At 41.6% G+C, this 71,075-nt stretch overlaps 4 protein-coding genes and 1 non-coding gene across 11 annotated transcripts; 4 read left to right on the top strand and 1 right to left on the bottom strand.

Annotated features, from left to right (window-relative positions):
- The first annotated feature begins 2,304 nt into the window (after nt 1-2,304).
- On the top strand, nt 2,305-2,411 carry LOC132236205 (U6 spliceosomal RNA). Its single transcript, XR_009453172.1, has one exon. It is a non-coding gene; the product is annotated as a U6 spliceosomal RNA (small nuclear RNA).
- A 5,106-nt stretch (nt 2,412-7,517) lies between these two features.
- On the top strand, nt 7,518-15,228 carry MED7 (mediator complex subunit 7). Its single transcript, XM_059699040.1, has 2 exons — nt 7,518-7,605; nt 12,798-15,228. The coding sequence occupies exon 2, from the start codon at nt 12,815-12,817 to the stop codon at nt 13,514-13,516; it is 702 nt and encodes a 233-aa protein (XP_059555023.1). The 5' UTR covers nt 7,518-7,605; nt 12,798-12,814; the 3' UTR covers nt 13,517-15,228.
- A 12,529-nt stretch (nt 15,229-27,757) lies between these two features.
- Nucleotides 27,758-28,728, bottom strand: LOC132235903 (centrin-2-like; the record flags this gene model as incomplete). Its single annotated transcript, XM_059699041.1, has 1 exon — nt 27,758-28,728. A coding segment is annotated over one exon (594 nt), but the record flags the coding sequence as incomplete, so codon positions are not given.
- Nucleotides 28,729-32,980: 4,252 nt separating this feature from the next.
- Nucleotides 32,981-51,796, top strand: HAVCR2 (hepatitis A virus cellular receptor 2). 7 transcript variants are annotated; one of them, XM_059699032.1, is made up of 7 exons: nt 33,059-33,399; nt 39,844-40,182; nt 41,017-41,100; nt 43,369-43,412; nt 44,855-44,984; nt 46,318-46,354; nt 48,175-51,796. In XM_059699032.1, exons 1-7 carry the CDS (start codon nt 33,243-33,245, stop codon nt 48,326-48,328), a joined length of 945 nt encoding a protein of 314 aa, XP_059555015.1. In that variant the 5' UTR covers nt 33,059-33,242; the 3' UTR covers nt 48,329-51,796. The 7 variants fall into 7 exon arrangements, with proteins under 7 accessions (XP_059555016.1, XP_059555022.1, XP_059555019.1 ...); XM_059699035.1 differs by lacking the exon at nt 33,059-33,399 and adding an exon at nt 38,402-38,837; XM_059699033.1 differs by lacking the exons at nt 46,318-46,354; nt 48,175-51,796 and adding an exon at nt 45,554-46,310 and having other exon boundaries at nt 32,981-33,399.
- An 8,023-nt stretch (nt 51,797-59,819) lies between these two features.
- LOC132236168 (hepatitis A virus cellular receptor 1 homolog) lies at nt 59,820-70,206 on the top strand. Its single transcript, XM_059699547.1, has 5 exons — nt 59,820-60,253; nt 62,631-62,969; nt 66,431-66,526; nt 68,079-68,162; nt 70,175-70,206. The coding sequence occupies exons 1-5, from the start codon at nt 60,208-60,210 to the stop codon at nt 70,204-70,206; spliced, it is 597 nt and encodes a 198-aa protein (XP_059555530.1). The 5' UTR covers nt 59,820-60,207.
- Nucleotides 70,207-71,075: the final 869 nt, after the last annotated feature.

The following is a 71,075-nucleotide window of genomic DNA, read 5'->3' as shown; positions in this document are numbered from 1 at the left end:
CTTTCCCACCATGGATCTAATTTTAACAATTCTCCTTTCTCTTGAGTATATACTGTGGAGAAACTCTCACTTAGGCTTGCAAGGAAGATTTTTTAAAATAATAAAACATTTTATAGTAGCAAAACGCCAAATGTTTATCAAACAGAAGAAATGATCAATTGTGGAATATGCCTATAGTGCACATAATACAACAGCAAAAGTAAACAGCAACTATACATGTTAGCATGGATGAACCTCATAGAATGTTGAATAATAAAAACAAGTCAGAAGATACCTATGATACAGTTCCATTTGCAGAATGGTTCAGAAACAAGATCAAACAATATGTATTTGCTAAAGGTATAGAGAAAGGCAAGGAAATGATAAACACATTTATCTAGGGTGGATATCTATAGGGTGAGAAGGAGGGGGGATCATCTGAGAGATACATACAAAGAGCTTAACGTGAGGGGATTGTTCTGTTAAGCAAAGGACATGTCTACGGTAAGCTATTGTATCTTTTTTTATTTTAACATCTCTGAAATCAGCATGGTTTTAAAATGCTGTCAGCCAGGTGGCAGTCACAGCTTTAAATATACCAACCAACTTATTTCTTTTATGTTTTCCTTTGGGCAAGAGAGGTTAGATGACAAAATACCTAAGTCTGAAAGATATCTTTCAATAAATAAAAGAAAAATTCTAAGTGACACAAATACGCAGAATCCAGGAACATGGGAAAGAGTTAAATATCTTGTAGAAGAATCCAAAATGTGGTTTACTAATGAACTCTGAAAATTATGTGTGCATGGGAAAGGTAATTCTAAAAATAAAAAATCATACATTAGAAATGAGATGACAAATGTCTACTTAAAAAAAATTACTGTCTTCTCAGTTTAAAAAAGTAAATAGGCCGAAACCAGTTTGGCTCAGTGGATCGAGCGTCAGCCTGCGGACTGAGAGGTCCCGGGTTCGATTCTGGTCAAGGGCATGTATCTGGGTTGCGGGCACATCCCCGGTGGGGGATGTGCAAGAGGCAGCTGATCGATGTTTCTCTCTCATCAATGTTTCTAACTCTATCTCTCTCCCTTCCTCTCTGTGAAAAATCAATAAAATATATTTTTTTTAAAAAAAAAAAGTAAATAAGCCCTAACTGATTTGGCTCAGTGGATAGAGCATTGGACTGGGAACTGGAAGGTCCCGGGTTCAATTCCAGTCAAGGGCACATGCTCGGGTTGCGGGCTCGAACCCCAGTAGGGGGCGTGCAGGAGGCAGCCGATCAATGATACTCTCTCATCATTGATGTTTCTATCTCTCTCTCCCTCTCGCTTCCTCTCTGAAAGCAATAAAAATTTATTTAAAAAAATAAATAAATAAAAATAAAGTAAATAAATTTCACGAGCCTATAAAAATCATTAGGTTGTATTAACAATAGATGATAAAAGTTGAACTTGAGAAAAATGATTCTGAGGATCATGTGTGTTTGTCATCTGGGAGTCATCTGCCCAGCCTTGCAATTCTTTGCTCATTCTTCTCTGTGACAGTAGCATCTGCTAGGGCAGAAGTCGGGTTTCCAGTAAAACTTAGGGACTTCCGGAGACTGAGCAAGTGTGGCAGAGATGGAGGAGGTAAGACACCAGGTATTCTGGGAGGAGTGGCGGCTTAGGAATATCAGCGGAGGCCCTGCTCAATTGCTCCGATGGGCGGCTGGAACACCCCACCTTGTGATTTCTGATATGCAGGGACCAATAGATGCTGGGGATCAAGGTGTCCTTGGAGGAGACTCTTGAAGCAGTGAATACAGGTAGAAGCAGAGAAAGAGGCATGCTCTCCAAGACCTGAGAGGAGCTTAGGGGAAGCCTTCTGGGAATTCGAGAAGCTATGGGGTAGAGGTGAGGGAGAAAGGTGAACTCTCTTTAAAGCCATCAAATTTATACTATACCAGAGGCTGATACATCCTAGTCACCAATGGCTTAATCTCATGATTTGTAGACCATGGCTTTATCTCTTGTCCCTCTCTTAGTCTTGTTTTAGGCATTCCCACTGCCACACCCCCAAACATTGCTTTAACAAACCTAGTTTATCCACTGTGCATGGTGTTAGCTGAGCAGACCCACAGTTTACACAAAGGTCCAGCGAAGTAAAGTGGAGGTGGCGACTTTACCAGCACGTTCTCTGTATTTCCTTTTCTATCTCCACAGTTCATCAAGAAACAGGTGCGTAAATACCTACATATTTCAAAGCAACAGTCCTCTTCCTCTGGGGGAGATACCAATTCGGGCATCAAGTCAATACACCCCATCAGATAAAGGCCAATATTTTTGACGGGTGCTCGCTTCGGCAGCACATATACTAAAACTGGAACTATACAGAGAAGATCAGCACGGCCCCTGTGCAAGGATGACACCCAAATTCATGAAGCATTCCATACTTTTTAATAAAAACTATATTTGACAATAATATGCATCATCATGGCAGCAATTCTTCTGCAGCAAGTGTAATGAGGAGATGAATGGCTGACTACTAACCAGTGTCCCAAATTTAAACGCTACATACACACCTACGTACAAAAGATGAGAAAGGGATCTTTTGCCAACAGCAAAATAAGATAATTCATGGAGTTGTGGTGATCGGGTGGAGTCTTTGGGACAGAAGAAAGATGTACTATGGTGGGAAGAAACAAGGTGTCTCAAAATATTGAAGGCGGTGTCAGGGCTGAAGGGCGAGAGTGATGAGAGAGGTGCCGGAGAACATCTGCAGGGGGCAGGTCAGGCAGGGCTTTGAGGTCCATGTAAAGGATGGTGATGTCTGGCTTTAGAGTAATGAAAAGCCACTGAAATGCTGTAAACAGGGGCATGACTTGATCAAATCCGCACTTTGTAAAGGGTACTGTGGTCGCTGTGAAGAGAGATATTTGGGGAGGGGGTTGTTAATATGTGAGTTTATGTTACTTCCTATCTTTTGCCACGGGATCCATAAAATGAGGAGATTGGAGGGGACGTTTTGAAAGACACCTTTCCATTTGAAATATCCATGTGGGTGGACATTCCTTCAATGAAGGACTTGTGGCCCAGGCTGCTAGGAGTGTGTTTGGACATTGCCTTGGCTTCAGACAACTCCCTCACCCAAGATAATGCCCAGAGCACGCAACAACAACTGATCGACATGGAGTGTGAAGGTCTGGCCATCTTAGCCCAACACAGACCAACGCTCAAGGGCCATCTGAGTTTGAGAGCTTCTGTTGGGCCTGCCTCACAGCTCGACTTCTTCTTCTGTGGACTCCTGCTTTCTTCCCTTCCCTTCCACAGGTGCTGGTCCTAAGGGCACTCTTTAATAAACATCCTTTTCATGAAGCTCTATCTCAAAATTGGTTTCTTTGTGGTGCTATTTATAATAGCCAAGATATGAAAGCAACCCAAGTGCCTATCAATAGACAAGTGGATAAAAAAAAAGCTGTGGTACATATATACAATGGAATATTAGTTGGCTATGAAAAAGAATATTACCATTTGCAATGGCATGGGTGGACCTAGAGGATATTATGCTAAGTGAAATAAGTCGGTCAGAGAAAGACAAATACCATATGATTTCACTTACATGTGGAATCTAAAGAACAAAATGAATGAACAAACAAAATTGAAACAAACTCATAGATACAGAAAACATACTGATGGTTGCCAGAGGGGAGTAGGTTAAAGGGGGACTGGGTGAAAAAGGTGAAGAGATTAAGAAGTACAAATTGGTAGTTACAAAATAGTCACAGGGCTGTAAAGTACAGCATAAGGAATGTACTGTAATCAATAATATTTTAAGAACTCTGTATGGTGTCAGGTGGATACTTGAATTATCAGGGAAACATTTTGTAAAGTATGATTATCTAACCACTATGCTGCACAACTGAAACTAATTCAGAATAATATTTAAAAATAAAAAGAGCAAAAAGCAAAAAAAAATATTTTGGGGGAACACAATTTGCAACACTGTGTTAGTATAATGTGCTGTGGCCACCTCCTCTGACGCCATTAACCCTGCGAAAGGAGTTGGTGATAGACACGTTCTTTCTCTCGTTCGCTCTCCCTCTCTTGAGTGTAGGTACCCCCACCCCTTCTTCTGGAGCACACCAGACCCCTTACATCCTTGCTTTCTTTCTCCTAAGCTCTAAGGGCCCTTCTTTTGCCTCTAAAACTTGTTTCATGAGCCCACGCAGCTCAGCTGGCTCACTTCTTCCACAACTCACTTCTTCTACCACTGTATCTTTCTATTTTTTGTTTGTGTTTTTTTGTTTCTTTCTTTTTAAAAAAAATTCTTTTTCCTTTTTCTTTTGTTTTTTCTTTTTTGCCACTGTATCTTTCTAAATAAACTTTTGCTTCTATTTGAAAGAAAAAAAAGAGAGAGAGAGAGGGAGAGTTAGTGATAGCCAGGAAGGGTATAATGTACTATATATGGTTTTAAATTTAAATATAAAGTACATTTCCTTACTGCAAAAGTGTGTCTACTCTGGAAAGTTTAGAACATGTAGATATGGAAAAAAGGAAACAAACATCCCATTGTTTGCCTTGATAACTCACCGATTACTCAAAAATGAACTGGTTCCAGCCGTTCTCAACCTGTGGGTCGCGATCCCTTTGGCGGTTGAACGACCCTTTCACAGGGGTTGCCTAAGACCATCCTGCATATCAGATATTGACATTACGATTCATAACAGTAGCAACATTACAGTTATGAAGTAGCAACGAAAACAATTTTATGGTTGGGTCACAACATGAGGAACTGTATTTAAAGGGTCAGAAGGTTGAGAACCATTGGGTTAGACTTATGCCTCCAGAAAGATGGAGCAGATACATTTTCCCCTATGCCTCTCATTCATACAACTAAAGACCTAGGACATTATATGTGAAATAAACATGAGAAGACTCTGAAAGGTGGGGAGACGCAGGAGACCTACCAGGGACCACAGGAAATGAGGTGGTGAATTCCCGGGTTTTTCTTTTTTGTCTCATGCATCTCAGACTTGGAGCTGAAGAAGCTGGCAATCCTGAAAAAAAGTCCCAACAAAAACTTTCTCTCTCTAAAAGACCAGGAAAGGAGCAGCCAGAAAAAGGCAGAAAGCTTTCACACAGTAACTGCTCTACTCCAGCCGAATGTCGCAGAAAAAAGAGTGCTCCCCACCCCCACCCAAGCAACCAATAACGTGGAGAGATTTCTGTGATGATCCCAAAACAGGCATGATAATAGTATATTTACTTTTTCTTCGGTGGAATTCCACGTAGCGACGCAAATGGAGACTTCAACCACAGTAACAGCTACAAGTAATTCAAAAGGGCTTATCTCCCTTTTTGTAGGACTCTAACTCCGTTTGAAGTTCTTCAGCCTGCAAGAAGAGATAACTGGTCCTCAGTGGGGCCTCACTGTCCTTCAGTGGGACGTCACATGGGGGGCACAAATCTTTGATATAAAAGAAAATGTAAACTGAAGGTAGTTCTCAAATGCTAGAGTTACTACTGTCCCCTGCTGCTAAGGAATGGCGTAGCAGGCACAAGACACGAGGGCAGTGGTTCTCAACCTTGGCTGCACATTAGAGTCACCTGGGAATCTTTTTAAAATCCTCATTGGCCCAGAAATCAGGATGTTAAAAAGATTCCCAGGTGATTCTAATGTGCAGCCAAGGTTGCGAACCACTGTTTAGAAGAAAACACAAGGGGAAATCTTCGTGACCATGTGTTAGGCAAAGATGTCTTGGCTAGGACACAAGAAGCATATGAACCATAAAAGAAAACACGGTTAAGAAAATGAAAAGATTAACCACAGATTTATTTTTTTATTTTTGGTTAATCCTCACTTGATTTTTTTCCATTGCTTAGAGAGTGAAAGGGAGGGAGGAGAGGGAGGAGGGAGGAGGGAGAGGGAGAGGGAGAGGGAGAGGGAGAGGGAGAGAGAGAGAGAGAGAGAGAGAGAGAGAGAGAGAGAGAGAGAGAGAGAGAGAGAAACATCGATGTGAAAGACACATTGGTTGGTTGCCTCCCGCATGTGCCCCTACAGAGGCTGGGAATCAAATCTGCAACTGAGATACACGCCCTTGACCGGAAATCGAACTGGAAACATTTCTGTCTGCAGACCGACGCTCTAACCACTGAGCAAAAGCGGCCAGGGCACCACAGAATTTTTTTTTAAGGATAGATTTATTGGGGTATAATTTATATATGGTAAAATGAACGTCGGGTGTATGGTTCTATGAGTTTTGATGAATATGTACTTCCATATAACCACCACCACCACCAGAATTAACACATAGAATATTTTCATCACCCCAAATAAATTCTTTTCTGCCCCTCTGTGTTCCTTCTTCTCCCTTTAACCCTGGTCCCTAGTAACCAGTAGTCTGATAGCTGTTCATGTGCAAAATTTTGTCTTTTTTAGGATGCCATATAAATAGAACCTGACAACATAGAGACTTTCATGTCTGGCTTCTTTTTTCCTCTTAGCATAAAACTTTTGAAGTCCATCGGTGTTGTTGCATGCATCAAGGGCTTGTCCCTGTTTACAGATGAGGCGTATTTGATTGTATGGAGGTACCATAATTCACTTATTCATTCACCAGTTGATGGACATTTGGGCTATTTTCAGTCCTATAAACATCCATATACACGTCTTTATATGGACATATGTTTTCAGTAACTGCATAGGAATGGAATTGCTGGTGCCTGTAATCGTTACATGTTTAACTACATAAGAAAGCGTCAGGCAGTTTTCTAAAGAGGCTGTATCATGTTTTATTTCTGCCAGCAAACTATGAGAGTTGGTGGCAGCGACCTATCAACATTTCGAATGCTCCATAAGAAGTTTTTGAAAATGAAATCAAAGAATCTTATTTTAATGAGGTAAATTTGAGAACTTTTTATCAGAATAACAATCTTTCCTTTTGAGTGCACCATGCTCTCATAAGCAGCCCACGAATTTAGAAATTTGTGACATTTCTAATGAAAATAACCTTTCAAAGAAATCTTTATGTCTGATTTCGTTAATTTGCTGCCTGGGAATAGAATAGATATCTCTGAATTTCTAAATAAAAATAAGTCAGTGGATGGTGAAGAAATGGAAATTAGGAATATATTATTCATTTCCAATCATGGTCACAAATATTTCCAGATTAAAAAAAACCCATTTAAATAGTATATAAAATCCAATCTCATTTTTTAAAAATTTATTTTTGACGGTGGGGTTAGAGTCGACATAACTTTAAAAAAAGATCTGCTTATCCTTATTTTCTAACCTTTATGGAAGGCTTGTTGATAGATGCCTTGTTTAATTTTAAGCGTTAAAAAACAAACAAACACGAAAGGCAGCTACCAGCCGCTACTTTTAGGGGCAGAAAGTAGAAGTACTATCCCACTTTAACGCCCCCTGGCGACGAAGCCACCAAATTGCAGGAAGATGGGGAGGGGGGCGGAAAGGTCGGGGAGAAAAGTTATGCGCAGGCGCACTAGCGAGCCAGCGGTGTGAGGCGGGACTAGTCTCGGATAAAGAACAGCTCTTTCAGCCAATAAAGAGACAGCATCATCGACTTCTTCCCGGAAGTTGAGTTTCGACAGCCGTGGGAGAGGCCGTTACCAGAGTAAACGCAGTTTTGAGGTGAGTGGGCGGCGGTTTGGGGCTCGGTTCCCCACGCTTTTCTCTTCCCGGGACCCCGCGGCTTCGTCGGGGAGGCTGGGAGTGGAGTGTGGGGGGCGGCCTGGGGCGGGGCGCGCTCGCTCCCTCAGCGCGGCCCCCGGCGTGGCTTCCCGGGTGGACCGCCGGGCGGGCTGGGGGTGCCTCGGTCCGTGTGGGGAGGCCGGGCCGGGCTGCAGGTTGGGGGACCGGACCGGGGTGGCCTTGGCCAGCCCTCTGGCGACTCCGGCCTCTGTAAAGTGAGAACAGCGCCCCCACCCGACCTCCCGAGGGGCACAGCCCTGAAATGGCTGGACTTCAGGACTTGGGGGGGAGCGGGGGCGGTAGGTCCCGAGCCCCGTGGCCCCGAGACGCCCCTGAGAGGTGGTGAAACTACCCTCCGCAGCCACCTGTGCGGTAGAGGAAGCGGGTCCGTGTGGCTGCGACCCGGCATTGGGGGCACGAACGACCTCCATGGCTATGAAGGGGTGCGTCTAGGGCAGCGGTTCTCAACCTGTGGGTCGCGGTCCCTTTGGGAGTCGCCTAAGACCATGGGAAAACACACATATAATTACATATTGTTTCTGTGATTAATCACTATGCTTTAATTATGTTCAATTTGTAACAATGAAAATACATCCTGCATATCAGATTTTTCCGTGACGATTCATAACAGGAGCAAAATTACAGTTATGAAGTCGCAACGAAAATAATTTTATGGTTGGGGGTCACCACAACACGAGGAGCTGTGTTAAAGGGTCGGGGCGTTAGGAAGGTTGAGAACCGCTGGGCTAGGAAGTGATGGGCAAATCCGCCCAATCTCCTAGGATGTCGGGGTCCCTGGTAGGGTGTCCTGACTGAAGAGCTGGTGCGGGCGGCCCAGGACCGAGGGAGGAGACGAAGGCCCGCTTCCCCTCATGGAGACTTGGGATCCGGACCCGGAACGTGAAGTTAGTGATAGGACTTACCTCAGATTAAGTGAGAGCGGAGAGAAAACCGTGGCGCCGGCCGCGAGGTTGGCCTTTGGAAAATGGCGGCTTAAAAATTGAGGAATGCGCAGGGTGCAGGGAAGCACACACCGGGACTCACAGCCAGAAAGGCTAGCGTGGGTGAAACGTGGGCTGGATAACATTTATTTTTGAGTCCTAGCCGGTGTAGCTCAGTGGGCAGAGCGTCGGCCTGCGGACTGAAGGGTCCCGGGTTCGATTCCCAGTGGGGGGCGTGTAGGAAGCTGCTGATCAATGATTCTCTCTCATCATGGATGTTTCTATCTCTCCCTCTCCCTTCCTCTCTGACGTCAATAAAAATATATCTAAAAAAATTGTTTTGAAGTACCAGATCAATGCCACTTCTCTGATTCTGGTAAGGATGTTGTTAGTAAGAGAACATTCTTGTTTTGGGGGTATGCACTGCAATATTAGGGGGTAAAGAGATGAGAGACCAATAAGGCAAGTGAGGGGAAATGTTAAAATTTGGAGAATCTGTGTGAAGAATGTGGAACGTTTGCCAAGGCCAGTGGGCTCAATGGTTAGAGTGTCCACCAGTGCAGGAAGGGTCGCAGGTTCAATTCCGGATCAAGGGCAGGTATCTGGGTTGCAGGCTCAGTCCCCAACTCCAATGGAGACAACCAATGGATGTCTCCCCGCCACCCCCACCACCACCTTCCACTCTCTCTCAAAAGAAATGGGAAAAATATCCTTGGGTGAGGATTAACAACAAAAGAGAATATGGAATGTTCTTTCTACTATTCATGAATCTACACATTTAAACACCTAAGCGACCATCCGGCCTTTCGACAGTCTGACTGGTAGCTATGATGCGCACTGACCACCAGTGGCAGACGCTCTGAGAACCACAGAGGAGGGAGCCTGATTCCAGGGGGTGTCACCCAAGAACCGCCCTCTTGCAATTCAGGATCCCTCAGGGGATGTTGGAGGGCTTGTTTCGGCTGATTCCTGCAGGCCAGGCTGAGGGACTCCACTGGTGCACGAATCTGTACACTGGGCCTCTAGTGTTTCTATAAGTCTTAATTTATGTTGAAACTTTGTTTTTATTTTTTTATTAAAAAAAATTTTTTTTATTGATTTCAGAGAGGAAAGGAGAAATAGAAATGTCAATGATGAGAGAGAAACATTGATCGGCTGCCTCCTGCATGCCCCCCACTGGGAATTGAACCCATAACCCTGGCATGTGCTCTTGCCCAGAATTGAGCCCTTTAGTCTGCAAGCCAATGCTCTATCCATTGAGCTAAATCGAGCAGGGCTGTTAAAATGTTTTAAAGGGTTGATTGTAACTATTTGCAGCTGTCCTAAGTTTGTAACTTAGTGAAACAGTACACAGTGTTTATAACCCTCCTCCCATGCGCTTTCATTCCCTTTTCCTTAATGGCTGTATTGTATTATATAGACTACCTTATACAGCCCTCATCTATAAAATCATGTATTAATTCCAACTTTTCCTGCTCTTTTCAAACAGGGCTGCATTAAACTTAGGCATTTTTTTGGGGGTGTACTTGTACCAATTTTATAGGATAAATTTCTATAAATAGAATTATTGGTCCAAAGAATATCAGTATTAAACTTTTTGATACTGCCAAATTCCAAATATGTACTTGTTTCCTTTCCTATCAGTTGTGTATGAGAATTTCCCACATTATCTTGGGGAGGGGGGGAGGGTGCTGGCCTACCACCTAAGAGTGTTACCTGGTGGTGGTCATGACGGCGACTTCTGTGAGAGCTCTCCACCCCAAAAACTTCCCTGAAGGGCCAGGATAGCTAAACATCTGCTTCTAAAATTAGGATGACCACTCTGCAGACACTGAAAAGGAGAGTGTGATGTCTGATGGAATCCAAGGTCTGCCACATAGAAGGTGTTCTATTTGTTGAAAGTCTCCTTTTAAAAAATTGGTTTAGCCCTAACCAGTTTGGCTCAGTGGATAGAGCATCGGCCTGCGGACTCAAGGGTCCCAGGTTCGATTCTGGTCAAGGGCATGTACCTTGGTTGCAGGCACATACCCAGTGGGGAGTGTGCAGGAGGCAGCTGATCGATGTTTCTCTCTCATCAATGTTTCTAACTCTCTATCCCTATCCCTTTTTCTCTGTAAAGAATCAATAAAATATATATTTTTAAAAAAAATTGGTTTAAAAAGTGTATTAGCCTGGGCTGGCTGGTGTTGCTCAGTGGTTGAGCATTGACCCATGCATGAATCAAATATTCAGGAAGGCCTAACTCACTGGCTGAATTCCCAGTCAGGGTACATGCCAGGCTGGGATAGCAGGGGGCATGCAGGAGGCAGCCAATGGATGATGTTTCCCTCATTGATGTTTCTCTCTCTCTATTCCTCTCCCTTCCCCTCTTTCTATAAATTACTAACATCTTAAAACAAAGTGTATTAGCCTGAATATTTTCCCTTTATTTGTTTATATTTAAATTTTTTAAATTTATTGACTTTATTAAAAGGAAGGGGGAGAGAAAGAGAAGTGTCGATTTGTGTTCCACTTACTTTTGCATTCATTGGTTGATTTTTGTATGTGCCCTGACTGGGGATTGAACCTGCAACCTTAGCATATCAGGATGACTTTAACCCCAACTGAGCTACCTGGTCAGGGCATCCCAACTTTATTTAACAATTGCATTTTCTTTTTCTTTGTAATCTTCTGCCTATATCCTTCTTTAATGTAGTTTTTTTTTTTTTTTTTTAAGAGATTCACTCAGTGGACCTTTATAGAGGACCTACCACCTTTTAGGCATTGTTTGAGGTGCAGCTTGGTAGAATTGTGAACAAGACACACAATTACTGAAGTCATGGTGCTCCTGGGAAATGGAGTCAGAAAATAATGTTTTTGAAAAGTAAAAATTTCTAGTTTTTGCCCTTTGTTAGCTTGCAAGCATTTATATCCTAGAAAAATGAGATTGCCTGTTATTTTGCTTATACTTTGCTAAATGGAATTTTTAGATTTATTTATTTTTATTAAATTTATTGGTGTGACATTGGTTCATAACATTATGTAAGTTTCAGGTGTACATCCTCATAATTTTACTCCATTGTGTGCCTTCCACCCAAAGTCTAGTCTCTATGTATTTGAACCTTTATCCTTGTTGTCCTTTCCCCGCCCTCCTTTCTCTCTGGTAACCACCATTCTGTTGTGTTATATTTATTTTTGGTAGTCAGATCTGTTGGTCTTTTGTAGTAGTAGCCTTAAAACATGTAGTTATTTCTTTGATAGATTGTAAGCAGCAGTTGGATGGAGGTAGTGGTTTTTATTTATCCTTGAAAGGTAGTATAGTGTAATGTTTTGAGATCTTTAGACTCTGGATCCATCCTCTACTACTTACTCTGTGACTTTACACAAATGGTTCAACCACTTATTTCATCTCTAAAATGGAAAGAGCACCTTTCTTTTCTCGGATTTCTCACAGCCATGAGAAAAGTATTTAGAATAGTGTCTGGTATATAGTTTGCACACAGATATTATCTATTATCATAATTATCATTCCTGGATACTCATTGTCATATATTAACAAATATATGAAAGAATGAACACACATTAAGGATGTTTGTACCTACTTCCAAGTTCTCTTTGATTTGGAGCCCTCTTGAAATGGATGAAGCTGCTCAACAAATATTTATGAAGCTTCTGTGTTCAAGGCTGTGGACACAGTGAGAACTACGATAGACAAAATTTTTCCCTTTATGGAGCTTATTGTCTGTTTGGGGAGACAAATCAGATACCGATACAGAGAATAAACGCTACTGACGCATTGATTCTCAGCAACATTCTCTCTGCCACTGTGGCTTGGTGGAAACTCAGGAATCTTCCATAGCTGCCCTTAGAACTTCACAAATTCCAGTATAAAACTGCCTCCAGTATATTATATCTTGAAAACCTGATAAGATCAGTCTAAATGAGCACAATTTTCTTTATAGATGAAAATATACTGCAGCATATTTTTTTGTGCCGCTGAAAGTATTAAGTAGAGAAGGAAAGTACTAGGATAAATAGAAAAGGATCATAGCCTTTCCCTGTTGTAAATGTTAGTTTTAGAAACCAAGGAGATCATTTTGTTCTGGGCCCCCAACTGCTAGGGCGAAAAAAGGAAAATACTCTGTCTCTAGTTACCCAATGTGACAGGTTTGTTTTGTAGAGGTACTCTAAATCTTTCGTCTATTTCTATAGGTTCTTGATCTTCCACAATGGGTGAGCCACAGCAAGTGAGTGCCCTTCCACCACCTCCGATGCAATACATCAAGGAGTATACGGATGAAAATATTCAGGAAGGACTAGCTCCCAAGCCTCCACCTCCAATAAAAGACAGTTATATGATGTTTGGCAACCAGTTCCAGTGTGATGATCTTATCATCCGCCCTTTAGAAAGTCAGGGCATCGAACGGCTTCATCCTATGCAATTTGATCACAAGAAAGAACTGAGAAAACTGAATATGTCTATCCTTATTAATTTCTTAGACCTCTTAGATATCTTGATAAGGAGCCCTGGGAGTATAAAACGAGAAGAGAAACTGGAAGATCTTAAACTGCTTTTTGTACACGTTCATCATCTCATAAATGAATACCGACCTCACCAAGCAAGAGAGACCCTCAGGGTCATGATGGAGGTGCAGAAACGTCAACGCCTTGAAACAGCTGAGAGGTTTCAGAAGCATCTGGAAAGAGTCATTGAGATGATTCAAAATTGCTTGGCTTCTTTGCCTGATGATTTGCCTCATTCAGAAGCAGGGATAAGAGTAAAAACTGAACCAATGGATGCTGATGATAGCAACAATTGTGCTGGACAGAATGAACAAGAAAGAGAAAATTCAGGTCATCGGAAAGACCAGATTGTAGAGAAAGATGCTGCCTTGTGCGTTCTAATTGATGAAATGAATGAAAGACCATAAAGGGTTTTTTGTTGTTTTTATTTTTTCCTTTCAGTAAATAGCATCATATATTAGTTCATTTGCTCTTGGAGAGTCTTAAAAGAGATATAACTAGGAGTTAGTAACAGCTTCACTCTCCAACTTTATCAATTATGAGATGTCACAGGCAGTAATTTCACTTTATGGCAAGCATAGGCAGTGAGTGTGACTGCATTAAGAGTAATCAACTTAAAAAGCAAAGTGCTGCTGTTGTGTGGAATATTCCTGTTTTTGGAGTTGCACTAAACATTGAAGATAATCCTCAGTAATAGCAAATTTCCGTCCTTGGAACGTAGACTTGTTATTTAATAGAAGCAGCAGCCCTGTAGGTTGCTTGGTGTTAAAAAAAAAAAAAAAGAATGATAAATAAAGGATGTCAAGTAGTATAAATATGAAATTGTGAAATCTTTATATTTTACTTAAAAATTTGCCTACTCTCTAAAAAAGTATTGTAACATGTTAAAAGAGAAGAACCCCATAGAGTTATAAAATAGCAATTTTTCCTCTCGACTGCTCCTGTAAATACACTATGTCGAACAGTCTTGGCCCTATCCTTTTTTAGTCAATCAGATAATAAGTCCTTTGATCACTTTTAGTTGCAACCATTTTAGTAATTAAAATGTTTATGTAATTAATTGTACATTTCCGTTAAAATTCAGTTCATACTTGTTTAAAGCTGGAAACCTGATATGGGAAGGGAGTTTGGTGGCAGAGACTGTTAGATGTTCACTGGAGATTGTATCTCCCTTGAGATACGGTGCTGAGAGAAGGCTGCCCTGCCAGGGACTGTATTTCCTCACTCCCATTGCATGTGTGTAAGGCTATGTGATTAAGTTCTTAGCAGTGGAATATGAGGGTAAAAATTCAGGCCTGCCCCATAAAAATTTTCTTGCACAATCCTCCATTCTGTTCTTATCTGTTGGGTGGATGGCCACACCCAGGATAACTTTGGGCCCTCCATTCCCTTCTGGTTGGATGGCCAGCATAATTTTACCATTTTGAAGATGATAAAGGTTCAGTTAGTTTGGGCCCTTGAATGACTGAGGACTAGGCCCTCCTTTCATTAACCCCTGACCCCAATCCAGCTGATTTGACTATCTGAGCAAGAAGTCACCTGTTTTGATCACAGATTTTATTTCTGTATTTCTCTTCTCTTCCCTCTAACCTCTCCTCCACCAAAGTCTTGGTGAAGAGTCTGCCTTGTATCTGAGGTTCTCTGCTGGCCTTTCTCTTAATGTAGGCCAGTGGTTCTCAAAGTAATCTTAGACTAGGAACATTAGCATTACTGGGGACCCTGTTAGAAATGCAAGTTCTCTTGCCTCACTCCAGACCTACTAAATCAAACTCCAGCAGTGGTATACAACAAGCTGTGATTTAATAAGCCCTCGGATGATTGTGGTGCAAATAATCAAGATTTAAGAATCACTAATTAAAAAAAAAAAAAAAAAAAAAAAGAATCACTGAGCCCTGGCCGGTTTGGCTCAGTGGATAGAGCGTCGGCCTGTGGACTCAAGGGTCCCAGGTTCGATTCCAGTCAAGGGCATGTACCTTGGTTGCGGGCACATCCCCAGTGGGGAGTGTGCAGGAGGCAGCTGATCGATGTTTCTCTTTCATTAATGTTTCTAACTCTCTATCCCTCTCCCTTCCTCTCTGTAAAAAATCAATAAAATATATTAAAAAAAAAAAAAAAAGAATCACTGATAAAGGTAATGCCTTTTCCCAGATGTACACTTTTGATAATTCTCTCAGTTCCCAGTTTCCAATATACCATTCTTACTCTATTAAGGTCTTCAGCTCTAGAGCTGGCAAAAACCAGTTTAAAGTGACCACAGGTCAATTCTGTACGTGAAACATTCATCCTCTTTAGAAATCTTTGGAGTGTAGGCTGTTCCCAAGTAGACCGGCCACTTTTTTTTTTTCCTGACATGTATTTGGTGTGGATCGTTGGGCTCCGGAGGACACAGGCCAGTCTTAAGTTTACAATGAAGGTGAAGGGGTATTCCCCTCATTCCCTTCTGGGGGAGCAAGCTAGACATTGCATAACACTTGAGCAGCTCTCAAAAGAAATCCTGTTATTTCCCCTCAACCCTTTTATAATCTTAAGGATGTTGGGCTAAGAAGGTACAAAGCCAATTTTTGGCTGTTTTGCAAATCCATGCAAGGAAAAGAAACCTAATTGAATCACATTGTTATAAGAGTTACGACATAATTTGTATATGAATTTGTGTGTTTGGGGAGAGGATTAAGGGATTTAAATTCCATTAGCAATCTTAAATTCTGACTTTGAGAGGATCCAATTTTATAGGTCTTTTTAAAAGAATTTTGATGTGAACTATTTCAGTGGTATAAAGTAGCACAAGATCTGATAGTTATAAGTTTAAAAACTTATATGGTCTTGGCCAGTGTGGCTCACTGTTAAAGTGTCAACCTACATATTGGTCTAGTGCAGCGGTTCTCAACATGTGGGTCGCGACCCCTTTGGGGGTCGAACGACCCTTTCACAGGGGTCGCCTAAGACCATCGGAAAACACATATATAATTACATATTGTTTTTGTGATTAATCACTATGCTTTATGTTCAATTTGTAACAATGAAAATACATTCTGCATATCAGATATTTGCATTATGATTCATAACAGTAGCAAAATTACAGTTATGAAGTAGCAACAAAAATAAGTTTATGGTTGGTCACCACAACATGAGGAACTGTATTAAAGGGTCGCGGCATTAGGAAGGTTGAGAACCACTGGTTTAGTGTTTGACTCTTGGTCAAGGGGTTTGATCCCCACCCCTACTTGGGGGTGTGTGGGAGGCAACCAATAGATGGGTCTCTCTCACATTGATGTTTCTCTCTCCCCTATAGGTTTCAAGTTTCCCCTCGCTGACATCTTGGGCAGCAGACTAGATTTCAAGGTCCCCCTGTTATATTGTTGTGGCTTTTCCCAGAATTTATGAGAGCATCTGACAATTTTATCTTGGCAAGTCCCAAGTCTGCTGACTTCTTTGTTCAGTGGGTGAGATAAACTCCCCTTTTCCCTCCTCTCTTCCCCTCCTGCCCTAGCAGCTATCTATCCTGCTTAACAGTAGGTCCTGAAGTGACTGGAAATAGCAAGTGCAAGGGTCTCATGAGGAAATAAAAAGGTGGCATGAATTGGATGAGAAAGGTTACTATTGCCACAACATAGGGAGGAGGTGGAGCTAGAGAAGCAGCTATGGAGCAGATTACAGGATTTAAAAGGCCAAGGGAAGGAGTTTGTTTTATCCTAAATCTGATGGAAAGTCAATAGCAAACATATATAGGCCTTTGTCGACACTGTTCTAATAACTACATAGTTGTTTTATCCTCACAACAACCCAATGAAATCATGATTTTTTATACCCATATTACAGATGAGGAATCAATTGCTCTGAGAGGTTATGTAATTTACCCAACGTTACCAAGACAGTGGCAGAGCCAGGATTGAAAATTTCTACTTTCAAAGCCAAAGCAGTCCAGCTGGTGTGGCTCAATGATTGAGCATCAACCCATGAACCAAGAGGTCATGGTACATGCCTATATTTTGAGCTCAATCCCCAATAGAGGGCGTGTAGGAGGCAGCCAATTGATGTTTCTGTCTCATCAATGTTTCTACCTATCCCTCTCCCTCGCTCTCTAAAATCAATAAAAACATTTTTTTTTAAAAAAAAGAAAAAGAAAAAAAAAAGCCAAAGCACTTAACCTCCATACTTTACCACCTCTCTACTGCATCAGACAGTTAATAAGTAATAGGTAATAAATAGTGGAGCCAAGAGTAGAATCCAACATTTTTACCATATAAAGTCCATAGATACTACATGATTTTGGACTGAGGAAGAGATTTGTATGTGGGAATTGGACATGTTAAGGCATTTATGTCTTAGACTTCTCTGTGTATTTTAAGGAAATACCTATGTATCATCTCCACTTTAAGGAACAGGGTCAGTTTTGTGGTTTTATGGCTACAAAGCACGTAGCATAATTTATGGTACTTAGTAAACTATCAAAAGTCAACAGTTCTGCTAAGTCATTTGCCTTTTGTGTTTGGCATTTAGAATCAAAGATTGAAGAACTGGTTTCAAATTGCAATGTAATGAATCTAACAGTAAGTGGCACTCTTACCATAAGTTTTGTAGCTGTAGCCAGGTGGCAGAGGAGGGGCAAAGATGAGGAAATTCAGAGGTTCTGTTTATAGTACTGAGCTTTTTATTCAACAAGTGAGACTTGCTGCCCGTGCCTGTTGGTGGCCTTTTCTAGTGGAGAGAACATGGTGTGAATTCTTCAAAATAATCAGTATTATGTTTTGAATAAGAGTCTTGATTAGAACCTTTCTCTCAGAGCTGCCTAGATAAGACAAGGTCTTGTCTAGGCAGCTCTGGGAAAGACCTCAGCCATTATTGGTTAGTGAATAAGACAATAAGATGCTTCTCACATTTGCTGAATATATGACCAAATTCTGTGAAGCTGCTGGTTCCCTGTCCCCCACTCTAGGTTTGGAATAAGGGAAGGCATTCAAAAGATGAGAGTCTTGCAAGGAGGTATGGTTGGCCAGGAATGCATTGTATCAGCATTATAAGGAACGATATCTTGTGGGTCTTTACTGATTTTTACATTCATTCAATAAATAAGGGAATCTGCTGTGAATAATATGCAACTATTTAAGAGCTATTACGAGTGAGAGTACTGGGGGAGGACAGGAGCTGGAAGAGTTTTATGGGGGGAAAAGGAGGACCTATGTAATACTTTCAATAATAAAGATTTTTTTAAAAAAGAGAGCATACTGCTGAGGATAGATATTCAAGATCTGATAAAAGTAAGTTGCTGGGTATATTTGTGTCTGTCTATGCAGAGTCAAATTTGGAAAATTATATAAAAACCATTTTATGGATGAGGATATTGAGACTCAAATGTAACTTTCTATACACAAAGGACACCAGCTAGTAAATGGCAGAATTAAAACTGAGGCTTAAAGGAAAATTTTAAAAAGAGAAAGAAAAGGAGCATGGTAGAATTTGGGCCCCATTATTTACTAACTGTGTAGTTTTGGTTGAATCTCAATTTCCTTAACTATAGTAATTATGGTACCCATCTCAAAGGGTAGGGACCATCTAATGTTGACAATGAAAGAGAAGATTCATTCTAATTCTTTTTGAAATTTGTCAGGTTTTAGGCTTGCTAATCATCTATGTAGAAGTATCTGATCTAGAAGAGGGAAGGTGGTGCCTGGAGGCTTAGGTGGTGGGTGAGCCTAGGACTTTATGAGTTACTGCTACCTACTAGGGAGAGCGATAAAGAAATAATGAGGGCCTGGCCATGTGGCTCAATGGTTGAGCACCTATGAATTAGGACAGTGGTTCTCAACCTTCCTAATGCCGTGACCCTTTAATACAGTTCCTCATGTTGTGGTGACCCCCAACCATAAAATTATTTTCGTTGCTACTTCATAACTGTAATTTTGCTACTGTTATGAATCATAATGCAAATATCTGATATGCAGGATGTATTTTCATTGTTACAAATTGAACATAAAGCATAGTGATTAATCACAAAAACAATATGTAATTATATATGTGTTTTCCGATGGTCTTAGGCGACCCCTGTGAAAGGGTCGTTTGACCCCCAAAGGGGTCGCGACCCACAGGTTGAGAACCACTGAACTAGGTGATTACCATTCGATTCCTGGTCAGGGCACATGCCTGGTTGCAGGCTCAATCCCCAGTAGGGGGCATGCAGGAGACAGTCATCAATGATTCTCATCATTGATGTTTCTATCTCCTCCCTTCCTCTCTGAAATCAATAAAAATATATAAAACAATAAATAAAAAAGGAAGGCACAAATAATGGCAGAAATAAAAAGTGACATTACTATAGATTATATAGACAGTAAGAAATAATACGAAAATATTGTGGAAAATTGGAAAACTTAGACAAAATGTACAAATTCTTATAAAATGACCAATATTGGTTTAAGACTAGGGAACTTGATTAGCTTTCTAATGATTAAAAAACAAAACCAACCAAACAAACAAAAAAAACACCAGTAGTTAAAATCTCACAAAGAAACTTCAAGTATAGCTTTGCTGGCAAGTTCTATTAAAGATTGCCAGAAAGAAGAAACATTCTTAAGGTCTTTTTATGAGATTAGCATAGACATATATGCACATTAATCTAGCAATGTATAAAAATAAAAAGTAATGCTTTATGGCCAAACCATGTTTAAGAATGTAAAATAGAAAATTAATTAATATAGTCTGTCACTATAATAGATAAAAGGAGAAAAATTCACTTGATCATCTTAACAGAAGCACAAAAAGCATTTTATAAAATTTAGTATCCATTCATGAAAAAGAAAAAAGGGGGATCTGGCTGGCTGGGTAGCTCAGTTGGTTACAGTGTTGTTCTGATACCTTAAGGTCCAGGGCATATACAAGAAGCAACCAATGAATGCATAAACAAGTGTAATAACAAATTGATGTTTCTCTCTCTTCCTTCCTCTCTCAAAAAAAAAAAAGTTAAAAAATTAATTAAAAAAGAAAACCTATTAGAGTATTTAGGAATAGAACAGAACTTCCTTAATCTAATAAGTTGTAGCTCCATAAAATCTGCAACATGTATTACACCCAAGGTAGAAAGCTAAAACCTTTCCTTTAAGATCTGTCATGAAACGACAATGCCTGCTATCAACACTTCTGTTAAATATGTACTAGATTCCCTAACCAGCATGGTAAAATTAAAAAAGGAAGAAGCCGAACTGCCATTATTTGCAGATAATGTTTTTCTGCATGGAAAATTCAATATAATATACAGATAACTTATTAAAAAGAGAGTTTCCTGGTTGGAGAAAAATACATTCATGCCCTAGCTGGTTTGGCTCAGTGGATAGAGCATCAGTCTGCAGACTGAAGAGTCCCAGGTTTGATTCTGGTCAACGGCACACACCTAGGTTGCAGGCTTGATCCCTGGCCCTGGTCGGGGTGCGTGCAGGAGGCAACCAGTTGATGTGTTTCTCTCACTTTGATGTTTCTCTCTGCCTCTCCCCCTCCCTTCCACTCGCTCTAAAAATCAATGGAAAAATATCCTTGGGTGAGGATTAACAACAAAAAATAATACATTCAAAAATGCATCTCAGAATACCAGCAACAAATGAAAGCAAATTTTAAATCAGATACTAAGCATCAATGATATGAAGTACCCAGGAAAAAAAATCAAGGAATAAGTTGAAGGTCTCTGGAGAAAAATTTTTAAATTTTGTTAAGATTTTAAAGAAAATCTAAATAGAGGAGAGAAGATATGTCTATGGGTTGGTACACTCAATATTGTAGAGAGGTCAAATTTACTCCACATTGATCTGTGGATTCAGTGCAAGCCAATCAAATTTTTGCCAGGTTCTTTTTTTAATTTGATAAGATGATTCTAAAATGTATAGGAGGTTTGCTCTGTCCTATAGAGCAAAAAGGTTTGTTGTTTTTTAATAATAATGCTTATTATGGGCAAGGCACCTAGTTTAAATTCTTTAAAGAAGAGGTAAGTTTCTCATGAACCCTCAGGGGCTTGATTGTCCCAGTTTTAATGGTTCATAAACAAAAGAAAAGGTTTTTTAACTTCCAAGTAATGAGGGATATGCAGAGAAATCCATGCTGAGATGCCATTGTATCCTTACCAGTACCCCCCCCCCCACACACACACAATAGCAAGTGTTGATGAGGATGTGGAATAAGAATTCTTACACACTGTTGGTAGATGTCTCAGAAAACAGGCATTATCTAATAAGGTTCAAAAGTTATGTACCCTTGCCTGGCTGGTGTGGCTCAGTGGTTGAGTGTTAACCTATGTATCAGAAGGTCACGATTCCATTCCTGGTCAGGGCAAATGCCCGGCTGGATTGCTGGGCTCGATCCCCACTGTGGGGCATGCAGGAGGCAGCTGGTCAATGATTCTCATCATTGATATTTCTGTCTTTCTCCCTCTCCCTTCCTCTCTGAAGTCAATAAAAAAAATTTTTTTTAAAAAAGGTATGTACCCTTTGACCCAGTAATTCCATTCTCAGAAATATACTTCAGAGAAGTGTGCACTGGGATTCATGTAAATGTCCAGTATGGCATTGTTCATGATAACTAAAACAGAAGATTAAATGTTCATCTAAAAATAGAATGAACAAATAATTTGAGGCATATCTATTCCCAGGAAAACTTTGAGTAATAAGAACAATCTACAGGGATATACAACAGCATGAGTGGATCACATAAACACATTGTTGAGGGAAAGACAATATGGTTCCATTTTCATGATGTTCTAAAATAAAACTATACATAAAATTTGGGATGCAAACATAGGTTTGCAGGACAAATAACTAATTACTGAATATCTGCTCCTCATATTCTATGAATGACCTTCCTCCCCTCTGAAGCCCCTGGTCCCTGACCTCATCCTTAGCTCATGATGTTTTTTATTTCTCATTTTCCCTTTGTCTCTGAAGCTCTCCTGTAGGTGGAATTCCTACATATATCACATAAGTCAAATTCTCCCCTTAGTCCTTTTATCAAGGTCATTAAAAAAGCAAGGAGCCGTAGTCGGTTTGGCTCCGTGGATAGAGCGTTGGCCTGCGGACTGAAAGGTCCCAGGTTCGGTTCCGGTCAAGGGCATGTACCTTGGTTGCGGGCACCTCCCCAGTAGGGGGTGTGCGGGAGGTGGCTGGTCGATGTTTCTCTCATCGATGTTTCTGACTCTCTATCCCTCTCCCTTCCTCTCTGTAAAAACTCATTAAAATATATTAAAAAAAAAAAAGCAAGGAAACAGCCCGTTTGGTGGTTCAGTGGTTGAGCGTTAACCTATGAACCAGGAGGTCACAGTTCAATTCCTGGTTATGGCATATGCCCGGGTTTGAAACTCGATCCTTGTGTGGGGCATGGAGGAGGCAGCCAGTCAATGATTCTCATCATTGATATTTCTACTTCTCTCTCTGTCTCCTTTCCTCTCTGAAATAAAAAAAAATTAAAAAATATATTTATTTATTTTTAAAAGCAAGGAAACAATTGCAATATTTCAAATAGTGATTACCTGTAGGAGTGGGAAGGTTTTGAGATCAGGAAGGAACACATGGCCTTGGAGTAGAGGTTGGAGAGACTTTAGGAGATTTGCTTTATTTTTTGTTTTGGGTCCTGATTTCTTGAGTGTTTGCTTTGTGTTTTTTAAACTATAAGTTCATGTAATGTTCTGTACATCTGTTATATTTTCCACTAGACAATCGTTTAACCTTAAAGCCATATTGTGACATCATCATACACCCATCATATTGGAAAAAATTAAAGCCTGACAGTACCGATATTGGCAAAGACATGCAGCATCATAAGAGTTCTTCAGGAGAGAAACTAAGATGGCGGCATAGATAAACACCGGGAAATTGTCGCCTCACACAACAATTGAAGAATGCTGCAAGGGTCAGAGCAAACATCGTCCAGAACAACAGGAAGGCTGGCTGAGTGTAATTTCTACAACTAGAAGAAAAGAGGGGCACGCTGAGAGCCAGAGGAGCTGCAGAGGTGAAGTGCAGAGGTACGGCGGCGGCTCGCGCACGCGGAAAGGGGTTGGCGCCTGAGGACGCGGCTGTCTTTTTGAATCACAAGCTCCCGACTGCTCTGAACTCTGGTTCCATCGGGTCTCTGGGGACCCAGGGCTCATACGGGGAGAGGCTGGTCTGTCAGGCGGCAGCGGGCGAACTTGAGGGCGGCTTTCCCTCAGAGGTGCTTGCAGCCGTTACCGGGACACTGAGACGTGCGGCTCCGGGCGCGGAGAATCACCATAGCTGCTTTCACCGCCCTTTGACTCCCTGAGATCCCGCCCCACCCAGGCTGCGGCAGAGGCTTTTGCATGTGAATGTACCTAACTACAGCCCAGCCAGGCAGACCCGGAACTTCCAAGAGAAGGCCCAAGGCCCTGCAGCGGCTTGCATTGCTTCACAGCTGAGCCTCTTCCTGGCTCCTGCTGTGTGGCCTCAGGCAGGGGCTGAATTAGCACCTCCTTAGATCCAGGAGCCACTCTACCCAGTGGTCAGAGGGGGACCATTCTCCCACTTCAGACACAGCTGATTCCCACAGCCAATTGGCCTGGAGGTCAATTCCTCCCAGTAATCCTACAACAACCAAGGCACCAAGAGTGCACCAAGAGTGTCTACCCCAGGTAACTGGGGAGGCTGAGCCACTGGGCCCTACAGGACACCTGGCGCGCAGGGCCACTCTATCAACACAGGGAAGCAGCCAAAATGCGGAGACAAAGAAAAAGGTCACAAATGGCAGAAACGGAGGAAAGCAAACGACTGGATATAGAGTTCAAGGCCACGTTTATAAGGTTTTTCAAGAATTTTATGGGAACCGCCGATAAATTTAATGAATCCCTCAAGGAGTATAGTGAGACCATGGAGGACATGAAAAAGGACCAACTAGAAATTAAGCATACACTGACTGAAATAAAGAATAATTTACAGAGATCCAACAGCAGACAAGAGGATCCCAAGAATCAAGTCAAAGATTTGAAATACAAAGAAACAAAAAATACCCAACCGAAAAAGAAAAAAGAAAAGAGATTCAAAAAATATAGAGATAGTGTAAGGAATCTCTGGGACAACTTCAAGCGTACCAACATCAGAATTATAGGGGTACCAGAAGGAGAGAGAGGGCAAGATATTGAAAACCTTTTTGAAGAAATAATGCCAGAAAACTTCCCCTACCTGGTGAAAGAAATGGACTTACAAGTCCAGGAAGCGCAGAGAACCCCAAACAAAAGGAATCCAAAGAGGACCACACCAAGACACATCATAATTAAAATGCCAAGAGCAAAAGATAAAGAGAGAATCTTAAAAGCAGCAAGAGAAAGACAGTCAGTTACCTACAAGGGAGTACCCATTCGACTGTCAGCTGATTTCTCAACAGAAACCATGCAGGCCAGAAGAGAGTGGCAAGAAATATTCAAAGAGATGAATAGCAAGAACCTGCAACCAAGATTACTTTATCCAGCAAAGCTATCATTCAGAATGGAAGGTCAGATAAAGAGCTTCACGGATAAGAAAAAGCTAAAGGAGTTCATCACCACCAAACCAGCATTATATGAAATGCTGAAAGGTATTCTTTAAGAAGAGGAAGAAGAAAAAGGAACTCTTACCATTTGCCACAGCATGGATGGAGCTGGAGAGCAGATAAATACCACAGGATCTCACTCATTTGTGGAATATAATGAACAACATAAACTGATGAACAAGGACTGATCCAGAGACGGAGAGGCATTGATTGGACTGTCGGGCCTTGGAGGGAAGGTAGGGGAGGGTGGGGGCAAGGGGGAAAGATCAACCAAAGGACTTATATGCAAGCATATAGGCCTAACCAATGGACACGGACAACGGGGGGGGGGGGGTGAGGGGATGAGCGGGGGGGGGGGGGGGTAGAGGGTACACATATGTAATATCTTAATCAATAAAAAATATTTAAAAAAAAAAACATGCATCTTTAAAAAAAAAAAAAAAGAGTTCTTCACCGCTAGTGCGAATGTAGGCTAGGATAAGCACTTTGGAAGACAGCTCAAATTCTGTTGTAGATTCCTGTGAGAAGTGAAAAAATGGGAAACAGGGTTTTCTCTGTTTTTAGGGGGGCCTTTTTTGGGAGGGGAGGAGGGATATAATTCAGAGCTTCATCTTGAATGAAACAGGCTAATGTTAGTTTTACCCTCCTGTGCATAAATCCCTAGAAGCAGTGAAGTTATTTATTAGCTAGACAAGTTGGAGCAGCGGTTCTCAACCTATGGGTTGCGACCCCTGAAAATACATCCTGCATATCAGATATTTACATTACGATTCATAACAGTAGCAAAATTACAGTTATGAAGTAGCAACGAAAATAATTTTATGGTTGGGGGTCACCACAACATGAAGAAGTGTATTACAGGGTTGCGGCATTAGGAAGGTTGAGAACCACTGGTAGGGCAAGTTTCAGAACAGAGACTGGTAAGTTACCAATAGGCCGAAGTCTGGGTTTCCAAACCTATGATGAAGGAAGGGAGGGTTCTGACTGCTGGGCTCAGCAAAGCAGGTCAGTGTCAGAAACTTTTGGGCAAACAACATGCAATGAGTAAGTTGTATGAAAGGGGGCTCTTTGAGAATCCTACTTTGTAGCTGGTATATGGCAATGTGATCATTCGATGTGATCAATGTGTGTTTGTGGTGGAAACCGCAGAGATGGCAGGCAGCCCACGGAGCCCTGGCTCTGGGAATATCGGATCCCTCTAGCAGTCAGCAGGCCACCATCGCCTTTCCACAGTCCCCTTGGCAGCACTGGCTCTGGGCTCTGTGCTCTCATGAATGACAGGGTCAGTCAAGCAGCTCATCAAAAAAGTTAGGCTTTCCCACCCCCAGGTCTAGTTACTATATTTATGCAGTACCCTTAACTGGACAGTCAGGATCCTTATTTGGACAGCAGCAAACCTTCCCGTTCACACTTCAGATGACTTGTTCTTATTGGTAGGAATGGACAGTCAACATCTTGAAAACACATAGCTTTGGCTCCTTAAAGCGACAAAAATTCTAGTTGGGTAATAAGGGGAGGTTTCCTTTCTGAAAGGAGGTGATGCTGTGTGATGAAGCCCACTAGAAAGTAATCTCTTGTAAAATGAACATGCCCCCACACAGCCCAGTGTCTGTTCTCCACATTTTATTCTAAACAAGGACGCCTGACTGGATGTTCAATCCCATTATTTATATCTGCTTTGCCCAATACAGTAGCCACTTGCCACATGTGGCTATTAAAATCTCATTTTCAATTAATTAAACTTTTTAAAAAAGAAATTATTTTTTTAGTCATACTAGCCACATTTCAAGCGGCCAATAGCTACATGCAACTTGTGACTATCATGTTGGGCAGAACAGAGATAGAACATTTCATCATTACTGGACGTTCTATTGGACAGTGCTAACCTAAAGATCAAGTTTAAATACCTGTGCCCATAATTGATAAAGAATAATCAGAGCTACCATTTAGGGATGCCTTTCATATGCCAGGAGCTTTGCTAGGAATAATTACTCTCTAATACCACCACCAATGATCACAAAATCAAATGCTCATAGGGCCAGACAGAAAGGAAAGTAACTAAAATTAGCTAGAGGCAACACCATGGGAGAGGTGGGGACTGTGGCTAACTGTAGAGTATATGCCCCACCTAAAAGGGACACAACTCCTCTGTTTGATCTAATTGTTGTTATTTGAAAATGTGATTACAGCACTACTAGATCTTCTGAATACAAACATAATTTGCAAATCCAGAATTTTATATAAAATTTCATTACTTTTCATTGTAAAGCAACAAATATATCATTTCTTTAAGCACCATACAAATTAAACTTAAACATACCTCAGCCCTGGATTCAGTCCATGATCTGACTCACCCATGTGCAACTTCTATAAATCCATGCAGGGCCAAGAATCATCGTTTAGTTATTAATTTCTGCAACTACATAACTAATACTGCCACTGACTCATCAAACAATAAACACAAACCACAACCACGGTCAATTCTACTTCTGATTGTTCGAGGCCTCTCCCAGAACCAGACAGCAGTCCCCGCTAGCCTTCCCCTGCCCTGCAGGAGATTTTCTGTGAGCAGTTTGGGAGATGAGCTCCCTGCTCCTGAAGGATTTCTATTGTCATCATGCAAGACAGCATAGATAGTGACTTTTTAAGGAAACTGTTTTGAATGTGGACAACATCTCGAAATCAACTGTGTCCAGCCTTTAGCAATGCATGACTCCCATTTTGTGCTTTTCAGAAAAGTAATGCTTATATTTCTCTCCACGACCAAGGCTGCCACTGCTAATGTAGTTGAGTGAACTTTTATTCTGGAGAGCCTTATCGTCCTGAGCGAGTTTCCTCTCCTCCCTGACACATTCAGTGACGCTGCACTCCAGTGTTTGTTAGAGCACAGATGTTTATGTTTCCGTGGTGATGATCGGTGACGACACATGCACCGGAATGTGTATCATCAAATTTATCCAGACAGATCTGCAAAGAAGAGTGGGAATTCCACTTCCATTTGAACTTCATGAAAACGAACTCACCTTCCTCAACGCTTACTTGTTGAGGTTTGGGCTGTTCAACCTGGATGTTAAAGAGCAAACACTCACACTTGCCTGTTTGTTTTTCATTTTACTATTGGATTTTTTTTTTTGCAAGTGAGAGAGTTCACTGTCTTTTTTAAAAGAGAAAGCTGCACTTAGGTGTCAATTAAAACAAGAACCATTGTAGAGATGCCTGCTGTTTGTGGTGACAAAGTTACAACATGTATTTGCCTGAGAAGTCTTTCTAAGGTGGCATAAATGTGGGACTGCATGACAAGAGTGAAGCAATACAAGGTAGAATGGCAAGTGGGTAAATGCTCTAATGTGCTCTTGTTCTGTTTTGGAGAATTAAAGGAAGCAGCAGGTCACCTCACAAAGAACTATATTGTCAAAGAACACTTAAAAAAGTTGAAAATGGGTGTGAGGTTGTTACTAAAGGTATACAGGGAGGTTAGTGGGGGAAAAACACTTGTGTTCTCAAAACCCAGGTTTCACACAATAACAGGCACTAAAACTAGTTGTGTGTGCTTGCAACAGGAGAGAATACTCTTAATAATGGCTGGTCTTTTCCTGATACGCAGGAAATCTTCCTCATTGACTTCCCCGTCTCCATCTCGATCAGCTTCATCAGTCATTTCCTGCAGCTCCTCATCAGTGATGTTCTCACCCAACTCATTGGATACACGTTTGAGATTGTCGAACGATATGGTCCCAGTTTCATCATCATCGAAGAGCTTGAAAGCTTTCAGGATGCCTTCTTTGGAAACTTTCTTGCACATTTTTTGAGTCATCACAGTCAAGAAGTCATTGAAATTCATTTTTCCTGTACCTTCTGGATCAATTTCACTTATCATCTTCATAATCTCTTCTTTCCTTGGTTCAAAGCCCATTGCTCTCGTCACCACCTTGAGCTCTCTAACATCAGTGGTCCCCGCTGCATCAGTATCGGAGAGATCAAAAGCGTGGCGTGGCTCCTGTATCTGCTGTGGACTAAGCTCCAGCTTAGGAGTCACTCTTTTTGGCTGGGAAGATGATGCCACATTTGTTGTCTTAAAGCTGGAAGAAGCCTTCGGAGGTTCCGAGTCTTATTTTGGCCTGGAACAGGTTGCCCAGGGCCATGCATGCCCGGGGGGCGGCTGCGGGCCAGCTGTGTGTTAAGAGGAGGCAGCGAAAAGGCACAGGCCCCGCAAGAAGGCTGGCGTTTCTTCAGACCCATCTCCGACCCTACTATTGGATTTAATACATTGGAACTGCTGACATAACATTCCCCTCACCCATCACCCCACACATAATGTCCATAAAATCATCTCTCAGGCCTAACTCATAGTAGGTGCTCATATTATTGGTTTATTTGCTGTGCACCTCTGGGAAAGTCTCTGTTTCTTACCATGGTGCCTATAGCAGATATGTGCAAGCATGATAAGGGCTCAATGAGTGTTTGTTGTCATTATTCTTAGTACTACTACTATTACCCAGAGCTATGTGGTTAGGTAGACCATGGGTCCCATCCCAGGTCTAAGACTGATTAGTTTTGTGGCTTTGGGTAAGTTACTGAACCTTTCTAAAGCCCAGTTTTCTCATCCGTAAAATGGGGATAATAATTATTATAGGTCCTTAGATTTGTAAGGATTTGATAAGATTATATAAGTAAAATGATCACCATAGTGCTGGCCCATAGTAAATGCTCCATAAATATTAGTTGATATTAGTACAAAAATAACAATAATAGCAATAATTAATACATATTACTACCTGGCCTGATCACCATTAAGCCGGGCGGCAAAGTCTGAGCACCGTTTCTCCTTTGTCACTAATGCTGTTGGTGGTGTCATATTCAATTAAGGATAACGTGGACCACCTTCTTAGCAGTGACCTGTGGCTCATGATCTCTGATCCGCCTGACACAGAGCTTGCTGGCTACCAAGTTCCCAGTGTTGGGATTTCTGGCATTACTTGCTCTATGGATTACTCAGGGGATACACTGAAAGTCAGTCTTCACTTAGGTACTTGTTCATTATCTTGACTTCTTGCTGCATCCTTTCTTTTATGAGAGAAGACAAAAGACATCTTCCCCACTCCTCAAAGAAAAAGGCCTTGCCTGACCGGCGTGGCTCAGTGGTTGAGCATTGACCTGTGAACCAAGAGGTCATGGTTTGATTCCTGGTCAGGGTACACGCCTGGGTTGCAGGCTTGCTCCCTAGTGTGGGGTGTGCTGCTGATCGATGATTCTCTCTCATCATTTATGTTTCTGTCTCCTTCTGATCTGAAATAAAAATACATTTATTTATTTATTTATTTAATTTTTGCTTACAGCATTACAAAGGGTATTACATATGTGTCCCTTTAAAATACATTTTTTAAAAAAGAAAAAGGCCTGATTTGATGCTTGAAAATCTGGGGCCTTTGTGCTCTACTTTGTGACACAATAGGCTATTCTTAACTTAATGTCCTGATCTTACATCTTTCTTGCTTTCCCAAGTAGGAAAATCAAATAAGAGGTAATATTTCACCCTCGGCAATACATATTATTGCCATTTTTTCTACATAACTTGGAGCCTTCACCAAAATGCTCTTGCCAAAGGGGGCCTGGCTGGAGTTCTCACTGAAACTCTAAGTGTAAAGCTCTGGGCCCCTCATCCTCTGCCCGTGTGATCTGAAGGTACGTTTCGGTCATGAGGCTGGAGAGATTTTACAGACAACCTTCTATGATCCTTGGAATCCCAGAGATCCCTGCAAGCCTAAGCCAACCTGGATTGCACAGGCATCAAGGGTGGACCCCCAGTTCTCCAACATCCTGTGTAACCAAATGACCTTTTAGTTGTGCAACCCCTGAAATTCATACTTGCTAGCCAACTTACCATGACAAGTGCAGAGAGTACTAAACGGCTTTTGACAGAAAGTAGCTATGTGAGCCTGAGCTGGTTGCATCCCCTCTCTGGGTCTCTAGGAGATCTATTGCATGGCCTCCATGCTTGAATGTGCTGTGACTCGGCCACTGACCATGGTGGGAGAGAGGAGAGAAATTTGGGAGGGTGCATTTCTCTTTGTTGTTTGGTTTATTTCCACTCATCCCATTTTAATTTTGTCAGGGTCAGATAAGTAATTTACATTTCCTAGGTCAAATAACAGCAGACCTAAGAAAAAGTTAAGTCTTTACAAGTTCAAAAAAAAAGCCAATAGGTAAACTCTTTCTAAGCTAATTATGGGGAAAAAACAGTGAATTCATAAGCCAAAACCATCTAGAAAAAGAACCCTCAAATGTTTGACTTTCTTCCTATTTTGAACACATGCACTGTTGATGGAATGAGAAGTGATCAGGGGGACGGCTTCAAGGCACAGCCAACTCCCTGGTGAGCTTCCAGAGGCTGGCAGGGAAGGGCAAAGTTATAAGCAACTCAGAGCAATCTTGCCCTGGACTGTCTGGCACAGGAGCAGTTCCTGTAATTGAAACTGAGTTCATCAAAACTCTGCTTGGTTGGTCCCCACCGCCATTTCACAACTTCCACAACCAGGGCCTGAGCACCCCAGGCCTGCGTGACCTGGCCCTCGCCAGCCAGCCCAGCCTCCTCTCCTGCCAGCCCTGGAGCAGCAGGAGCCATCCCTGTCTCTTTTGGTGCCTTGAACTCACTTAAGCAAAACAGCCTTTGTGTACACTGTTCTCTCTGCCTGGCAATTTGTTTCTGTCCCCTTTGCCTGGTTCATCTGCCTGGAAATTCGTTTCTGTCCCCTTTGCCTGGTGAAGACTTCATCATAGCAAGGAGAAGGGCCCAGTGATTGTGTCACCACTCGCTTCTACAAGTACTTTCCGTTTGACCAAACCCCACTTTTGTTTTAATTCTGTTTATTTTGGGATCCTGGCACACGCATACTTCACATCTCAATCTGTATAATTACTTTGAAGGGAAATTTAATTCATGCGTATCTGATGCCCACGAAAGCTAAATGTTCATCATTTTCCATTTTTAAAAGCAGTGGTGTTTTAAAGCATCTCTATTTGAGCCAAGAAACCAAGTAGGACCTCAGTTTTAAGATGTTCATCTTCTAAAGCTCTTGATTAATCACAGTTCTACTGATTTTTCAAATAAATATGAAGATTATATAAATACACAACAATAATAAATATCTCTAAATCTGAAGAACAGCAGTTTGGGGGCTTAACTTCAGTGTGGGACAGGGCATGGCTCCCTACTCGCTCAGACTTCCCCAGTGACTAGGGAAGGTCCTCCAATAGTCCAAAAATGGGGGAGAGTGAAGGGAAGACAAAAAGGAGGAAATGAGAAAAAAAATGCACATCAAAAAAATTTTTTAAGTCCCCTAAAAAAATGAGCATTTAAACTGCCTGTCAGACGGCTTCCTGACAAAGCCACCAGAGTGTCTTCACTGGCATTTACGTAAACGCTGCCGGTGAGTTCACCACAGCTGCGAAGGCTAATGGAACCTAATTAGTCACTTCTCCCAGCACAATGTCAGGATGATGAGCACCAGCTCTTTGCCTTGTTGCATATTAGATCGTCCTATATAATAAATGCCTAATATGCAAATTGACCACACAGCTGAATGACCAGCAGAATGGTCAGTCGCTATGACATGCAGTGACCACCAGGGGGGCAGATGCTCAATGCAGGAGCTGCCCCCAACCCACAGGCCCCAGGCCAGCCAAGGCAGGTGTGAGTGGGGCCGGGGGCGGAGTGTGGGGGGGTCGCCCCATGGTCACCCTGCAGAAGGAGGCAACTGGCAGTGGCGGCAGGGGGGCGGGGCAGTGAGCGGGCAGTGCCAGGCCGGCTAAGGTGGGTGCCAGTGGGGGCTCTCTGATTGCCCTACAGATTGGCCCTGATTGTCAGCCAGGCCTAGGGACCCTATCCGTGCATGAATTTCATGTACCGAGCCTCTAGTTAGGTAATAAAGTGTTAGCTGACAGGGTCCCTGCACTATAGCTTTGTGAGGGCACTGCATTTTGCTATGGGGGTGGGAAATATAAAGAAACTAATGCCAAAATTGGCCTTAAACCCAACCTGAAACTCAGGAGAACAAGGACAGTATTAACACTCCCCAAGCCCTTTGAAGATCCCCAGTGCACAATCCCAGGAATTTACCCCAGTGAGGGGAAGACAGGGCAGGCACACAAGCTGGAGCAGTTCACAACTGTGGTGGCGACAATTCAGTGTCTTTGGACCTATGCCTGTACTTTTTCAAAAATTGGAACACAGAGAGCAATCCTGAGGCTGCCTCTCTCGCCACGCATACCTCTCCCATAAAGCTATTGCTTAAGGAGGAAACCTCACTACCTAAACTCTCCCACAAATACCCAGCAAAGAACATCTCAGTATTTATGAATGAGGAAAAAGAGGGTGAGAGCAGCTACCAACAGCTTTAGCAAGCAGGGATTCAGTCACCCTCTGTGGATCACACAAGATTTCAGGAAATAAATTTGCCTTTGGCAACTCTCCTACTTGAAATACAGGGACAGTTATGTGAGCACAAGAGTTGTGAGTGTGTGGGTCACACAGGGAGACTGCATGAGTGTAAAGAATGATCTCAATTTTTTTTCATTCGCAGAAAGAGGGAGCCACAAAAGGGAACTTTCCTCCAACTGTCTGACATGCAGGATATAAATAGAGATGTGCCGCAGCTCAAAATAAGTCAGGCTACCTGTAAAGAGATGGTGAAAAGCCCAGAATTAGGGAAAACGAAGGCTCCTACAGGTCACCTAAGAGGCAAAAATACCTGGTTGTCTCACTGTGCAGTAGCTGCCGGAGGTGGGGGCGTGGGAGTGGAGGGGCCAAGGAGAGGGGCGTGGTTCTGTAAGTCTTAAAAAGGGCAATTTCAAATAGGATTTTTCAATGGCCAGATAAAGTATTACCATACCCCAAATCAACATGAGTTAGCATCATAGGTTCACACCCACACACCACCCATGAAAGAGCCCATAGTCACCCTTTGCTGAGTAGATATTTATGTAGCTATCGTATGAGTGGGTGGTTATGTGTGGTTGGTTGATTAATTCTACAAAGAAGCAGATTCCCAGGGCACTGTTGTTACTAAGAACCTTAAGGAGCTGTCTACCCTTTGAATCTTCTGGAGAGAAGTGAAGTAAGGCTTTGGAGAGCGGGAGGCCCCCTAGCTGAAGGAGGTAGGACATACCCACATCTCCAACAATGATTAATAAATAGTGAAATGTCATCATTTTCTTGAATCGTATGCTAATAATAACACGGCCAGTTGTGGACTGGTAAACTGAAGCAGAGGAATAAAATGTTGTCTTTAAAACTTAGAATAGCCCTAGCCGGGTGGCTCAGTTGGTTGGAGCATCGTCCCATACACCAAAGGGTTGTGGGTTTGAATCCCAATCAGGGCACTTACCTAGGTTGCAGATTCTATCTCTAGTCAGGGTGCGAATGAAAGGCTACAGGTTGATATTTCTCTCACATCTTTCTCTCTCTCTCTCTCTCTCTCTCTCTCTCTCTCTCTCTCTCTCTCTCTCTCTTCCTTTCTCCCTCCCTCGCTTTCTCTCAGTCTAAAAAATCTATAAAAACATATCCTCGGGTGAAGATTTAAAAATAAGAAATAAAAAGGAGAACCAAGATGGCGGCATAGGTTAACGCCGGAGTTTGCTGCTTTGAACAACTACTTCAAAAGTGAAACCAAAAAACGGAAGGGACATCACCCAGAACCACAGGAACGCTGGCTGAGTGGAAGTCCTACAACTAGGAGGAAAGAGAAACGCATACGGACACTCAGAGGAGGCGCAGTGCTGAAGTCAAATTCTGAGGTGCGGAGTGCGCGGAGCGGGCTGGCGGCGGAGGGCGCGGTTGTTGTTTTCAATCGGGAGGGAGTCGCAGACTCTGAGCTCCAGATCCGGGCGAGTCTTTAGGGACCCAGACTCAAACAGGAGAAGCGGGACTGTCTGGCTTCGGTCAGAGCGAGTGCAGCTTTCTCTCTCAGCTTTGCAGCGGGTACTGGGACTCAGAGAGGCAGAGCCCCTTGGGACAGGACTGAGAGCCGCCATAACTGCTCTCTCCGGCCCACCCTGTTGATCCTGTGCGACCCGCCCCGCCCAAGCCCAGTGCAGAACCATTTGCCGGATAGCCTCAGGCAAAGGCTAGATTAGCACCTCCCTAGAGGACAGAAGTTCTCTCACTGCTGACACAGCTGATTCTCATAGCCACTTGGCCTGGAGGTCAAACCCTCCCTGGAATTAGCTACAACAATCAAGATTTATCTATAAGACTGTGAACAAAGACCACTAGGGGGTGCACCAAGGAAGCATAACAAAATGCGGAGACAAAGAAACAGGACAAAATTGTCAATGGAAGAAATAGAGTTCAGAACCACACTTTTAAGGTCTCTCAAGAACTGTTTAGAAGCTGCCGATAAACTTAATGAGATCTACACGAAAACTAATAAGACCCTCGATCTTATATTGGGGAACCAACTAGAAATTAAGCATACACGGACTGAAATAACGAATATTATACAGACGCCCGACAGCAGACCAGAGGAGCGCAAGAATCAAGTCAATGATTTGAAATGTGAGGAAGCAAAAAACATCCAACCGGAAAAGCAAAATGAAAAAAGAATCCAAAAATGCGAGGATAGTGTAAGGAGCCTCTGGGACAGCTTCAAGCGTACCAACATCAGAATTATAGGGGTGCCAGAAGATGAGAGAGAGCAAGATATTGAAAACCTATTTGAAGAAATAATGACAGAAAACTTCCCCCACCTGGTGAAAGAAATGGACTTACAGGTCCAAGAAGCGCGGAGAACCCCAAACAAAAGGAATCCAAAGAGGACCACACCAAGACACATCATAATTAAAATGCCAAGAGCAAAAGATAAAGAGAGAATCTTAAAAACAGCAAGAGAAAGAAACTCAGTTACCTACAAGGGAATACCCATACGACTGTCAGCTGATTTCTCAACACAAACTTTGCAGGCCAGAAGGGAGTGGCAAGAAATATTCAAAGTGATGAATACCAAGAACCTACAACCAAGATTACTTTATCCAGCAAAGCTATCATTCAGAATTGAAGGTCAGATAAAGAGCTTCACAGATAAGGAAAAGCTAAAGGAGTTCATCACCACCAAACCAGGATTATATGAAATGCTGAAAGGTATCCTTTAAGAAGAGGAAGAGGAAGAAAAAGGTAAAGATACAAATTATGAACAACAAATATGCATCTATCAACAAGTGAATCTAAGAATCAAGTGAATAAATAATCTGATGAACAGAATGAACTGTTGATTATAATAGAATCAGGGACATAGAAAGGGAATGGACTGACTATTCTTAGGGGGGAAAGGGGTGTGGGAGATGTGGGAAGAGACTGGACAAAAATCGTGTACCTATGGATGAGGACAGTGGGTGGGGAGTGAGGGCGGAGGGTGGGGCGGGAACTGGGAGGAGGGGAGTTATGGGGGGGAAAAAAGAGGAACAAATGTAATAATCTGAACAATAAAGATTTAATTAAAAAAAAAAATAAAAAATAAAAATAAGAAATAAAAAAACTTAGAATAATATAATATCACAACTGAAATATTCATATATACACCTAGAAGTAAAAATTTAAGCTGGGAGGAAGTTTAGAGACTCCAAATCGTTAGCCCATGGCTATATTCCTCTTAGGTGACTCCCCAACACACACCCCCCCCCCCTTTCTCTCTCCAGGGTTTACAATTTTGTAATTAATTACCAACAATTAAAAATTAGGAGTCTTGCCAAAATGGAACTCTAGTCCCAATAAGCATTCACTCCCCTTGGTGACAACTGCCTGGGGCTGGGGCGGTGGAGCACATCTCTTGTTCCACAGTCTCCACCCAGCCCACTTCCCCTGTGTATGTGATCTGCCCCCAGCCAAGGTACACACCCATTTTTCTACCCCCTCCCCTGCCCTGAGGATCATCACCTTTGTTTTGCTAAGAAGGACATTAAAGAACCCAAAAGGTAAGGTGACTTGTCCAAGGTCACACCAAGGATAGAGGTGAAACTACATATTTAATTTAGGTTCCCTGACTCTACTTGTCAGACTCTTTCCAACACATCATGATGCAAAATAATGTTCCTGACCTCCACACCAAGAGGCGTCCTTTCTATCTGGTTGTTTTCTGCTGTTTGTGTTGGTTTCTTGGGTGGAGGGACGATTGGCCTGGCATCCTGAGCTGTCTCCCCAGCTTCCCAAGGGCCGGAATGGGAGCTGAGTGAGGTCTGTACTTGGAGCACATTTTGAAACTGTGAACCCATGACTGGCACATTTCAAAGTGACAGTCAAGTCTGTCCCAGACAGGACAGTAACTAACCAGTCACAGTCACAGACAAGACTTCAGCTTTTAAGCTAGAGCTCTCCAAGTTGTGCCCACTAGTATTTACTTATCTTTTCCTTTTACCTAAACATCTCCAGTCATACAATGTCTTAAGTGACTCCAAAGGTATTAAGAAGGCAGTAATACTGTAAAGTGAGGATCAGAATAATTTTAAGTACAGAAATGGAACTGTGAATGTAATCATGAGCAAGTGATTAAAATGGCCTCCTCAAAAAGTAATATCCATAGGCGAGAGAGAGAGAGAGAGAGAGAACATTGACCAGTTGCCTTCAGTACATACCCTACCAGGCATTGAACCTGCAACCTAGGTATGTGCCCTGACTGGGAATCGAACCGGTAACCCTCCAGTGCACAGGACAATGCTCAGCCAATTGGCTGGGCTGAATTTTTATTATTTTTTAGCAGATTTACTGAGAGGTAACACACCACATGCTTTTCATAAATATCAGCCCTGAAACCATGATTAATTGAATATGCTGGTTGTTATTAGTTATGTGGGCAGACATATCAAGGGCAAATATCAAGTTCATGAAACATGGTTTATAGGGAACAACCTGGAGCTTAGGGACTTGTGTTCTCATTTGAAATTACCAATCATATACTTTTGGGTAAATCAATCTTCTCAGGTCTCAGTTTCTCTGTCTTTAAAATGAAGAGGTGGACTGTGATCTCTTGAGTAACTGTGAGCTCTGTGGTGCTATGGAAGTGCACACACTGAACAAGCTGGAAGTTTATATTAAATGTATTTGATGGCATAAAGGTGGGTGACAGAGAAATGCCGGAAGGAAAGACAGAAGGAGACCATGGGTTTTGAGGAACTCCAGACTGTGATCTCACTTGCCTTTTGTAAAGAACCCTTGGCTTTTAAGTTTCCCAGACAAAAGTCACTCTCCCAGGGCTGAGATTGCTTGGGTCTGAGATGTTAACTCGGTGATGGAGAGGTGGCGGTAATTCAGTATTTTCCATCAGTTGATGCCTGAAGCCCCTAAGGTGGGTGGGGAGGGGACACCTTGTGTATATGAGATGGAATAGAATATTGAGGTCCCCAAGGAGGGGAGAAAGCATTGGTGACAAGACTGTGTCTTCCCTAAGTGGAAGAGTTTAAAAGTTCAGGTCAAAGTCAGAATATTAGCACAAATTCCTCATTTTGTAAGTTTTATAAATGAAGAAACTGAGATCCAGCAAGATTATATGGTGTAGGCCAATTTGTGTTAGAACAAGGCTAAGAATTAGGCTTATGATGGAGTGGAAAGGGCCCATAAAGGTAAGGGTAATGAACATGCCATTCATTGTGGTATTTTCCAGCTCCTGGTCCAGTGCCTGACACATAGTAGGTGCTTCATAAGCAATGGTCATCACTGACCAATTTACTGACTGTCTGAATGAATGCATGTGTTTCCACCTTGTGTTCCCTGGTAACCAGCTGGACCAACACATGATTCATTTGAACAAAGGACTATTTTACTGGAGGTATCAGAAGGCTTTCTCTACTCACTGAGAGACACTATTTTTTCTTTATTGAGTAATACTTTCTGAGTATTGCTTCCTCTTTGTTTATACTATCAGAATGAATATCAGAGCCCTTACAGGAAGTTGGTGGAGCATGACAGAGAACTGGGGTTTCCTTTGATGTAGACTTAGTGGCTTTAACAGAGGAATGATCAGTAGTCTGCCGCACTGGTGTGCTGGTCTGGCACTCAGGGAAGTGGCCACCACTCGCGTGATTGTGGAGTAGAAACTCAGTTGCAGGAAAAACACAGTTCAATTGAAGAATTAAAACGGCACCTCAACAGAGCCACTCTTGGGCTTTTCTTATAACCCATGTTTTCACATCTTTCCTTCGACTGTGTCCTTCTGTGGCTGCTACTACTGACAAGTAAGTCTGGGCATGGACTTTTGCAATTGGGTTGTGCAAGATAAAGATACAAGGATGGCCTTCATAATATTTGCAGTAGAGAAAGTTTGGAAGCAACCTAAATGTTCACAAACAGGGAAGTGGACAAAATAAATTGTGATATATCTATGAAGCAAATAGTAAATCTGATTAAACAAAATGATATGAAGTGTCTCTGAGTCAATGTTAAATTTTTTTTTTAAAAGGAGAGGAACAATGTGTATAGTAGACTTCTTTCTGTCCTTTGTGTTGCAGGGTGTGGCCCTACACAGATACTTCTTAATGTGTAGACTCTGGGAAGGGGAGCTGGGAATGGGAAAGAGCAGAGGGACTAGACTTTACATGCACCTTTTATACTGTTTGTTTTACAGTGTATGTTTTTTTAAAGAAACCAATTAATTATAAACCTAAAAAGGGCTATATATTAACTTCTTATTCAGGTAAGGGTTTTTATTCTTATGTGCCTGGTACTTAAGAAAAAAAAAGAAGAGAGAGAGAGAGAGAGAGAATTGTGTTAGGATAACTGCTCTTCATTGATGAACAACAACTAGCCCAAATGGCTGAGATGTTTTCCTGGCTGACAGTGAATGATTATTATTATTATATATTTTTTTACTCTTTCCATCATCCCTGCCTTGTTCACAGGACTGAGCCACAAGTCTCTCCTAGCACATTGGTTCTCAAAGTGAGGTTCCAACACCAGCCATGTCAGCAATTCCACAGAACTTGTTAGAAATACATTTTTATGCCCTACTTCAGATCTAGTAAGTCAGGAATTCTAGTAGTTGAGCCAAGCATCTGTGTTTTAACCAGACTTCCCAGTGGTTCAGATGCCCCTCAAATCTGAGAGTCTTGCCTTAGTGGATCCTCCTTTTAAACTGGAGAACAGCAGTGGTTTCTTTGCTCTGCACGCATTACTTGCACTTTTCCTGAAGTGGACCAATCTCACTCATCGCCTGCATCTTGCTCTCCTTTTCTCTTTATCCAGGGTCTTTGGTAGGGTCACGCACAGCCGAGGTGGGCAAGAATGCTTATCTGCCCTGCCACTACTCTCCAACCACCTCGGAGAACCTTGTGCCCATGTGCTGGGGCAGGGGACCCTGTCCTTTAACTCAATGTACGAGTGTGATGCTCAGTACTGATGGAAGGCACTTGAACTACCAGAGATCCAGCAGATACCAGCTAAAGGGGAATGTCCACAAAGGAGATGTGTCCTTGACCATAGAGAATGTGACTTTAGCCGACAGTGGGACTTACTGCTGCCGTATCCAATTCCCAGGCCCAATGAATGATAAAAAATTAAACCTGGAGTTGGACATCAAACCAGGTGAGTGGACTTTGCATGTTTTCTTTATAAGTAATCCTCTGCAGATCATATTAAATATAATAATTGTTCTCACTTCTCTCCTCACCAGTGACAGCCCTGGTGGTGGACCCCTAAGACTTAACAGGCCTATAAGCAATGTCTGGCTGTGTTTAATTCTTCCATCTATATTGAAACTTATGGAAAGGATCTATATAATGGCAGGAAAGGCCTAGATCAATAGTTGGAACCCTGGCTGCTCATCAGATTCACTTGGGGGGCTTTTTAAGATCGATAGATGCTAGAGCCCTACCCACAAACCATAGAAACCAGTGTTTCTGGAAGTAAAGCCTGAGCCCTGGGAGTTTACAAAGTCTTCCCCAGGTGCTTCTCCCCCGCCTGAAGCCAGGATTGAGACCCACTGAACTGTGGGTGTGCACGGGGGTGCATGTGCTTCTATGTTTTAAGGTTTATGGAGCATGTACTTGTGGCTGACGGAGCTGAATTCAACTCCAGTTCTGCCGCTTACTAGCTGTGTAATGTTGCACCAGTTATTTAAACTGTTTGACCTTCTCCTCTATGAAATATGGTAATACCTATCATATAGGCCATTGGAAGGATTTTAGGAGATGTATTATGAAAAGCATTTAGTGTGTGGCTATTAGTTCTATTATTAACAATTAGACTGTGACAATGATGACTGTAACACAGTTCGTAAAATGTGTGATATACTCTTAACGAAGGTGTTTAGGTTGATGGTGAGCATGTGTTTCTCTTTATTTATTGTCCTTTTACTTCCTTGAAATAAGCTCTCTGCTCTCAGAGAAGCCTCCTTCTTACACTGCTTTCTGACACTAGCCAAGGTCACCCCTGCTGGGACTCCACGGAGAGCCTTCACTACAGCCTTTCCAAGGATATTTACCACTGAGGAACACGGCTCAGGTAATTTTACATGGGCATAGGAGGAAGCCTTTAGTTGGTTTCCGAGTTCAGAGGATTTTGAATATGGGGAAAACGGGGCAATGGTGTAAGAACTGACATATAAATGTTTCTGTACACATGAGAGAGAATTTCAGGTGAGGGAGGTGCTGGAATAAACCTGTACTGAGAAATGTAATGAGGCCTGGGCCAGTACCTTTCACTTCTTTGGATCTCAGCATTCTCTTCTGTCCAGAGAATTATGGTTTTCATGACCCAGTAAAATTCCTGACCCCTACCTAAAAGTATTTCTATCAACATATTTTGCCAAGTAAGAAAAGCAAAATTTCTATCTTAATAGTGCTATCACTGCAAAAAAAGGGTTAGTCTTTTAAATTAAATAAATTTAATCTAATGAAAAACTCGTTACATTGCACTGTTATTTTGTGATTTATTCCTGGACTGGTGATGTTTTGTCTTGAATTGACTCCAGTCCATGTTTGGGGTTGGATTCGGTGATTTCCTGGACTTCTTCTAACTGGAATAAGCCCGGCATCCTCCTCAGATTTTGATCTCAGTAGGAGCAGCTAAATTCTTTAAGTAATTGAGCTAGGCCTTTTCCATGCTGTTCTGGAAGAGAAGATAGGGTCAGAAAAGGAGTCTTCAGGTCACATTGATCAGAAAGATTAATCTTAAATATTTTCTCTCAGGGACCTGGTCTCTCCTACACTCTCTGGAGCTCATTTTTTTATTCCGTAAAATGCCGTTAAAAATAGGTAAATCTGACTTTCTAATGTCACAAATCTCAGAAGTTGCATAGGTGGTGTGCAGGAGGCGGCTGATTGATGTTTCTCATCGATGTTTCTAACTTTCTATCCCTCTCCCTTCCTCTCTGTAAAAAATCAATTAAAAAAAAAAAAAAAGAGCTCAGTAGCCTAGTGTGGACCCATGCATCAAGAGGTCACTGGGTCAATTGCCCCCTCAGGGCACATGCCTGGGTTGTGGGCCTGATTCCCAGTGTTTCTTGTTGATGTTTCTCTCGCTCTTCCTCTCCCTTGCTCTCTCTCTAAAATCAATATAGAATCAATAAAAACATTTTTTTTTAAAGAGTGTATGCTAAAGCCATGGAGAACTAAATTGGAAGGCCATTTCTGTTATTCACTAAGCTGTGTGACCCCGGTTAAGTCACTTCCTAATTCTTGGCTTCTTCATTTGTATAATGGAGCTAATTGTCTCTACTTTAGGATGGTTGTTTTGAACGCTAAATGAGTTACCTCAAAAGTTTAACACAATGCCCGCTCATGGTAAATTGTAGCTATAGTTATTTTTATCTTCATGTTTAGGCAACCAAATACCCTGTTTTCCTCTTATTGAGAAAATGCCAAACTTTTTCAAGAAAATTAACTTTTGTTATCTGTTGAAATCGAATTACAATAGAATGCCTGCCTGAGTGTCATCAATGGGATTTTGTTGATTCTACTAGGGCCCTGTGGACACAACAAACTACATATTGAACATAGGTCTTCAGGGCAGAAATCTCCATTTCATAGAACATAAGTAGCTGGGTTCATTACCTGGGGGGAAAAAAATCCTAACATGGACATATAAGTAAGTGTTCAGTAAAATTTGTTGGTCTCCCAATTAATTATTGTAAAAACTATAGAGTAGAATTCATTTCAAATAGGCTTATAAAGATTTTTTAAAAACTCAAATAAAAGAAAACATACTCTTTTAAATATATATTTTTATTGATTTTGAGAGGAAGGGAGAGGAAAAGAGAGATAGAAACATCATTGATGAGAGAGAATCATCTATTGGCTGCCTCCTGCACACCCCACACTGTGAACCGAACCTGCAACCCAGGCATATGCCTTGACTTCGGAATCAAATCGTCATCTCTTGCTTCATAGGTCAATGCTCAACTACTGAGCCACAACAGCTGGGCAAAAGAAAATATTTTTTCCCCCCAACAGATCTATATTTAGAACTAGACTTAAATATTAAGCAACACAGATAGGGCAGAATAGTTGACTTGGCAAGAAAAACAAAACTTAAGACCTGTCCATTTCCTCAGAAGCACTTTCATGCATTTACACAGGTCTTTAAGAATCATGTTCATTCTTTCTATCACTGCCCACTGTTGGGTGGAATAGCAAGCAGCAAGCCAATGTCTTTACTGGTACGTATACCAATGCATTTTAAATGCAAGAGATTTTCTATCTAAAAGGAAAGTCTGCTTTTAAGCAACAAAATATTTTTAACTGTTCTGTTGGTTATTCTTCCTCTTTGTAGCAGAGACACAGACTCTGGAGACCCTCCATGATAAAAATCAAACAGTAAGTAACTTTTGTGTGTGTGTGAGCTAACATTGTGTTTAACCCAGAGGAAAGAAAGTGTGGCTTTAGTCTTCCTTCCTGCCCACTCTTTCTTTGGGAAAAATGCCTAATCTTCCTTAGTTTCAGATTCCTTGACTGTAGCATGTTGCTGATAACACTTCTAACTGCTCTAACATGGGCCTGGTGTACGCATGGAATGCAGTGATGCCTGTGAAGGCCAGGCACATAGTTAGCCCTGGAAAACTAAAAAGAAGAAGCATTAGCATTGTGTCCCTCTTCTCAAAGTTCATAGCTGTACACCACTGTGGGCAAGTCAAAGATCCTCCAACTCCCTAGAACATGTTTTTTCTTGCTTCCATTGCAATCCGATTGAGAAAGATTATTTTTTGTTTGAATTTATTTATTTATTTATGTATGACAAGATACCAGTCAGGAATATTCTAAGCCAGGAATTTATATATCCAACTATAAACAAAAACAGGATGCTTTTAGTGTCCCCCACTTTCTTCGAGTAAAGGAGAAAAACCTCTTGAAAGCAAACTTCTAGCATTGATCAAAAAATTCTTTGAAGACTTATCTAGGGGTCCTCATTCATTTAACTCAATCTCGTGCTTGTGTGTTCACAACTGAGGCTCAACGTTTTGTATTTGTCCCCTCTTTGCGACCAAGGACTGCCTTTTAAGTGTGCACCCATAATGCTTGATGCACAATACCTTGCAAATAGCACTCCTGTAGTAAATGTTTGTTGAGTAAATGGAAGATTTAATTTCCTTGACTTTGTTTTAAAAGTGTTTCCTGTTGTTGGTTTTAAGGGGGACCATGGACTGAAATTTTACAGGGAGAGGATTTTCTGTGTGACTCTCAGTTATCAAAAAGTCAAATTAATTACAGCAATAGCAATAGCTATTATTGATTAAGCATTTATCATGTATCAGACCCTATGCCACGCATTTTGTATTTTTTGTCACTTACATTTCCCAATAACTCTATAAGATGACTCAACTCTTGAGGACCGAGCTTGGAGTTGAACTCATGACTGTCTGGCTTTTAAGTCACAGTTTTTCTGCAAAAATAGTGGTTTCACTGCAAGCCACCAAATTTAGACCATTCTGAAACTTTATGGGAACACAAAGGGGTGTGAATGAAGAGGATTCTACTCCAAGGCCATTTTTGTGGGAGAGGGGAGTCCACTTACTAAGAGCTCCTTCTTTGCACAGCACAGAAGGGCACATTTTATTCCCTTGTGAACTCCAAAGATTAAGTACTTCGTTTCTTTGGGTGTTTTGAGGCTTGTCGAGAAGGGAACAGATCAAGGGTGTTTTCTAGGTTCCTGTATTCCTGTGATGCTGCAAAAAGGATGGGCCAATGCATAAGTCATGAAAATAGCTGAGCATACAACCTATTTCTGGCCATAAGCTGCAATTCTGTTTGTGTTTCTATAGCAAATATCCACATTGGCGGATGAGTTACAAGACTCTGGTTACAAGACCACCAGAATAAGTGTCTATATTGGAGCAGGGATCACTGCTGGGCTGGCTCTGGTTCTTATCTTTGGTGCTTTAATTCTCAAATGTAAGTCACTTGATGTTGTATGTCTTTCCCTCTGTTAGGAACTGCTAATATAGGAACCAACATAAGCCTAGGTAGAAATATAAGTTTATATTTATACCTGAAGATGATTAGACTGGCTCTGGCCAGTGTTGCTTAATGGTTACAGTGTTGGCCAGTACACTGAAGGGAAGGCCCTAGTTGTGATTCCCGGTAAAGAGCTCATGCCTGGGTTGCAGGTACCATCCCTGGCCCTGGTCTGGGTACATGAGGGAGGCAACCAATCAGTGTGTTTCTCTCACGTTGATGTTTCTCTCTCCCTTTCCCTCCTTCCCTCCCTCCCTCCCTCCTTCCCTCCCTCCCTCCCACTCTCTCTAGAAAAAGCAATGGAAAAAATATCCTTGGGTGAGGATTTTTTATAAAAAGGAATAGACTGCATAGTAGGTGTAGAGAAACATGTTTTCATTATTTCTTACAGGTCCTAGAATAAAATTGAAACTTTGGTTATGACTTAAAAGGTCCTATAAATCTAGCTCTAGCCTACCACTCAGACCTTATCTTGGGTTACTCTCTTATTCCAGCCATGTTTTCAGTTTCAGGCACTCACCGTGGTCTTTCTCAGTTTTCTCTGCCTGGAATGCTCCTTCTGGCTCTTTACTTGGCTGACTCACTCTCCTCTTCCAGAGCTGACCTTCAAGGTCTCCTTTTCTGAGAGTGCTTTCCTGACCTTCTCTATTATATGTTCCAGTGCATTGTTAGTTTCCTTTATATCACAGCACAATGAGAAATTATTGTTGTTGTTATTATTTTTGAAATCCACCCTCACTAGAACACAAGTTTCACAAACTCGGGGCTCATAATTTACCTTTGTGTCCTTGATGCTTACTTAGCATACTGCCAGACACAAAGTAGGTGTTCCATATATTTGTCAAATATGAAAAATGGCCCAACCAGCATGGCTCAGTGGTTGAGCGTTGACCTATGAACCAGGAGAATCCCAGTTTGATTCCCAGTCAGGGCACATATCCGGGTTGCAGGCTTGATCCTCAGTAGGGGGTGCGTGCAGGAGGCAGCCAATCAATGATTCTCTCTCATTATCGATGTTGCTATCTCTCTCTCCCTTCCTCTCTGAAATCAATTTAAAAAAATCTAAAATGATATGAAAAATGCATCTTTATTGTCTTAAAGCATATGGTAGTTCATGTAATAAACCAAGACACACATTAGTAGTTTTATTTGATTCAATTTAAGGGAGACCAGATTTTCTTAAATAATCCTTGCCTCCTATGAGCCTTTCTTTTTTTTTTTTAATTTATGAAAGCAATTTTAATTGACTTTTCTTCACCTTTTTACCCAGGGTATTCTCATAGGAAAGAGAAGTTACAGAATTCCAGGTAAGAATAAGGGATGAGGTGAAAGAAGGTGGGAATCTTGGAGGTTTCTACACCAATATGGCTTTGATCTTTGCTTTTAGAAGTCCTGCTCTGGAACTCTGGGATCTAATCTTTAGGATTTACGAAATGTAAACATGCTCCTCTGTTTACTTCCTGATCTCTCTAGCTTCCTTAGTCCTAAAGTTAAGGTATAGAAGTCATCTCCCCATGACAGGAAGTGCATATTTCTTTCTATTTTAATCAGCCTTTTTAGTTGACTGACCCTTTAATTGATGGATTATCTACTACATTCAGGCTCTGGTTGGGCACTGTGCCCCCTAAGTAAACAAGACACCAAGAATCTACTCTCAGGGCTTTTATAGCCCAGTCCAGGTGTTCTTAACTTTGATAACCCATTAGAGTCACTTACACAATCTGTTGTCATCCCCAGAGCAAATAAACCAGATTCTTTACAGATAAAGTCTAATAGATATTTTTGTAAAGCTTCCCAAGTGATTCTAATGTGCAAATAGGATTGAGAACAACTGGTCCTTTATATTACAGTCTTAGTGTCCATTCCGGACTATTTGCACATAGTTCCATACACACATATGCATACACCCCGATTCCAAATACATATAGTGTACATAACTTTTACTTCATTTTAGCAACATTTGGTACATTGGTAGAATGCAGTATGTATCAAGAAAAAAAAAAGACTCTGCCCATTGAATACTATCTAAACTAATAATAATTTTAGATTAAGTGGAGACAATATATTTATGAAAACAAAATAGTCTATAGTAAATAGTCAGAAGCCAAAAAAGGTCAAGTAAAATATGTATCAATGGTTTTAGATTATCTGTGTCACTGTTCTTTCATAGAGCTGAAACCTGAAATGTGATAACATTAATAGTGACATTTACATGCATTAATTCATTATTTGTCACACCATTTGGTTAATGTTCATCTTTACCTATAAAGGTAAACTCCATAGAAAATAAGGAACTTGTCTGCCACATTAACAACTGTATCCCCTAGCACAGCACCTGATACTTAGTAGGCACTAAGTATTCAATATTTTATTATGAATGAATAAATGCTCCTTATAGCAGCCTGGTCAGATTGGGTACTAATTATTCCCATTTTACAGATGAGGATCCTGAGACAAAGTTTTCTAATATGTAACCTTCATGGGATGTGTGTTTTATTCACTGCTGTGTCTCTTGCTGCATGAAACAGTGTGTAACACACTAAATAGTTCCCGAGCAAAGGAAATAACAAAACTCAAGATTACATGACTGGTTTAGTGACAGGGATAAAATTCAAACTCAAATCTGATTGGACTCATAACATATTTATTTCTTTTTTGTTTTTTTGAAATTGTTCCAGCCCACAAAATAATTGAACTAATGATACAAGGAATAGTAGAATCCTTCACCAAGATGTGTAATTTAACATTTTAATATGTTTGCTTTATCTATTTTTTATACACACGTGTATGTTTTTTCTGAACTGTTTTCAGGACATTTCAACATCTTGACACTTCACTAAACTTCAGTTTGTATCTCATCTGAATAAGGATATTCTCTTAGATCACACAATGCCATTGTTTTTTTGTTTCCAACAATGCCATTTTTACACCTAAGGAAATTAAAGAGTAATTCAAATTGTCATAATGTTCTTCAAATTATTCTGTTTTACGGTTTCTCCCCCAGTCAGGACCCAGTCAAGCATCATGTACTGCATTTGGTTGGCATATCTTCAGCAAAGCCTATTCTCTTTTTGTTTTATGTCTCCTGGGAAATGCTTACCTGAAATGCGACATTTTATTTCCACAGCCTCGTCACTTTGGCCAACCTCCCTCCTCCCTCAGGGTTAGAAAATACAGTAGCAGAGGGGATGCGCTCAAGGGAAAACATCTATACAATTGAGGAGAACCTATATGAACTGGAGGACCCATATGCGGATTACTGCTATGTCATTAGTGGGTAGCAAGCCTGACAACTCCGGGTCTTCACCCTTCTATGCCATCAGACCCAGCTTCATTCGGGAGCTTGTATTGTCTTCTTTGAAAGCTATCAGATGTGTCAGCTGATTGACTTTAAGGTTCTGCCTGTGGCTACCCAGCATTCTTTATCCAGTTTCTGAGGATAAGCTCACAAAAGGATTGAACCATCATCTACCCAGTACTCAGACTTGTTACTACCTTACCTCTGCATTCCAGCCAACAGGTTACTCAACTCAGAGACTGCTAATCAGGGCATTAGAACTCAAATGAGCTTCTCTGTGAAGTAGGAATTCTTAATGTGGCGACTCCTGAATTCCAGGATTTTCAGTCCCATGATGTGTCCACGAAGCTCCTGAGAAGGTGGGGCGAGGGTGGAGGGGAATTACGTGCTGAGCTATATGCATGCCTTTTTGGGTACAGAAAGTCTAAAGGGGCCACTGATTTCAAAGAGAAAGTTGACTCATAAAAGGTGAAGAAACTCCTGGAGTAGACCAAATGGCCTTGAAGGTTTCCTTTGAGTCTCAACGTTCAAGCTTCTTTGAATGAAGGCTCTCCTACAGATACCAACTTACACTCTCCTTCTCCAGTGAAGAAGCCGGCTCAGCAAGCCGTGGTGTGGCAGGAGCTCCTGGGGAAAAAGGAAGTGCACTCATGGGTGTTGTCAAGTTCTGCTTGGGGAGAACTCAAAGGGAAACATCTCTGACCAACTTCTCCATTCAAGGAGAGAACCGGGGACATGTTTTTCACAGAAAAAGAAGCAGTGACTGGGATGCCTATTCCGTTTCCCGGTGGAAGGAAGACGAAGGGCTGCAGCAATCTGTACTAGTCAGCCTCAGATCCCTTGGAGGGAAGACAGTGGTCCCTAAGCTTCCATTCCAAGACTGTGCAGACTAGCTCTGCCTTCCTTATTTGTTGACTCTGCTCTCACACATAATAGAAATTCATTAGGTATCTTTGGAGTGAAAACATTAAATATGCAGAAAGGTAGCTTTCTGGAAAGCCCTTCCATTGGGGCACTCAGACAGAGCTCTGCCACCTCACTTCTTGGAGAACTCACAGACCCTAAGCTCCATCGGTGCTCCTATGTAGGCAGAAGTGGCTGTTTTCAGACAGTGACAATATGCACCTCACTGTCTGAAAACTGCCCCTCCCTCGGTGATGACCAACCTGCTGCTGTGCTGCATTCCATGGATGCTAGTCACCTGGAGGGAAGCGACTTCAGAAGACACGTAGACCACATCAATGGTTCCCTCCAAAGGAGATTCTTACCCACAGAAATCTTTAAACAAGGGTATATATATATATATATACGATGATAGTTGCAATGATGTTTGCAAAACTTTTTCATTGATAGTGGAATAGTTGATTATTGTTGTCCATCAGCACACTGAGGCAAGTAAGAAGAATTAGGTGGTTTCATTGTTGAGCTGTTTTGCTAATTTAACAAATATTTATTAGTGCCTACTATGTGCCAGGTAATCTGATGCTAAGACCAGAGAGAGAGACCAAATAGACACATCCCTGACCCCATGGAACTTCTAGTTTGACAGGCAGGAGAATTTGTTCTATCCATTCACTGTTAACATTTACTGGCATCAACTTTGTCAGGCACTGTTTTAGTCCCTAGGAATACAACAGTGATGAAACCCTTAATCTGACAAAGTTTATGTTACTTGTCAGAGGGAAATGCTATATTGCTAAATCAAAAGAAAAAAAAAAGTTCTAGAATAATATATACAATTGATGCATAATTTTTTTAATCTTTAAAAAATCTGGAAGAATATACCCAAGTTAATATGGTTACCACACAAGGGCAAATAGTTAAGAGATAGACTCAGCCTGGCCAGTGGTGCTCAGTGGTTAAGCGTTGACCTATGAACCAGGAGGTCATGATTTGATTCACTATTGGGGCACATGCCTGGTTTGCAAGCTCGATCCCCAGTGTGGGGCGTGCAGGAGGCAGCTGATCAATGATTCTCTCTCATCATTGATGTTTCTATCTATCCCTCTCCATTCTTCTCTGAAATCAATAAATATATATTTTTTAAAAAAGATAGACTTTCACCTTTTTTTTTACATGCTTCTGTGTTTGATGATCTCCATTTTTCTCATAATAGAATGGTAAGATTTAAGCATTGTAGCAGTGATTTCCTGTCTGCCCTCCACTTCATAGAAAGAAATGAAGACTGGGACAGGTTAACTTAAAGAGCAAGTCTGGCAGTGAGCTAGGACTGGGACCCTGGTTTTCAGAGTAGGATTTACTTTCCATCAGTTATTTGGAATGGGACAGATGGCAGAAAGGGGAACGAAAAGCTCTTGCCAGTGCCCTGGAGATGATAAGTGGTAACTTAATCACAGTGTAATAATATATTTTATTGATTTTCTACAGAGAGGAAGGGAGAAGGATAGAGAGTTAGAAACATCGATGAGAGAGAAACATCGATTTGGCTGCCTCCTGCACACTCCCTACTGGGGATGTGCCCGCAACCCAGGTACATGCCCTTGACCGGAATTGAACCTGGGACCCTGTAGTCCACAGGCCGATGCTCTATCCACTGAGCCAAACCTGCTAGGGCTCAGCATACATTTTAAGTAATTGTTACTAGCACAGGCTTTTCCACTTGGTGCCCAGGTTCTACAGAGGTTTTAGTTTGGGAGAGTTACAGAGTCCTTTAGCAAATGACCCTAACACTATCTGGCTAAAAGCACAATGCTATTAAGTCTCTTTGACTCAGCCAACTTCCCTAAAACGGATGTGAAAGAAGTGTCTGACAATCATGTAGCAATGCAACAAGGCACACTGGTTACATATGAAAGTGTTCATTCAAAAGCAAATATGCGATGATGTCATCTATTAACATAAGAAACATTCAAACCTATAAAGAATTTTTGTGAGTTTATTTTGAGCCAAACTGTCGACAATTGCCGGAAAGCAGAATCTCAACGGATTGGGATAATCCGCAGAATGGCAGATTTTCACCTTGTTTTATACTCTACAGTCAAAGGAGGAGATGTAAGTGGGTTACAATGAAATCCATTGGTGATAGATTAGGGAGGTGGGAGAAAGCAAAGCGGGGAAACCTCTGGGATTGGATAAAAAGTAAAATGATATTTATCAGTAAGAATGTATGCACCCCTATGTTCATAGTAGCACAGTTTACAACAGCTAAGATCTAGAAACAGCCCAAGTGCCCATCAGTAGATGAGTGGGTAAAAAGCTTTGGTACGTTTATACCTGGAATACTATGCAGCAGTAAAAAAGAATATGTTACCCGTTGAGACAGCATGGAGGGACCTGGAGAGTATCATGCTAAGTGAAATACATCAGTCAGAGAAAGACACCTATCACATGATCTCAATCATATTTGAAATCTAAGTAACAAAATAAACTGATGAACAGGGAGGATCCAGAGACATGAAAGCATGGAACAGAGTATGGAATCTTCGGAGAGCAGGAGGGGAGGGTGGGTGGGTGGGAAGTAATAAACCAAGAACCTTTTATGCAAATATGCATGGCCCATGGCCACAGACAATGGGGCGATGAGGGCCCTGGGGTAGAGAGTGGGGGGGGGGGGTGGGGAGGGAATTAGACTGAAAGGGATCAGTGGGGGGAAAAACGGGACATATGTAATACTTTCAACAATAAAGAATTATTTAAATAAAATGATAGGCACATACTTCTTTTGCTTAGGTGGGTACAGGATAGTTTACAGTCAACAATTAACATGATAACAGTAACAATGAAGGATTTTGTGGGATCTGTCCTGGCACACAGGGCATTTGATGTGCCCGGAGGAGTCTGGAAAAAAGGGAAGTTACCAGTAACCCTGACATTTCAATGATATGGTATCTAGATATATTTTCTATGTTGTGGTAGATGCAAAAAGACTATAGGCTCAGTTAAGGTAAAGATTGACCTTAACTCAGGGAAGATACCGGCCTAGGATGTGACTACCCACCAGAACTGCTTTTAGTTAAATTTCAGACCATCCTTTGTGGTTACTTTAGGTCTTTGAGTTTGCAGAACCGCCATGCAGGCCTTCCCCGAGCTTGTCAGGTTAGCAAGTGGCCCCTTTCATCCATACATCTTTGTCATACACAAATTCAAAATCTCCAGTTTCAATGGACTTGCTATTAACATCTGAAAGCTGCATATCAATTATAGTGAAGCACAGTGTAACTCTACATCATTTTAAAATGTATTTTTATTGATTTCAGAGAGGGAGAGGGAGACAGTAACATCAATGAGGAGAGAAAATCATTGGCTGCCTTCTGCATGCCTCTACTGGGGATCCAGCCTGCAAGCCATGCATGTGCCTTTGGCCGAATCGAACTTGGGACCCTTCAGTCCACAGGCTGACACTCTATCCACTGAGCAAAACCAACAACGGATACATCATTTTTAATTAAGGTGGCAGCTTGTTTTCCTAAACTTTTGAGGGTAAAGGCTATATGTTTGTTTCTTTGTTTTAGCATAGGATAATGGTTGCTTAGCAGGAGGTACTCAATGAATATTTGGTGAAATAATGCTTGTTAAATGACAAGAACAGTTGAGTAGGAGCAGGCATACTCGGCTTTCTCTTCTGCGTCGGCCCTACAGTATGTCTTCTGTGGGTCCCATCCTCTAGTCCTCTTTCTGGCTTTCAGTTTATTCATTATCAGTTGAGGAGTTGGCCCTGGTTGTTTAAGATCCCTTCAGATATAAACAGTCTCAAAGTGGCCTTTTAGCCTGGTCAGTGTGGCTCAGAGTTTGACCTATGAACCAAGACATCACAGTTTGATTCCTAGTCAGGGCACAAGCCTGGGTAGCAGGCTTGATCCCCAGTGGGGAGAGTGGAAGAGGCAACCAATTAATGATACTCTGTTATCACTGATGTTTCTATCTCTCCCTCTTCTTTCCTCTCTGAAATCAGTAAAAATAAATAAGTAAGTAAGTAAGTAAATAAATAAATAAATAAATAAATAAAGTTTTAAAAAATGGCCTTGCAGGTCTAGAGTCTGACCTAAAATCACTCTCTGTGCTGAATCTTTCAAAAACAGCATAGCAGAGCACAAATATTGTTCCCGTCCACTAATATCTCCTTATAATCCAGTCAGACTAGAGAAGTCTGACTTTCAAAGATCCTTCCCAAAGGTCTGATGTCCAGGTGTGTCAAAGAGATAAAGAATGGAATGCTGGAAGGAATTTATCTTTATCTACTGGTATAAAAACCCTTGGGGGAAGGATCGGTGACAAACCATCAGGGGAGCTGGAAACCTCCTAACTCACCGTAAGTACAATCCTCTGGAAATTTATGCGGAAGAGGCAATCAGAACTTTGTTGCTTGAACTTTCTGAGTATTATATGGCATATTAGGGCAACAATGATAGAGCCAATAGAAGTTAGGGAAAATTCCAGGGGAGAGCGCCAAGGAATCAAGGTAGCCAAGTAGATAAATCCTGAACTCACCTCTTTCCAGGAACGTGTGGAAATTATTGCACAAAGGTCACTGAGACCACCTGAAGACCAGCTGAACAGAAGTCTCTAAGGTTATAAAGAAGGAACCACGTTGACACAGGTAAGTGTGACTATGGGGTCAGGGAAGGTCCCACATTCCCTGTGTGGTGATGAATGAATGGGAGGGATAGTTGGGCTTCACAGGCCCCCCCTAAAGAGCCAGAGATCTGAACCCCACTTCAGGCTCCATAGCACAGAGCACCTGTGCCGAGAGTTCCTATAACATCCAGCTTTGGGCACCAGTGGGGATTATGTCTGAGATGGAGGAAGGGTTATAGGAGACCTAGCACTGTAGGCAGAGGGTTCACATGAACTCCCGCCCTATAAGCTCCAACAGAGAGGCAGCAGCTCCAGAAGTGCCCGTGACCTAAGGGGAGAAACTCAATGGATTAACCTTAGGACACAGGCTAGAGGGGCAGGGATTGGTAGGAACTCTCTCAGGGGACAGAGTGCTATTGTCCCTTTGTTGAGTTCTCCCATCCAGCTGGCCCCGAGCAGGCAGGCACAAAATCTCTCTCTCTATTAACCTGGCCTACACTGTCTGCCCTGCTCTGGCTTTTCCCTGAGAGTCTGCCCCACCCAAACAGCTCACCTTGCTGGGGCCTCTTCCAGCAGCTGCAGACCCTTCACAAGAGCCCACATAGTCTCCCCGAAAAGCCCTCACGTTCTACAGGAGTGATGGCCTGCTTCTGGCACGCCCTGCAATCTCTCCCAAATGCCCTTCCATTCAGCACAAGCAGCAACCTAGGCATCTGTCAGTAGATGAATGGATAAAGAACATGAGCTACATATGTACAAAGGAATATTACGCAGCCATAAAAAGAATGAAATCTTGCCTTTTGTGACAAAGTGGACCTAGAGGATAGTATGCTAAATGACAAAAGGCAGACAGAGAAAGAAAAAGACCATCAGTTTTCAGTTATATGTGGAATGTAAAAACAAGGACAAAGAAAACTAAATGGAAACAAGCTCATACATACATACAGAGAACAAATTGGTAGGTACCTGATGGGGGTGGAGGAGGTGGGGGGGGTGTAAAAGATGAAGGGAATGAAAAAGTACAATTTGCCAGTTATAAAATAAGTAACAGGGATATAAAGTACAGCAGAGGGAATGTGGTCAATAATATTGGAATAATTATGTATGGTGTCACACGGGTCCTAGACTTATCATGGGGATAACTTTGTAAGGTTTGTATGTCTAGTCACTCTGTTGTACACCTGAAACTAATATAATCTTTTATATCAACTATAATTTAAAAATCCATTTTAAAAATTGGAAAAATTCACATAAACCAGAGTGGTTTGAATTTCTTGGGAGATAGAGTCTCATGTAAATGGGTTCATGGCTTATACATCTCAGTTGTTTAAGCTTCTCCTGGGCAACATCTCTGAGGAAGACCTGCATAGTTGGGCTTACGTGGAAGCTGTGTGACTTTAGAGCCGACACATTGCTTTGCTCAGCCTCTCTTCATCTGTGAAGTGGGGATTATATAATATGGAAATAGGAACAAACATTGGAGCACATACAATAGCCATGTGTGGCTATATATTTTTTTCTTTTTAAATTTATTTTATTTTATTGCCATGTGTGGCTATTTAAATGAAAATTAATTTATTTAAAGTTTTATAAGTTTTGAATTGAGCCAAATTGACAACAGATGCCGGAGAGAAAGATCTCAAATGCTCCCTAAATTTAAATTAATTAAAATGAAGTTAAATGAAAAGTTAACTTCATCATTTGTACTAACCTCATTTGAAGTGCTTGTCCAACACCCATATAGAATAACTCCATCATCACAGAAAATTCTAAGAGTGATGGTCAACACACACACACCACACACACACACACACAGACACACACAGACTCACATGTGCGTGCATCACGTCACACACACATCACAGGAAAGGAGGTAACAAATGCAGTGTAGAAAACTAAAGTAGAGTGATGAGGAATGTCTGAGGTGACATTTAAGCAGAGATCAGAATGAAAAGGGGAAGTCTGGAAATGGTGAGCTATAGGAATGGGGATCTAGGCAGAGACACCACCAGCAAGAAAGTACTAAAGTAGGGATGCATTTGAAAGAACCACGAGTGACTGGAACCCCATGGGCAGGGGAGAGATAGAAAAATATGAGAGTTGGGCAGAGGTTAGATCACTGGGCCTTTGTATCTAGGTTAGGAGTTAGATTTTTTTTTTTCTTTTTTCTGAAAGAGTCATGGGAAGGTTGTAAGTGGGGGAGTGTCATGGTCTAATTATATTGGCCCTTTATGTCCTTCCGCACAATTTTATTAGTTAAATGCTTATTTTACCTGTATCTCTGCCTGATAGAATAATCCTGGACTTTTTTATCCTTAGTATACTTGTTAGCCTCAATATAATAGTATAAACTATTTAGTTAAATTAGAAAATCCTTATCACTGACCTACTGGGATTTGGCAGAGTTTCAGTGTATAACAAAACTAGTCAAAATTTTTTTATTTTATTTTATTGATATTGAGAGAGGAAGGGGGAGAAAAAAGAAATAGAGAGAGAAAGAGAAGCATCGATGTGAGAGAGAATATTGATCAGTAGCTTCCAAAACACATGCCAAGACTGGGGATCAAATCTGCAATCTGGATACATCCTGCCCTGGAACAGAATCCTCCACCTTTTGGCGCAAAGGGTGTTGCTCCAACCGACTGAGCCACATGGGCCAGGGCTGGTCATAAAACCTTTTGCCTCCCAAATAATAAGGCATGACCTGCTTGTATGTGAAGCATTTCAGAGTATGTCTCCTAGCCTTTGGTGGTGGTTGAGGCAGGGTCAGTGGTGTCCACTGTAAGTGTATAAAGACAAAGCATAAAGGGAAAGCAAATACCTAGGCTGGTATAATCTTTCCAAACCTCAGCTTCTTCCTCCAAGAATGGGTTAATAAGAGCACCTGCCTAAGGGTGAAAGTAAAATGCACAGAGCCTATGACACAGTAAATTCTCCAGAAATGGAGGCTGTAGTATTCATGCATATTTAGGTTTAGTTTTGAGTTTGTTCATTACAACAATCCTTTAAGAGAGATAGAACAAGTATTTAAGGAATGAGGAAATCAAGGCTTGGCTCAACTTAGTAACTCACAGAGATTCCCAGCTTCCTAAGTGGCAGAGCTGGGATCTGAACCCAAGTGTGGAGGAAACTCTTTCTTGATGTAACTGCTGTCTGTCCCACAAGCTGGACTTGGCCTGGATCAGAGGTTGCTTTTCACAACTCCCATTAGAGACTGTCTGATGACAATTGATATATATATATGCCTAAGTCAGTGGTCAACAAACTCATTAGTCAACAGAGCCAAATATCAACAGTACTTCTTCAAAATAGACTTGCCCAGGCCGAAAATCGACTTCTGTGCATGGGCCACGAAGTTTCAATCACACTGTACATGCGCCCGCCCGCACGTGGTATTTTGTGGAAGAGCCACACTCAAGGGGCCAAAGAGCCACATGTGGCTTGCGAGTCGCAGTTTGCCAACCGCAGGCCTAAGTGACCATTAGGACCAGTAGAACGAATGGTCAGCCAGTCACTATGATGAGCACTGACCACCAGGGGACAAATGCTCAACACAGGAGCTGCCCCCTGGTGGTCAGTGTGCTCCCACAGCCAACCTCCCGCAGTCCCTTCCCCCTGCCCACTGGCCCCAATGGCCCATTGGGACTGGGCAAGACAGCCCGATCGGCCCCGATTGCTGGCCAGGCCGAAGGACCCCACCCAAGCACTAATTCATGCACCGGGCCTCTAGTTCTAACATAAATCAGCACCCCTTCCTTGCTTGCTCCTATGTTCTGGTCCCTCATATAGGCCCATTGTCCTGATCTGGTTAAGCATTCTAAAATTAGAATAGGTTTAATTAAGTGAATTTATTATTTTAATTGATTTTTAATTTTTGTTATTGATGTGAGAGAGGGGGAGAGAGAGAGACGGGGAGAGAGAGAGAGAGAGAGAGAGAGAGAAAAAAAGAGAGAGAGAGAAATATCAATTTGTTCAACTTATTTATTATTTATGCATTCATTGGTTGATTCTTTTATGGAACTCACAACCTGGCCTATCAAGATGATGCTCTAATCAACTGAGCTATCTGTCCAGGGTTTATTTGATGGACTTCAAATATCAAAAGTAAACTGATACAGCCAGTTTGGTGTGGCCCAGTGGTTGGGTGCTGTTCTATGAACCAGGAGGTCTCGGTTCTATTCCAAGTCAGGGCACATGCCTGGGTTGTGGGCTCAATCTCCAATAGGTGTCAAGCAGCAGGCAGCCAGTCAATATTCCCTCTCATAAACAATGTTTTTGTCTCTCTTTCCCTCTCCCTTCCTCTGAAATCAATAAAAATATATTAAAAAAAATAAACTGATATAAAATCAGAATTTTGTTCTTTGTGTTAAAATAAAGGTATAGAAAACAAAGGACACAGGAATAGGCCCTAAACTTGCCATGGACCAAGGAGTTATGATGAGGACACCAAGCCGTTTTCCCCTGGAACAGGGACCATTTAGTAGACACTACTATGGGATTTTCCACCAGGATAGGTCTTCACATCCCTGCGTGGGGAGGAACTGCTTAGCCTCTGTTGGGACCCTGTCATTCTAATGCAGTTGGGACCCATCCATTGAAAGGGGAGAATGGGTCCTCTTCTGGCATATTCCTCCTCCTATCCCCTTCCATACCCCTGAGAGCACAACTTCCTTCTGGACAACCTGTGGTTTACACAGCCTGGCTAGGCTGCAGGTGTAATTCTCAAAGGAGATCTCTCAGTTCAAGTTCCTACTAAATATTTGTCTTTCTGACCCTAGAATTCTGCTGTTGTGGCATTCACTTATGGGGAGTGTGTGTGTGTGTGTCGGGGGCGGGGGGGCATTCATTATCCAAACCAAATGCTGTGGTTTTATACCCGATGCAGCTTATAATATTTCTTTTTTTGATAGTACATATGAAAAATCAAGTAAATAAATGATCTGGCCACAGCCTAGGTGACCTACTACCCATAGGTTTAGGGCGTAGGAGGCATGAAGAAAAACTTTGTTATTAATACCTGGGCTGCTTATTTAATTTGTCTTTTTCCTTGTATGTGTCTGTACTGTTACTGAGAACTGTGTCTTCAGTGCAGACAATTAGCAATAACTGAGCTACCTCCCTGCCACTGAAGTCCCTGCTGACCTGTAGGTTACCTTGCAGAAGGGAGGAGGCATGGGAGTGTAAGAGACGATCATGAGGGTGGAGTGTGAGGAGAGACTGTTCTATGACGTGACTTCTGTTTGTCCCACAAACTGGTTCAGGCCAGAATGGAGGATGCTTTCCACAAACTGCCCCTTTGATTGTCTGCTCATAATCGATATTCATTCTGACATTAATCGGTATCCTTGCTTTGCCTCCTGCTCTGCACTAGTTCTGGGAGCAGGCCTTTGTCCTTACCTTGTCAAGCATGTAAAGTAATTTCCAATGGCTGGTAGCATTCATGAGCTAGTATCTTTGATTGTCTCTCCCACCTTTACTCGATATAATTCCCTGCCCAGAAGCTTGGACATCCATTTTGTCTTGCAGTCACCGGAGAAGAAGCTTGCATGTGAGTTTTTTTGGCTAAACTGTTACTTGCCAGATTGGAGTGGCTGCTTCTTTTGCCAGCCTCTCTCTGCCCCCCATTTATGACGGTAGACTTTCAGTTTGGGGGCTTTTCTCTGAGTCTGTGTCTATGAGCACTAGGCCTGGTCCACATTCTGCTTTCTGAAATGTTCTCCTGACATCCTTCAATAAAATGCAGTCTGAGTCGTTGCTTCCTGTAGCATGAGTGATGAAACACAGTGATTCACATTCTGACTTAATCCTTGTTAATAGATAAGTTGGCAATATAACGGAGGCTAGGGACTAACCATTGTGGCCACAGGGCAAGAAGTACCCTGTATCTACCCAAAGGCCAGTAGACGGTCATCTCAGAGCCCAAGGGCAAGTGCATCAGGACCATTGGAGGACTAGTCTTTGCTCTGGTGTCCCCTCACTGAGCCTGGCTCTGGTTTCCTTCCTGTTTCCTCCCTAATCTCCTTTCTGAGCATCAGGAGTCAGTGTGGACTTTATGTGTGGAAAGGAGCTGGGAAATAAGGGGCTACTTCCAAGGGCAGCTTTGCCTGCCTGTCGGAGGTACAGAGCTCTCAGCCACCTTGAGCTAACAGAGACCTGAAGCCATTGTATGTGGTCTCCCATCCATAGCAGGGTAGGCTCATGTGATGCATGCAGTTATGGTGAACGGAAAAGTTGCAATCTGAGAATTAAGATGTGTCCCCATACCATCTGTTGGGGGCACAGCAAACAGTCCGTTTTCTCTTTTCTTCCCTTTAGGCTGATACCATCATGCCTTCTTGGGTAGCCTTCCCCAGCCTCATACTACTTTGGGCAGGTAAGTGATAGGTGGGCTGGGGTTTGGAAGGCCTGGGCATGAGGCAGTGCAGGGTGTGTGTGGATGTGGGGGAGCAAGGTGGATATGCTTGGACTCTGTTGGCAGGTAATGGGTCAACTAGTGAGCAAAGAACCAGGCTGAAACAAAAAAAAATTCTTAAATGGTATGAATCACAAAATCTAAGGCTAAGTAGAACACTTATATGTTGCCATTTCTATTTAAGAAAAAAGGGGGTGGTGGGTAGTTGGGTATACATGGACTTCTCACATGGATGTAAGAAATAGAACCAGCTTTTTCCTGGTGTAGGAGGGAATGAAAAGAAGAGATGGTGCTAGAATGGAAAGAGACATTTTGTGTATGTGTTTTTTATTGTACATTTTGTGCATGTGTTTTTAACAAAGTGCAAATAACGCTTTTAAAAATAAGATATGTCATGGCTAGTATGGCTCAGTTGGTTGGGCATCTCCCCATGCACCAAAAGGTCTTGGTTCAATTCCCAGTCAGGGCACATGCCCAGGGTTACTGACTGGATCCCAGGTAGGGGGCATGGAAAAGTCAGTTTATCACTGTCTTGCTATCACATCAATGTTTCTCTCTCTCCCTCTCCCTGCTTCTTTCTCTAAAAATCAATAAAAATATTTTAAAAAGTAAAAATAATATAGAGTGATTATATTTTTATTGATTTCAGAGAGAGGAAGGGAGTACATCAATGATTAGAGAGAATCATTGATAGGATGCCTCCTGCACGCCCCCTCCTGGCGATTGAGCCTGCAACCCGGGCTTGGGTCCTGACCTGGAATTGACCCTTGCCCTCCTGGTTCATAGATTGATGCTCAACCACTGAGCCATACCAGGCGGGTGAAATATGGGGTTATTAATGCCATTACCACAGGAGAGAGTTTTTGTTTTTAAGTGGCTTAACTTAGTACTTGATTGAATGTTCTCTAATTCTCTGGGTTCACCATGGGAAGTGGGCCTCGCTCAGTGCCATGCTCATCTCCTCATAAGAATGATTTCTACTTGGATTTTTTTTGGACATGATCTCTCTAAGATCAATAAAAGTATATTTTTAAAAAACCCCTTTATCATCCAATGCAGTCAAGTTGGTCCTTAAATGAAATCTGATGAACAAAATAGATCCAGAAACATAGAAGCATAGAACAGACCGTGGAATCTCAGAGAGGGTGGTTGGGTGGATGGGAAGAGAGCAACCAAAGAACTTGTATGCATATATGCATAACCCATGAACACAACAAACAATAAGGTGGTGAAGGCCTGAGGTGGGGGCAAGGGGGAGGGGAAAGGGGACATATGTAATACTTTCAACAATAAAGACTTAATTAAAAATATATTTTTGATTATTTTAGAGAGAGAAGGGAGAGGGAGGGAGAGATAGAAGCATCAATGAGAGGGAAACATCAATCTGCTGCCTCCTGCAAACTCCTACTGGGGAATGAACCCTCAACCCATATAGGGTGACCTCTTGGTGGATGGGACAACACTCAACCAACTGAGCCACACCAGCCAGGGCCCCAACAGTAATTTAAAGAAAACATTAGCTCTGCTTATTTTTATGAGAGATGGGTAATGAGGTGACTTCATTCGGAATTGACATTTTAAAAATTGCAATAAAAATTAAAACTTAATTGCAATGGCATTTTCAAATGTATTTCATTGAGACAGTAATTGGATTTAGGGAAGGGGAAAAGCAACATGTATACATTCCTTATTTAATAATCAAATACCTGTCAAATGAAGAATGAAATACATTCTCATGTATTGATAGAGTGTCATTTGGTTCAAATATTTTGGAAAGAAATTTGAAAAAAGTAATTCTGCTCTTCGTTCTGACAATTTCTATTTTAGAAATTTATCCTATCAGGAAACAATCCTAAATAAAGAAATAAGTTTAATAGTCCTAGCCAGTTTGGCTCATTGGTAGAGCGAGGCCCATGGACTGAAGGGTCCAAGATTCAATTCTGGTCAAGGTTATGTACCTCAGGTGCAAGCTACAACCTGGACTTGGTCAGGGTTCATGCGGGAGGCAACCAGTTGAACCAGTTGATGTGTCTCTCTTACATTGATGTTTCTCTGTGTCTCACCCCATCCCTTCCATGCTCTCTGAAAATCCACGAAAAAATATCCTAGGGTAAGGACTAACAAAAAATAGAAATAAGTTTAAATTATTTGTTGTTTACAGCTATCAAAAAACCAAAATGCTGATAAAGATGTAAAGAAAAAAACTGATAAAAATTTTTAGATTTAAGATTAAAGTCACATGATTACAAATGAAATAAACCATATAAAAAAAGTAAGTGGGCATAAATATAAAATTAAAATATTGAGGCCTCAGACTCTATTTTCTTTTTATTTGCAGATGCTGTAGTTTCTGTGTCATATGTGACTGGAGTGGTGGGTCAGTCTGTCACGCTACCCTGTATCTTTTCAACAGCTCATGAAATCTCACCCATGTGCTGGGGTCGAAGGGCATGTCCTTCATTCAGTTGCTCAAATGAACTCATAATGACCGATGGCTACCATGTCACCTTTGAGAAGGACAAACGTTATAGGATGAATGGAATCATTTCCACAGGGAATTTGTCTTTAACCATACAGAATGCAGCCCTGTCTGACACTGGCACCTATTGTTGCCGTATTGAGTTCAAAGGGTTGTTTAATGGTTATAAAAAGAATATATTTTTGGAGATAAAGCCAGGTGAGTTTGTCTTCCTGTGATCACTTCATGTGCATGAACTGAGATGCTTACTGTTTGGTGGTGATATTCTCTTCCTTTAAGAAAGAAAGAGGAGGTTCCTACAATCCTGTTTTTTAATAACTTTGGGGAAATAGAATTACTTACTTGTGTAGAATGAAGTGTTAAATAACCTAGAGCCAGGAGTATAGACTAGAGGGCCTTCCCAGTCTGCAGACTATCTCTTACAGCAGTGCTTCAAAAATGCTGGTTAGTTCATGAAGAGGCATTCATGGCTCCATAGGGAGATGAGGTGAATATTTTTCTCAAACTAAAATTATTCAATGTAAACAACTACACTTTTTCTCTGAGTTGATGTCACTGAAAATTTATAAAATGACCTTTCTTAACATTTCAAAACTAAAATGGAGATTTTCAAATGTATAGACAATATTGTGTAAGAGATTGTCAAGTAGATACATTACCAACTCAATCTTGTTGCATATGCATTGTGTAAGCATATATAGTCCCACCTCCACACTCTGCCTTACCTTGGATTTCATGAAGCATAATTCATATTATATTGTGATATTGCTTGTTTAAAAATTAAAATGACATTATTCTATATAATAAAAGCCTAATATGCTAAGTGTCCGGTCATCCCTTCAACCAATCAAAGCATAATATGCTAATGATATGCTAAGGCTGCTCAACTGCTTGCTATAATGTGCACTGACCACCAAGGGGCAGACACTCTGAATGGTAGGTTAGCTTGCTGCTGAGGTCCAGCCAATTGGTACTGAGCGAGACAGGTTGGACATGCCCTGGAGCCTTCCCAAGGTCCCTCCCTGGCCCCAATCGTGCACCAGTGGGGTCCCTCAGCCTGGCCTGCACCCTCTCGCAATCCGGGCTGAGGGACCCCCTCTCCACGAGTGCATGAATTTCATGCACTGGGCCTCTAGTTGTAATATAAAAACTGATGCATCCCAATAACTGTTTATTAGTTGCCTTTAAGATTTTCATGAAATATAAAAATCTGGCAAATTCACATTTCTTCTCTCTTGAGATGGACATTATAATGGCCCAGGTTTCTGAGTTCTTCCTTAATCTCCTTCCAGTAAAGTCTTATATTGACAGTAGAATACAATATTTGTGACCTTAATAAGCTGAGTCTCTTTATCATTTTTATTAAATTAAGAAAATTTTATTTGCATCATCTCAAATTTTGGACTAGGTTATTTCCTTTAAAAAGACAAGTAAGAGCCCTAGCTGGTTTAACTCAGTGGATAGAGCATCTGCATGTGGACTGAAGGGTCCTGGGTTTGATTCTGGTCAAAGGCACATGCTCGGGTTGCAGGATTGATCCCCAGGAGGAGGCATGCAGGAGGAAGCCAATCAATGATTCTCTCTCATCATTGATGTTTCTATCTCTCTCTCCCTCCCACTTCTTCTCTGAAATCAATTTAAAAATATATATATAAATGATTGTTAAAAAGGCAAGTAAGATAAGGTCAGTTCAGATGGAAAAAACAGCTGACTCTGGAAACTATATCTGGGAAGCAATTCAGGGAAGCCAAAGAAGCTGATGAGACAGAGCTGTATAGACAGATGTGGGAGGCAGCACATGGAGCAGAGATTATGATTATGAAATTTTGGGAGTTGTGAAATTATTTTGATCAGTCTGAATTTTTTAAAATATATTTTATTGATTTTTTACAGATAGGAAGGGAGAGGGATAGAGAGCTAGAAACATCGATGAGAGAGAAACATCGATCAGCTGCCTCCTGCACACCCTCGACTGGGGATGTGCCTGCCACGAAGGTACATGCACTTGACTGGAATTGAACCTGGGACCTTTCAGTCTGCAGGCCGACACTCTATCCACTGAGCCAAACCAGTCAGGGCAATCCATCTGAATTTTTAAATGTGACATGGAATGGAATAAGTAGGAAACTTTACAGTCCTTCCAATCCTTTGATAGATATTTGAGCCTCCAATAACCAAGTCTTTGCTTAAGTTTTTTTTCATTTTTCACAGGCTCAGCTTACTCCTCACCTTTCTGTTAGAGCTTTCCTCACCTGCATCTACACTTATATCTTCCTAGCTTCTTCCTGGGGAAGATATTTTCTACTGATGAGGACAAGTTAATTACTAGATCTGTCTTGGTTTCCTCTTCTTTATTGTTCATTGTGCTCCTTTGATCAGATTTTTTTGCATGCTTGCTTTTTTCTCTATATTAGGTATTAGGTTTTTAAATGAAGGGAAAGGATTAGACTGAATACTTCTTAAGAGCCTCTGACTATGGCTTTGATCAGGGTCAGCCAACATTATAGCCTAGGGCCATATCACATACAGAACAGGCCCAGCATTTTTTTTTATAGATAAGCTTTATTGGAACAGCTATACTCACTCCTTGTACTAGCTGGACTGTGTGGCTGCTTTCACGCTAACAGAGTTGAGCTGCTGACAATGAGGCCATAGGAAAGCCTAACACATTTACTGTCTGGCCCTATACAGGAAGTTTGCTGACCTCTGCTTAAGACTAACGCCTTGCATGTAATAGATACAAAAATTTTTTGAAAAAGAGTTTAGTCTGTTCAAGGCACAGACGGGCTTAATTCCAAATGAAACTGATTCTTTCAAAGGAAGAGCATTCAAATCAATTGTCTGCTCTGTAAGGGTTTCTTTTATTGTTAGTAGAGTTGAGTTTGAAGGAAGCTATATATATAAAGGTACCTGTTAAGCAAAATGTACACATTTTTGAATCAGGACTTCATTGATCTTCGTTTTAGCCAGGCACTGGGTTTGAGCTTAATTCTAGTGTCAGCACTCTCTGGGTAGCTCTGAGACCTTCCGTAAGTGGTTTGGAATCCAACACCCTATCTGACCCAAGAAAGAGACAAAGATACTACCTGTGGTCTAGTCCACCTTCCAGCCAATATATAAGTATCTGTGTGATCTTATCTATGCTAGTGGGTGTGAGTTAGTCCTCATTTAGGGTGTAGGTCTCTTTGGAGGGTATCCTCAAGACTGAAATGAATGCTATGTATTGATTAATATATATTTAACTTTCTGGGCCTAGAAACTATTTTTTAATTTAGTCATTAACCACTGAGAGGACAAAGACAGGTCCAGGCTCTAGATATTTTCCCTGCCTCCCCGATATTTACAAAGATACATAAATCTGATTTGCGTGGTTGGTCTTCTCAGAGTGCTTCAGTGTTAATCCTGGGTATCCTTTATCCCCTCTGAACCTCCTAGTATATATTCTTGCAATACAGCTATCTCTGTTTTCGTTGGCTTTTCTTCAAACACTCCCCTGTAAGGATCTCATTGACCAAGGACAGGATGTCATAGTTCAGGGTAAATTAGTGCCCAGCTTCGCTTCAGGATAGTTTCTCATTGGTTATGTTGATGTACAGGTCCAGCACAAAGATCTTGTTCCCTGCTGCTTGATTAATCCTTGCTTTCATGTTGATTTCTAGCTCCACCTAAGGTCACCAGTGTTCCAACACCACCTAAGGTCTTCACCTCTGCTCCTACAACTCCAGCACCAACACTAACACTGAACCACAAGACAGGTAAAATGATATGTTTCTGAGGCTTTAAGCCTTCTAGTGAGTGGATAAAGGCCACCAGAGTAGGTGTTAAGGCAGAGTTACCATCTATGCTAAAGGTTTTTCCCTGGGTTCCATAGGGTCTCGTGTGATCTGTGAAACCTTGTCCTATATTACATGCATCTAATAGGTATCTTCAGAGTGAAGGGACTAATTTAAAAAAAAAAAAAAGATTCTCAAAGGGTTTCATCATTATCCAAGAAACCAAGACCTATGATATTGGACAATGAATGATGTGGATTTGGTCCAGTTGGCACTGGTTTATGAGTAAAATCTATGCAATTCTAGAGAAGAAGGTAAATCTGAGTGTTTTTCTTTTAGTCCTCTCTGAAGTTGGACCCTTAATACAAGGATAACAAGCCCACCACTAGTTTTACCTGTAATATTTTATTGAAAGAACCATTTCTAATCATTGTACCATCAGGTAGGTCTTTGGCTGCTTTCACAATGTGAGATTTGAACCACAGCCACTCACTCAGACTATAGCCGCCAAACCCTAACACTTCCATCTGGCCATTTATAAAAGGTTTGCTGACCTGTGCTTTAGACTAATGCCTTGCATATAATAAACACTGACAAGTATTTGTTGGTTTATGTTTATTGCACATCATAGCAAAAATTGGCTTGATTCCAAATTCAACTGTATCTCTCCAAAGAAGAGCTTTTAAACCATTGGCCTCCTGTGCAAAGGTTCTCTTTTTTTCTAGTTATTCAAATTGAGATTCAAGGTTCTTGTGGAATACAAAGGTGCCTGGTGAGGAAAAAGTACACATTGTTGATCAGGCATTCATTGATGACCTTTTGTGCTAGGCACTGTGTTTGTGCTTAATTCCACTGCCATCTCTCTCTCTGGGTATCTCTGAGACCTTCTGTAACTGCTTTGAAATCCTAAATCTGCTCTGTCATGGAAAGAGCCCAAGTTATTACCTTTTTCATCTCTTAGTTGGGAAGGAATCATTGGTGGTCTAATTCACCTTTCAACCGAATGTATAATGTATAAATGGCCTGTGTGATCTAGCATATACTTGTGGTGTGAGTTCATTTAGGTGCCGGACTCCTGGGAGAGTATCCTCAGGACTGGCTGAAATGAATGCTATTTATTGGGTAAACATTCTGGGCCTGGAACTACTGTTTAAATCTTAGTCATGCACCACAGAGAGGACACAGTCAGGTCCTGGCCTGGACACTTTCCCCTCCTCACCATGTGTAGAAGGGTATGTAAATCTGACACGGCTGGTTCTTCAAAGTGCTTCCGTGCATAATCCGAGCGACCCTTTTCACATCTGCAGCTCCTGGAATCTACACTTTCAATGCAGCTGTTTCTTCTTTGAAGGCTGGTCCTCAATCCCAGCCCGGTCAGATTCTAGTAGACTAAGGACAAGGACTCTGAGCTCAGGGGAGATTAGTGCCCAATTCTGCAGAGGACAGTCTCTTATTGGATGTGTGAGTGCAGGCCCCGCACAAAGCTCTCATTCTCTGCTGCTTGATTAATGCTTGCTTTCATGTTGATTTCTAGCTCCAACTAATGTGACCATGGGCCCAACATCACCTATGGTCTCTTCCACAAAGCTAGCAGGAGGGCCACAGAAATTCAAGACAGGTAAACTGATGTGTTTTCTAGGCCTAGGCCTTCTAGTGAGAGGATGTAGACAGCCAAGGGCATGTGCTAAGGCAGAGTTATGATTCTAGGGTATGAATTCTTTCTTGGTTTTTAAACATGGAGTTCACAGTATCTTTGAATCTCTGTTCCGTGTGTGTGTGTGTGTGTGTGTGTGTGTGTGTGTGTTACCTATAAGTACTTTTAGAGTGAGGGAACCTTTTTTTTTTTTTTTTAAATGAGATTCTCAAAGGGGTTTTTTATTATGCCCAAATCTCAGACATCTTGGACATCTAATGTAGATGGTGAGAATTTGGCCTAGTGGAGCACAGATTTATGAGGAAAGTCTAGGTTATGCCAGGAAGTAGGGTTAGGCTAATGAGAGTCTGTCCTCATGTTCTAGACATTTTCTCCACCTCACACATGTTTATGAAGATACATACATCTGATATGCATGGTCTTCAGAGTGCTTCAGTGTAAATTACAGGTTTCCTTTTCACCTGTGATACCCCTGGGAAATACACTTTCTCATACAGCTGATTTCTTTTTGCCAGTGTGACTTCAAGCCCTCCCTTGTCAGAGTCTTTTTGAGCAAGGAGAGGAACTCTGAGCTCGGGAGATTTGTGCCCAGTTCTGGAGGGGAACCCAGTGCCTCACTGGCTTTGTTGATGTTCATGCTCAGCACAAAGCCCTTGTTTTTTCCTGCTGGATTTATACTTGCTATCAAGTGGATTTCTAGCTGCACCTGAGCTCACTGGGGTCCCAAGATCACCTGGGGTCTCCACCTCTGCTATAGCACCAGTTCACCTGCAGAACATCCCAAGAAAGAAAGTGATGTGTTTTTGAGCCCAGAGGCCTTCCAATGAGAGGAGGTAGACCACCCAGTATATTATTATAAGGGGGAAGTATAATCTAGGATTAATGTTCTTCCCTGGGTTACAAACGTGAGCTTCACAGTAGCTGACAATCCTCATTCCAAATTACATGTTTCCTTTGTAACTGTAAGTATTTTTCAGAGTGAAGAGACCCATAGTTTCTTTAAATCAGATTCTCCGGGGGGTTAATTATTAGCCCACAAGTTCCCAGACCATTTCTCTTTGACATCTAATGAGAATGGTGTGGACTTGGCTCAGTTGAGCACAGGTCCACAGGGAGCTTGAAGTGGAGATCCTTTATCCGTTGTGAAGTCAGAGCCTCATCTGGAAGGTAAGGCTTCATCAAGATGATCATTTCCTCTGTCTCCTGTGTGACAATATTCATTCTAAATTTTTTCCCTCCTAATTTACAAATTTTAATTTACTTATTATGTGAAGTTATAGTTGATGTACAATATATTACTTATAGGTGTACAACCCCATGATTAGATGTTTATATAAGTAACAAAGTGATCGCCCTGATAAATTGAGAATCCATATGACACCATATATAGTTATTACAATATTACTGACTATATTCCCTGTGCTGTAGTTTACATCCCTGTGACTATTGTTGAAACTACCAATTTGTACTTCTAAATCCCTCGATCTTTTTCACCCATGCCCCTAACACATTTCCCATCTGCTAAGTTCTTTACAAGTAGTATATTACTTGATTCTTATGCCAGCCTTACCCATTGTAGGTGTGATTTAATTCTGTTTTATATTTGTGGGAACCTAGGCACAGAGTCTAATTTCATTGTTGAAAGGCCTATGGGTAGAAAGTGGTTGAGTCAGGATTCAGTCTCCATTAGTTTGAATTTGGGACTGTGGGTATAACTACTGGATGGTGTTTCTACCATGAGGCCTGAAGTTATATTAGGATGAATTTGTTCTGATCTGACATCTTCACTGAAAAAGCCCTTTATATAATTATCCTGTCTTTTTATGTCACTCAGTGACAGTTTTGCTTCTAGCATTCTTTACTTTAGTATGTAGCATTAAAAATTGAAAAAAAAAATGCTGTTTATACTGATGGCAAAGTAAATATGTGGTTTAAGGATTTCAGGAATTTAGAATGTATGGCTTTTTTCAATTCAGGCTACGTGCTTCACACCTCAAGTTTCGGATAGTTAAGTGTTTAATTGTAATACAAATAGAGAATCATTTGACATGAGTCAAGAAAAGCTTGGCCTCCTGTGGACTACTTCAGAATCAAACCTTCTATTTTTAAGATTAAAAAGAAAACCTTTAGTGAAGATTCTCAAAACCTTCAAAACTTTTTGACTCCTTGAGGTTGTCTGGATTCTGAAATGTCTCAACATTTAAGCGCTTTTTCTTAGCCAGAAAAATCTGATGGAAGATTGATTTTTCCTTAACTCCTATTGAGTCTTGTGTATATTTAGCCATAAGGGATCTGAAGCATTTGTGCTATAAGCTGAGTATGGAGGAGAGGGCATTAGGTTAAAACTCAGATTTTAGAGCCTTAAATGTATGTAAGAAAAATAGCTTTCTTCCAGGCAGCTGAACATACTAGAGAATCTGTTGACTCTCTTCTTTTAAATATATATTTTTATTGATTTCAGAGATGAAGAGAGAGATAGAGATAAATAGATAGATAGGTAGGTAGATAGGTAAACATCAATGATGAGAGAGAATCATCAATCAGCTGCCTCTTGCAGGCCCCATATTGGAGATCAAGCCCACAATTGGGGTATGGTACCTTGATGGGAATGGAACCATTACCTGCTGGTTCATAGGGCAATACTCAACCACTGAGCATACAAGCTGGGTGTGTTGATTTTCTTAATATTGATTTAGCTTCTATATACTTAGTTTCACATAGTGTGTGTCTGCAAAAGTGTGTGGATTAGTCAACTTGGTTTAGTGAACGTACATAAGTTTTTGACTTTAAAGTAGAAATTCAGAAGAAAAGATCTGTGTGACCTTCTGGGGAATCCTTTCTAATAAAAGGGTAATATGCAAATTAACTGTCACTCTG

This window comes from Myotis daubentonii, chromosome 5 (genome assembly GCF_963259705.1).
Source record: "Myotis daubentonii chromosome 5, mMyoDau2.1, whole genome shotgun sequence".
Taxonomy (NCBI): domain Eukaryota; kingdom Metazoa; phylum Chordata; class Mammalia; order Chiroptera; family Vespertilionidae; genus Myotis; species Myotis daubentonii.
The sequence above is the reverse complement of the archived record's forward strand: the minus strand, read 5'-3'. Positions and strand labels throughout refer to the sequence as shown.

Excerpts from the sequence above, each read along its gene's own strand:
- MED7 (XM_059699040.1), top strand. The coding sequence starts at position 12,815 with ATGGGTGAGCCACAGCAAGTGAGTGCCCTTCCACCACCTCCGATGCAA.
- LOC132236168 (XM_059699547.1), top strand. The coding sequence starts at position 60,208 with ATGCCTTCTTGGGTAGCCTTCCCCAGCCTCATACTACTTTGGGCAG. Across the intron at positions 60,254-62,630 it reads CCTCATACTACTTTGGGCAG|ATGCTGTAGTTTCTGTGTCA; the intron begins GTAAGTGATAGG and ends TTTTATTTGCAG. Across the intron at positions 62,970-66,430 it reads ATTTTTGGAGATAAAGCCAG|CTCCACCTAAGGTCACCAGT; the intron begins GTGAGTTTGTCT and ends GTTGATTTCTAG.
- HAVCR2 (XM_059699032.1), top strand. The coding sequence starts at position 33,243 with ATGCAGGATATAAATAGAGATGTGCCGCAGCTCAAAATAAGTCAGGCT. Across the intron at positions 44,985-46,317 it reads TGGTGCTTTAATTCTCAAAT|GGTATTCTCATAGGAAAGAG; the intron begins GTAAGTCACTTG and ends CTTTTTACCCAG. Across the intron at positions 46,355-48,174 it reads GAGAAGTTACAGAATTCCAG|CCTCGTCACTTTGGCCAACC; the intron begins GTAAGAATAAGG and ends TTATTTCCACAG.